The sequence below is a fragment of the Oryza brachyantha genome, chromosome 11 (genome assembly GCF_000231095.2).
Source record: "Oryza brachyantha chromosome 11, ObraRS2, whole genome shotgun sequence".
In the NCBI taxonomy this organism is placed as follows: domain Eukaryota; kingdom Viridiplantae; phylum Streptophyta; class Magnoliopsida; order Poales; family Poaceae; genus Oryza; species Oryza brachyantha.
Window position 1 is genome coordinate 11,422,260 of NC_023173.2, and position 71,285 is coordinate 11,493,544.

At 38.9% G+C, this 71,285-nt stretch overlaps 6 protein-coding genes across 8 annotated transcripts; 4 read left to right on the forward strand and 2 right to left on the reverse strand.

Moving 5' to 3' along the window:
- Window positions 1-11,049: 11,049 nt before the first annotated feature.
- On the forward strand, window positions 11,050-17,665 carry LOC102714504. The gene is made up of 6 exons (XM_006662875.2): window positions 11,050-11,260; window positions 11,401-11,446; window positions 12,377-12,518; window positions 14,411-14,490; window positions 15,002-15,105; window positions 16,636-17,665. The coding sequence occupies exons 1-6, from the start codon at window positions 11,111-11,113 to the stop codon at window positions 16,672-16,674; spliced, it is 561 nt and encodes a 186-aa protein (XP_006662938.1). The 5' UTR covers window positions 11,050-11,110; the 3' UTR covers window positions 16,675-17,665.
- An 18,332-nt stretch (window positions 17,666-35,997) lies between these two features.
- On the forward strand, window positions 35,998-40,553 carry LOC102714779 (ELMO domain-containing protein A). Of its 3 annotated transcripts, none has more exons than XM_040528878.1 (9): window positions 35,998-36,364; window positions 38,365-38,474; window positions 38,822-38,890; window positions 39,248-39,363; window positions 39,459-39,513; window positions 39,608-39,728; window positions 39,809-39,856; window positions 39,951-40,045; window positions 40,137-40,261. In XM_040528878.1, exons 1-9 carry the CDS (start codon window positions 36,223-36,225, stop codon window positions 40,233-40,235), a joined length of 855 nt encoding a protein of 284 aa, XP_040384812.1. In that variant the 5' UTR covers window positions 35,998-36,222; the 3' UTR covers window positions 40,236-40,261. The 3 variants fall into 3 exon arrangements, with proteins under 3 accessions (XP_040384812.1, XP_015697761.1, XP_006662939.1); XM_015842275.2 differs by lacking the exon at window positions 35,998-36,364 and adding an exon at window positions 37,714-37,827; XM_006662876.3 differs by lacking the exon at window positions 35,998-36,364 and adding an exon at window positions 37,985-38,110 and having other exon boundaries at window positions 40,137-40,553.
- A 112-nt stretch (window positions 40,554-40,665) lies between these two features.
- On the reverse strand, window positions 40,666-42,781 carry LOC121055673 (pentatricopeptide repeat-containing protein At4g21065-like). Its single transcript, XM_040528538.1, has 2 exons — window positions 42,770-42,781; window positions 40,666-42,140 (listed from the first exon to the last, which is right to left on the reverse strand). Exons 1-2 carry the CDS (start codon window positions 42,779-42,781, stop codon window positions 40,680-40,682), a joined length of 1,473 nt encoding a protein of 490 aa, XP_040384472.1. The 3' UTR covers window positions 40,666-40,679.
- LOC102715061 (probable bifunctional methylthioribulose-1-phosphate dehydratase/enolase-phosphatase E1) lies at window positions 42,550-48,435 on the reverse strand. Its single transcript, XM_006662877.3, has 12 exons — window positions 48,180-48,435; window positions 46,661-46,797; window positions 46,482-46,577; window positions 45,767-45,886; window positions 45,166-45,255; window positions 44,720-44,881; window positions 44,363-44,518; window positions 43,816-43,965; window positions 43,630-43,731; window positions 43,290-43,399; window positions 43,095-43,213; window positions 42,550-42,913 (listed from the first exon to the last, which is right to left on the reverse strand). The coding sequence occupies exons 1-12, from the start codon at window positions 48,364-48,366 to the stop codon at window positions 42,822-42,824; spliced, it is 1,521 nt and encodes a 506-aa protein (XP_006662940.2). The 5' UTR covers window positions 48,367-48,435; the 3' UTR covers window positions 42,550-42,821.
- A 4,346-nt stretch (window positions 48,436-52,781) lies between these two features.
- LOC102714416 (DNA replication licensing factor MCM2) lies at window positions 52,782-58,960 on the forward strand. The gene is made up of 18 exons (XM_040529116.1): window positions 52,782-52,827; window positions 52,930-53,189; window positions 53,879-54,066; window positions 54,503-54,699; window positions 54,843-55,032; window positions 55,136-55,355; window positions 55,440-55,647; window positions 55,766-55,900; window positions 55,983-56,174; window positions 56,258-56,430; window positions 56,497-56,685; window positions 56,768-56,884; window positions 56,967-57,051; window positions 57,138-57,290; window positions 57,370-57,495; window positions 57,616-57,798; window positions 58,181-58,342; window positions 58,462-58,960. The coding sequence occupies exons 1-18, from the start codon at window positions 52,825-52,827 to the stop codon at window positions 58,576-58,578; spliced, it is 2,898 nt and encodes a 965-aa protein (XP_040385050.1). The 5' UTR covers window positions 52,782-52,824; the 3' UTR covers window positions 58,579-58,960.
- A 2,552-nt stretch (window positions 58,961-61,512) lies between these two features.
- Window positions 61,513-63,088, forward strand: LOC121055759 (flavonol sulfotransferase-like). Its single transcript, XM_040528857.1, has one exon. It carries the CDS (start codon window positions 61,521-61,523, stop codon window positions 62,580-62,582), a length of 1,062 nt encoding a protein of 353 aa, XP_040384791.1. The 5' UTR covers window positions 61,513-61,520; the 3' UTR covers window positions 62,583-63,088.
- Window positions 63,089-71,285: the final 8,197 nt, after the last annotated feature.

Genomic DNA, 71,285 nt, shown 5'->3' on the forward strand with positions numbered 1-71,285 from the left:
ATTGACTATAAGATTGGTTATAATTTTTATCTCTTATCTCTTTCTCTTATCTTTGCATTTAATGTATTTTTTTGGAGTTAGTCTATAGCTGGCTCTTGCATGAGAGCCAACTCTACTTCTTTTTTATCACATCTTTCCTCCACATCAGCTTATAGCCAACTTATAGTCTACTATTATACTTGCTCTAAGAGCAAGTTTAATAGTAAAGCCAACTTACTAGCTATAAATTTATATTATAGTTAACACATATAATAGATCGGGTATAAGGTTGGCTATAATTTTTATCTTTTATCTCTTTATCTTACCTTTGCATTTAATGCATTTTTTTAAGTTGGTGTATAGCTAGCTCTTGTATGAGAGACAACCGCACTTCTTTTTCATTACCTCTTTTCTCCACATCATCTTATAGTCAACTTATAGTCTACTATTATACTTCTCTAATGTGGCATAGTGCAATAGGTGACACATTAATTATCAATCTCTTAGTGTAAACATTAATTATTAGAAGTAATAAAAAGAAGTAAAGTGGTTGCTCTCAGATTATACAGGTAATATTGGGAAAAAAATACCAAACTTAATCAAATAAATGTAGATGAAAATACAATGCAAGAAAAAAAATCACATTGCAGTTTGTGTATTTTAGCACATGGAGGATTGCTTAATTTATCCCAAGATACATACATGTATGGTCAGGATCACTGTTTGGTTGTTGGAAGTTTCCCCCTGATGTGCATGGCTTGTCTGCTCGCTTTTCTTATGCAAATCCAAATCTTTTTTTTTTGAACTTAGGCTTAATAAATAACGATAATGAAGTCAACTTCTGTAGTTTAGGGAATGGATGTACTTTAGAGCAATAAAGAACAAAACATGTTTAAGAAAGAAGTCGTGTTGTCCTGATCAAGCCGCTTATATATATTATATTAATGTTCCGTAAGTTTTTTTTTCTTATTCCGGGCTAATTGATGTCATTAATTCGATTTTTTGGTTATGGGCATATAAACTCATTTTTCGAAACGACATAATAATGTGAGGAGTGTAATTAAAGGCCCAAAATAATTTATGATAGCAATTCAATAATAGAAAATTAATAAATTAACTATTATAAAGTTACTAATAGAACTAACTTTTTTAAAAATTAATATATCAAATGTTTTTATAAAATTTATATTGTTAAATACTCCTTCCATGTTTTTTACATGACGACGTTGACTTTTATGTTTCTGTTTGATCATTTATCTTATTCAAAAATTTTACCCAAATATGCAAAATTGTAAGTAATATTCAAAGTTCCCATAATAATAAAATAATTATAAAAAATAATGGATAATTATATATTTAAAAATAAAACAAATGATCAAACATAAATATAAAAGTCAATAGCATCATATTTAAAAAACATGGAGGGAATAGCTCGGCAAGTGTTCCATTGAATAGAGTGGACCGATAAGTCCACACACCCCTCGGTAGGAGGCTATGGGTATATAAGAGTAAATTATAAACTAGCTAAATGTTGATGTGGAGGAGAGAATGGAAGAGAGAGAGGAGTGTTAGTTTCTGTTGGACTCTGTGTATGTATCCATATCTCTAACATTCCTCCTAAGTCGTAACAAGAGCAAAACAAACGATTGTGACTAGATTTGAAATCATGTGTTTCACCATCTTTTCTTTTTTGTTTCTCAATTATCAATTTTATCTCTGATGGATAATCCTCTACATCGGTGACTGCGTCCTCTTCTGTATCGTCTCGGTCCTCCACCTTGGTGACTGCGTCTCCTTCTGTGTTATCCCTTGTCTCTCTCCTTTATTAGGAGAAGCACGCTATAGTCAGTTTGGTCACAAGAATCAAGGTACTATATTAATGATATAAGATAGGCAAAAAAAGACTATAAAGAGTGTTATAACCAGCTTGTTGGCTATATTATTAGCCTTGCTCTAAGTATGGTCCACGTGGGAGCTGAGCTAATGGTATTTCGTCGGCAGATTATCATAATCAGATCTTTAAAATAGTGTCAATAGATGTCGTCAATTTGACTTAGCTATTGTGGATATGTTACTGTGAGTCAGTGACTCGACAAGAGAATTTTAGCTTCTACAAAAATCTTAAAGCGGTTATATAGTCAAAAATTATGTAAAAAAAGTCATAGTTTTTTCTACCCACTTCGTTGCAAAATATAGCTACTTAATTCTAGTCATGCATCGAGACGTAAACTTATCTAGATGCTTGAGCTTTGACCTTTTGTAATTGTAACTTTTGTTTTCTATTTATAAATAAAGATTAAACTGCGGGGGCCTCCCCGTTATGATTCCATAAGACAAACATAGATAAAGGGGTCATGTTTTGGCTTTTTCGAGAAAAAAACAAGTTACATATTTGCAAACAAAAAATAATTTATAAATAGAACTTTTTATAGCGATCTAAAAGACAAGATGTCAAAAAAATTTATGAAAAAGACATAAAATAAACTTTAAATTTAAAGTTAAAATTTTAAAATTTTGGCTATAAGCAATTAAGCATAAGAAAAAAACCAAAAGATGGGATGATAGATAGCTATATATAAACATAGCAATAGATAGCTATATTTTAAAAGCGGAAATAATAATAGCTGAACTTTATAATTTATCTATTTTTTATTGCCCTATTGTCCATTTATTCGATTTTTTTTCTCATCGTACAAAACAGAGTTTTTGTCGTCCTGGCCTCTTTCCTTTTGTACGAAAGAAACATGCCGTTTTTTTTGCTTAGGTGAGACGGCACTAATCATCACACAAGTTCCAAAATTCTAATTCATGTGATCGCACTAAAGTGACATTTTGCTCTTAATTTCTTTCTAGAAAGAAAGTTTATTTATGACTTGCCAGCAAAGAAACAAAAAGAGATTAAGGAATCGCACGTTGTCTAAACTCTAAATAGTGAGGATATAAATAATCGCAGCAAAAGCTGGTCAAAATCTAAACCACATGGCTGTACCTTGTGTGTGGAATAACAAATTTGTATCTTGGAAAGTGTCTGTTTACTTTATTGTAAACTGCTATGTCCACCGAGCAACAAACAAAACGGTGCTTAATTCGGGGTACATCATGGCTCAAATTGTGTTTTGTTTTGCTTGATTTTATTCATTTAAAAAGATTCACAACAAGTTCAGAGCACTTTGTTTGAAAGAGGATTCATGATCTATAGAAGTTGAGCGCAAAGCCTTCTTTACATAGATTTTGTTTGAGTTGTTTTTTTTTGTTAGATTAAGCTTGTTTATGGAGAGCTATTGGAAAACCAATACATATGTTGCGTGTCATATATGTATGGTCATACCCACTTAGATTCAAGGATTCAAATTATACGAATAGAGATTTGACTATAGTATTTGGAAATATAGGACTTAGCCAAGGTATACATGAGAACATAGTAATAAAAAAGACATAAGGATGATGATGGGTAATAGTCTTACTCATGTTAATCAAAGTTGGTATTACCTTTATATGTATTCAGCGAGTCATAACAAATACTATCTCCGTTTTATATTGTAAGACTTTCTAGCATTGTCAAAATTCATCAAGTGATGAATGTATATAATTTATATATATATCTATATTCATTAGCATTCATATAAATCTAAATCTAGACAAGACTAAAAAATCTTACATTGTGCAACAAAGAGAATACATGATAGGAAAAAGTGCTCTTCTAGTCTATCCAACTACAAGGCAACACCGAAGTCGATGAGATTGAAGTCGGCGGTTAGGGGTGAGATAACTCCTTTGATTTTGATTTAGCGTGGGTTATGGTTGTCTTGTCAATTTGCTTTCTTCTAGAAGACATTTGTATTTATACCAAGAGGTACCCCTTCTTCAAATAAGAGTCGGAGAAAACTTTTAAGTAATACGATTGAGTAGGTTGAGTCCTGCTCGGGACGTATTAGACGTCTTCCCTTATGGAAACACGATTGACTTCCTATCGTATGTTTTTCCGAAATGTTAAGACATCTATCAATATTTAATAGGTTATGCAGTCTCTCTGAAGACACGTTACCATGAGAGTATTAAGTATGCTATATCAGTATGCAGTGCCATAAATCCTAGTGCCCAGTAAATATAGCCATCGAAATAAACTTTTAGTTACTACTTTAAAATACTTTTACAAATTTATTATCCAACGCCGATCTCTTAAGTACGTGCCAAAGGGGACGCATTCTTGGATGTCTGCGTGTGCGTCTTTCGTGTAATCGAAAACACGAACACATTAACAACATGTTTGGCCTCTCTTAGTGCGCTGCTCCATTGACCATTATCCATGTTGAACATATGCTATGATGGTTTATATATATTACTCCCTTGCCAAAGAAGACCTTGACTAGGGAGCTAAGGCCTGACTGGTTAAAGAGAGGGAAGACACAGAACCGGCCTTAGCTTTTTTTTTTTTTTAAGTGCAGATGAAGTTGGTGGCTGTGTGTGGCAGGTTTGATGAACCCACGTTTCCACGTGTTTCTCCCAATTTTCTGAACGGAGCACTCGCTCGCGTGTTGCAGTGGACCATCTCAGGAAACGCGTTGGAAAGTACTTTCTTTTATAAGCACATCACGCCCTCACTTTCTTCGTGTTAAAAAAAGTTTATTTTTACGCATTGTGAACTAATTAAGGGTCTATTTGGATTCAAGGACATTTAGTAGTCCCTGGACTTTTTTCTAATAGTCTATAGGAATTTTTTGTAGTCCCTCCTGTTTGGGAAGAGGGACTAAAAGTTTCTTACTATATAGTACAAACAACTATAGTATCCCTGAGAAGAGTGGAGAGAAGAGGGGAGAGAAGAGGAGGCAGGCAGGCGGGGGCGACACCGGCCGACGAGCGGGCGGGGGTAGGGGCAGTGTCGGCAGGTGAGCGGGCGGGGGCAGGGGCGGTGCTGTCGGGCGGGCGTACGGGCAGGCAGCAGAGGGGAGAAGAGGGACAGAAGAGGGGCGGGGCGGCGCCGGCCGGCGAGCGGGCGAGGGCAGGGGCAGCGTCGGCTAGCAAGCAGGCTAGCGCGGAGGCGGCGCCGGCCAGCGAGCGGGGCGAGGGCGACACCGTCGGGCGAGCAGGCGGCGGCAGAGAGGAGAAGAGGGGAGAGAAGAGGGGGTGGGGGCGGCGTCGGCCGGCGAGCGGGGACGGCTCCGACCGGCGAGCAGGCGGGGGCGGCGCCGTCGGGCGGTTGGGAGGGCATGCGGCAGAGGGGTGAAGAGGGGCAACGTGTGGAAAGAGTGAGAAAAAGTCCCTCTTAAGGGAGTACTGATTTTTGAGGGATTATTAGGAAAAAGTCCCTAAAAAAGTCCCTCCTGTTTGGAAGAAGAGAGACTTTTTCCTAATAGTCTCAGGACTTTTTTTTATCCAAACAGCGTCTAATATGGAGACGAAGGTAGTGATAGTGCTAATGCTCAATTTCATCTCGGTAGTAGTAATATTATTTTGTATTAAGTGTGTTTCATTCTAAATAAAAATACTCGGATTTATCTAGCTTTATGCTTTTTATGTGGACTAGATTACAATTACCCTCATTTTTCCAGCGAGGGTGAGTTCCGTAGAGATGGTTGGACAGAATATAGTGAACTGCTTATAAATAAATCAAGTGATTTATTGATTGGCTGAAATTAGGATAAGCAAACATAGTTCATTAACAGATAATACATAATTTGCGGGTAAAAAAATTATATGCGTGGCTTTAGTGATTAACAAAGATTGAAAAATAAACTATAATGAAAAATCCTAAAATTAGCTCCAAATTTATACTTGAAAATTAAAATTTTGGTATGCATAAATATCAAGTGGAAGATTTCCTATATTTTTCCTATGATGTAACCAAATACAACTTTTTTGACAATTCCTATAGGATTGGGGTAGATGGCTATTCCCAATCCTCCACTTTTCCTATTCCTATATATGAAAATTTCTTTGAAACGAATAAGCCCTAAAAGTCACTTATAACACGTTCGGTAAGAAATATTGGTAAATAATATTTTTGGTAATCTATAAGTCGATAAGATATGCTGAAGAGAACGTACCTCGCACCTTCGCGCTCATTTGTGTGTCTCCATCTTTTCGCTTATGCTTATGCTTATAAACAAAAAAATTGAATTTTCAACCTTAAATTTAAAGTTTATTTTGAGGTTTTTTATTGAAGTTTATTTTTCAGCATTGACTTTTAGATCATTAAAAATATTAGATATATAAGTTTTATTTACAAATTATTTTTCATTTTTGATTTTTTTCATAAAAAAACAATCACCCCAATAACCTTGTCTGTTTCTCCATTTTTCTTGTCCGCTTCCAAAACCACAGCCAAAACGATGATAGAAAAAGAAAACCACATCCAAAATCATTAGTAGTAAGGTTTATTCTGATGGTTTCAAATAGTTTAAGACGTTTTTTTACAGTTTTATCGTCCGTGAGTTAAGTGATTGACTCTACGAAGACATATTGATCTTTCTGATGCAAATGGTTGCTGTTTTTGTCCCTATCTAAGTGCATAACATGTGTCATACTAAAATCGAAACAGATAGTCACAAAATATACTCTCGTATTTTCGCTTATGCTTATATGATAAAATTTAAATTTTCGGCCTTAAATTTTAAGTTTATGTTAGATTTTTTCTCATTATTGTTTATTTTTCAGCATTGACCTTTAGATCATCAAGAACACATATGCAAAAGTTTTATTACAAATTATTTTTCATTTACAAATATAATGTTTCGCTTGTTCCTGAAATAAGCCAAAAAAAATGGGCACCTTAATGTTTTAATGCCTATTCTTATTTTTGGAACTGTTCTAATGCGTACAACCTTCGTCACAAAATAAACGAATTTCTAAGTTTTTGGATAGAATTTTTGACACTTCGTCTTATTTGAATTTTTTTATGATTAATATTTTTATTGTTATTATATGATAAAACATAAATAGTACTTTATGTCTGACTAATTTTTTTTTCAATTTTTGGTCAAATGCTCAACCTAGGAAACTCGGAAATCTTTTTTTTTGTGGATGGAGTAGAATTGTTTTTTGGTGAACTTTTTAATGCCAATTCTGTGAGGCCCAAACTCATGGCCCATCTCATGAATGGACATGTCTCTGAAACGAAGCCCAGGTGTATTTCACAGCTTAGCATTCTATCCAAACTTAGCATTTTCCCTCCAAATCAACGTTAGCCTCAAACCACGATTTATATAAGAAAACGTTGGCCTCAAACCATGTGTGGTCATGGGGACCTTCTATTTTGCCACTTCAAGTCATGGGCTCCTATGCAACCCTTCTACTCATAAAAAATGTTAACTTAAAATGATTGCTAATAATGTAAGTCAACACATGCCAATATGGCTCTAGCATGCCAACCTCTTTTTTTCCATAAATACCAGTAACACCACTTTACCACATATATGTCAACTTTACATAGTATCCATATGTAAAATTAGGGTCGATTCTGGTTGGGAATGCCAACGGGTCTGGTTTGGTACGGGCAGAGCAATTACTGCCCACCAACTTAAAGGCTGCGGGTAGAATTCTCTGTCTGTACCTGTACCAACAGGTAAAATATGATATCCGTACCCATCGAGTCTACCATTTCATACGTCAAAAGCATATCAAAAAATCATTCTAACATATACAACAAACTAAATATACTGCTCATAATACAATATTGAATCACACATAAAAAGTTTAACAAATACTCCTTCCGTTTCATAATGTAAGATGTTTGACTTTTTTACTTGTAATATTTGATCATTTCTCTTATTCAAAAAAATTATGGAAATATCATTTATTTTGCTTGTGACTTACTTTATTATCGTAAGAAAGACTTGTCGTTTTTTATATTTGTATTAAATTTTTGAATAAGATGAATGATCAAACGTTGTCATCAAAAGAGTCAAACATCTTATATTATGAAACGGAAGTAGGACTGCTCATAATAAAATATCTTACGAATGTTACAAACTAATCAGAGCGATAATAACAGCACATAGCACATCATCTGATGTTCAGATTCAACCATTCAATATTGCATCACACATTAAAATTTCAAGACAAAGGTCATATCAAAATTTTTAGCTAAAAGAGAGTACATCCCAAATATTATTACATGAATAACATAATAAGTTTTTAGACAAAATTCAATATGTGGGCTACGTTCGGGTACTCGACGGGTTACCCGCGGGTAGGGAAAATACCTGTACCCATACCCACGTCGATTCAGGTCGGGTACGTGTACTAGCCGTGGATAAAAAATCATACCTGTACCCATCCCTGTCTGGTCGGGTACCCAGCGGGTACCCATACCCGAATTGCCATCCCTAGACTCTGGTTGAACTAAATAAACTAAATTTTATTTTATGGCAAAACTTAGTTTAACTAGAGCTTACCTTAAACTATCCACAGGTTGACCCACGCCCATCGTTATGTAAAATAGATGAAAAACTTTTTCATTATTCATAAAATGTCATATAATATGTTAGTTCAGCATTTTCTTCCCCAATGCTCCCACGAAAACCTTAATAGTAAAATGCCCACTAATCTTGTCAGTATCATTATAGCTCATACCGTCAAATGATTACCAGTAATCTCAGTCAATATAAGGGCTTGTTTGGATCGGTGCCATTTTGAATCTTACCAATTTTTTGGTAAGCCAAAATTATGCCAAAATTTCACGATTCTTCTAGTAAAATGCGGGTGTTTGGTTTGCAACCAAAATCTTGGCAATTGTTACTTGTGGTCTATCGCTCCCTCTTGCCAAAATACTGCCAACACCAAAAATTTGGTAACAAACTAAATGCATACTCATCGTATTTTTTGATCAAAACGTACTCTTCGTATTGCCACTACCATCGTCTGCTATAAAATTAAAATTAAAGTTGATTTTCGCTTTCACTTATGCTTATAAGCTAAAATTTAAATTTAAACCTTAAATTTAGAGTTGATTTCATGGTTTTTCACTGAAGTTTATCTTTTAGTCTTAGCTTTTAGATTGCTGAAAATACATATATAAATTATTATAAATTATTTTTCGTTTATAAATATGTCGTTTGACTTTTTTCTTAAAAAACCCAAATAATCACGACGTAGCTCAGCCACCTCTCTAAACAAGGCCTATATCTTTTATCCCGTACCATAGAATAAACATTTCAAATATTCCCTATCTTTTATCCCGTACTATAGAATAAACATTTCAAATATTCCCAGAAACTTAGTATACGCATACTTAAAGGTGACAATTGTTATATCTGCCTCATACTTACCTCTACGAATCAAAATCCACTCACTGAAGTATCCATTTATATCGATAGGTATATTTTTTTCTAATATCCATACCTACGCGGGAAAAAATTATCCACGGCAACGCATACCCAATTATTACCCACAGATATAATAAAAATAACCGTACATGATTAGTATCAATATGACTTATAAATTTAACAGTAAAACATAAGCATAAGTAGAAATTTTACCACATAACCAAATAACCAAATAGTAAATAAACCAGCTGCGTATCAATACATGATTGTAGCATTACATATAACAGTTGTAGTCTTGTATTCTATGGTAGCAATAACCAACGAGTACAACAAAAGTAAGTGATCAATAGTTTCAAACATAATCAGAGATTAATAAAGTTGCCTAGGCGCCTGGCGGCGGTGGTGGCGGGCTCATGTGGTGGAGTGGCCGAGTAGTATGATTTTTCTGGTAGGGAGAGATTGAGAAACCAACCAGCTAGGATTTTTTTTTTTGGTACGAGCAATTGAGCTTGTTTTTAGATGGACTTTTTTTGTTGTTGGGTCTAGTTTTGATGGATAAGGCTAGAATTTATATTTATTTGAGTATAAACGCTGTATACTCATACCCATACCCAATAACCCATCAAGTAAAAGAATTCTTATTAATGTATCTATTAATACAAAACTTAACCCATTCATCTTATTCTAATGAGATAAATACTCGTGGGGTTTCGGACGGCATACCCATATTTTCGACTCAATATGAATCATTGAATCCTTCCACCAATTTAGGTGGTGTTTAGATGACAAAAATTTTTGGTAGCAATGTCACATCGGACGTTTGACCGGATACTGCAAGGGGTTTTCGGACACGAATGAGAAAACGAATTTCACAGCTCGTCTGGAAGACGAATCTTTTGAGTCTAATTAAACAGTCATTAGCACATTTTGGTTACTGTAGCACTTATGGCTAATCATGAACTAATTAGTCTAAAAAATTCGTCTCACGATTTCTCGCATAACTGTGCAATTAGTTTTTTTGGTTCATCTATGTTTAGGTGGTGTTTAGTTTGTAAAAAAATTTTACAAAAACATCACATCAAGTTTTTGAATACATATTTAAAGTATTAAACGTAGTCTAATTATAAAACAAATTTCAGATTCTGGCTAGACACCGCGAGACGAATTTTTTGAGCCTAATTAATCCGTCATTAGCACATGTTGGTTACTGTAGCACTTATGGCTAATCACTTTCTAATTAGGCTCAAAAGATTCGTCTCAAGATTTCTTTCGTAACTGTGCAATTATTTTTTGTTTATCTATGTTTAATGCTTTATTTAGATGTCCAAAGATTTGATTTGATGTTTTTGGAAAAAAAATTTTGGAAACTAAACAAGGCCTTAATGCTTCATTTAGATGTTCAAAGATTCGATGTGATGTTTTTGGGAAAATTTTTTGAAAAGTAAGGGGTTGTTTAGATGGGGCTAAACCCATGTCACATCGGATGTTTAGATATTAATTTGAAGTATTAAACATAGACTAATAAAAAACTAATTTCATAATGAGTGGTAATCCACGAGACGAATTTTTTAAGCCTAATTAATCCATAATTAGAACATGTTTACTATAGCATCGCATTGACTAATCATGGATTAGTTACGCTCAATAGATTCGTCTCGCGAATTAGTCCAATATTATGGATGAGTTTTATTAATAGTCTATGTTTACTATTTATAATAAGTGTCTCAACATTCGATCCGAAAGGGACTAAGAATAAGTCCTCAACACCACCTAAACAAGGCCTTAAACTCTAAAACTAAAAGAGCTTCTTAGGAACGAGACAAACAGAAAAAAGAAGCGGGGAGGGAAAAAAAAGGCGGAAACTTTCCATGGCGGCCGAGGGTTCCAGCCGGGGCGGCGGCGGCGGCCGGAGAACCTCCTCTCCGGCGACGTCAGGAGATGGGGGCGCGGCTAAGTTCCTCTCCGGCTTGCCGTCGCGCGGCAATTTCATCTCGACCTCCGTCTCTTCCTCCAGTCTGGTACGGACGCCCAATCCCTGACTAGAGCTCCCCGCAAAATGATATCTTCTTTTTATTATTATTCTTTGGCGTTAAGAGTGTTCTCGATTCTCATGGCGGGCGAGGATCCTGACGCGATTTCTGGGATTTGATCTGCGCAGGGACGGCTCAGGGTGTACGTCTGCGAGCATGACACGGATCCTCCAGGTCAATGGGATTTTGACTCCTCAAGAAACTTTGCGTGCTGATACCTCAGAGCTCTCATTTCCGCTACCCTCTTAGGTTAAATCCTAGTTTGTAAAGGTAGCGGTAGCGTTGCTTTGTATGTGTTTTTAGGGTTTCATGTTTCCACTAGTATCTGTGAAACTAGAAGTGTTTTTTTTCTTCTTCTAGGGGTTATGTCTCTTCCCTTTAAATTAAGACCGGAGTAGATTTTAGTGTGCTAAAAGGCATGTATAAGTCTTGTTCTTACTGTTTAGGATTAGCTGTGAAATTTTGTGAAAGTGCTGTTTATTTAAAATGTCTGCAATAAGAATCTGTGTCAAGTTGCTCTTAGATTCTGTGCGTGCCTTGTGCAATTTGTTTTTTTGTTTTTCATCACTTCTGCAGACAAGGCAGTCTTAATGTCCGTTTAATCTTTTTCCACCTTCTGTTCTAGTTCTGTTGCATTGTGGTTCTTTGCATTCGATGTGTTCTGATGTATAATGAAACTCTGGTTCTTTGAGTTTATGCAGCGTCTACCTCTACCTTTCAATTTTCATTAATTCTTTTAGATTAAGTTTTGGTAGTTTAGTTGTAAATTTGTGATGGTTCTAGGATGAAACTACAGTAGATATATTACTGCAGAAATTTCTTCCATAGAAAAGGTTCTACACTTCTACCCAAGGGACTGCTGTTTCTGTTATATGTTGTATTATGCACAATTTAGGCTTAATGTAAGAAATCATGGATTTCCAGCAGTTTTACGGTGTTCTAGTTAAACAAATAAAAATGGAGCTTTGCCTTGGCAGTAGGTCTTGGCGATAGAGTTGGTCCAGAATATCACCTTGATGGATTGTTCACCTGTTTCAAATGTTTTGAGGTTATAATTTGCTGGATTAGTTATAATTTTAACTGTTTAATCTCTTTTCTGTTTAGAGGGACAAGTTATAAAGACAGATTCAAGAAATATTTTGATCAGACATCTCCAGCTAAAGAAAAAGGAGATGGATGCCAAAGAAGCCAAAGACACCAAAGATGCAGGTTCTAAGACTCAAGGGGATACCGTCAAATGGAAAAGGTAAACCTGCCAAATTGATAGTATTCGTTTTATAATGCCTTATTGGAGCATCTGTTCGTTATTAATTACCATGCCATTCCATTCATTTATATGCTACCACTGTTACATATGAGAAGGCGCATCTCTTGTGGCACTTTCTATTTCATTTAGTTCTGCTCTTGGTCTCTCACCCTTATCTTTTTATTTCTGCTTATCCTTATAAGCCAAAATTTGCATTTTCAACCTTAAATTTGGAGTTGATTTTGAGTTTTTTTTTCATCGTAGTTTATTTTGCAGCCTTTACTTTTAGATCACTAAGAGCCGAAGAACACGTATATAAAAGGTTTATTCACAAATTATTTTTTGTTTCCAAATATGCTATTTAGATTTTTCCCTGGAAAAGCCAAACAATGACCCCCTATATGGATATTATGTGATGCATTAATTTTTAGGGGTAAACCTATTGGAATCCATGATTTCAAATTTTCCCTGTGCTCATATTTATTATCCTCACTTCAAAGCCTTTCTCTTCCATGATTGATGTTTTCTAGGCATTTTCCTTTTCCTTTTTATTATTTGGTTTGATCGTATAATTGATTAATTGTGTATTCAAAGGAATTGCAAAATTTGCAAAACATTCAAGTATTGAGCTCAGAGTTTCTCCTTTGCTTTCTAGGTAAAAATCCTTATTTAGACAGGTAATACTTACTTAGGTGTCTTACAACACTCACTTCATCTTGAAGCATAGTGCAATGATGCTTATCCCTAATTCTTGAGTGAGTCCTATGGAGTTTGGAATCTGCTGTGTCAACCTTGTGGATTACTTTACTACAAATAAAGGAAGAATTAAACCAGATGAGCTGTTGCTATTCACAAACAAGTTATATTTTCCAAGACTTAGGCTGCGTTCAGTGGTGGGTTAGATATCCAGCGCGGAAAACATAGTAATATATTAGTACATGATTAATTAATTATTAGTTATAAAAAAATTGAAACATAGATTAATATGGTTTTTTAAAGCAACTTTCCTATAGAAAATTTTCTCAAAAAACATTCCTATAGAAAATTTTCTCAAAAAACACACCGTTTAGCAGTTCGGGATATGTGCGCGCGAAAAAGAGGGAATCTGGGTTAGTAGGGGGGGAACGAATGGGGCCTTAGAAAGCTAGTTCAGTTGGATTCTAACATTCTTTTCCGTAACATCTTGATTTATCCTAAAAGATGGGCGTGTAGCGCAGTGGTAGAGCATCCAGAAGAGAGGATGCCGACCCAGGCAAATCCAGGTTTTGCACCATATGAGGCTGAGCATGACCGTTCACACGCCACGTCCGGGAGGATTTTTCTGAACTTAGTTGAATGCCACGGTCCATCTAAATCTGCTGGTCAACTATATTTTATTTATCCTAAAAGACCAAGCTGGAGGAAATTATCCAGACACTTCTAGTATTTCTATTGGTCACTTTAAATACATTAGTATCTTGTACCTTTGTGTGAAGAACAGCATATGGTTTTTAGCTCTTTGAATCCTTTTTAGATCAAATATTTTAGTACGTACCCAATCCTAACCAGAGACGTAATATCCAATTTTGCAGCATTAAATTTGTTGAAACCTAGAAAAACATTTGATTTTTCCATTTATCGATTACAAATCATATGATATATTTGTAGTTCATCATGCTATAAATCCACACGTGCTTCAGCCATTTATTGAAGGAGTGATTTCTTTAATACTAATTATATGCTGATGCTGTGAATAACTTGTCCATTCAGTGATCTAGGATCCATACCAGCAATTTGAGTCATGCCTGCTTGTCTTGATGGAACTGTTTATTCTTCATGGTTGCTAATTAGTGGGATGATATGACCATACAAATTAGCTCTGGAAGTAATTTATTTCCTTTTTATTTGGCCAGAGTTGCTCCCAGCAGTTTGGATGGCCAAAGTTCATCTAAAAGGCCCAACTTGGGTGACTCCTCTGGGCTGTCTGCTGCTGGTAAGTGATATCATCTCAGTCTTTCAGTTTGGGCACTTGCAGAAATGTGTGATTTTTAACAATGCTAAGATATGAATCTAGGAATAATGTTTTATTTATTATTCCATTCTATATTATAAGATTTTTTGGTCCTACCTTAGATTCATCCATGGATCAAAGTATATGTTTTATAAGTCTAGATTTGTTAGTATTCATATGAATCTAGGAAAGACCATGACATCTTATAATATGAAACGAAGTTAATAGCATTTTGTTAAGGAAAAAGAGCGTGAAGGATATCAACTGTCCAGTTTTGCCAGAAGCCAACCCTTTCCGAACATCTACAAAAAAAAAATGGCCATAGTTGCCACCTTGCATGAGCTTCTTGCCATGATTTTACACTTGAAATTCATGAAGTGCCCAGTCAGGAGGAATTTTGCACATGCTTTAGCATTTTAAGAAAAGACAATAACACACCATGTACACGGTCACAATTCCATCCTAATAATTGTGATGAGCTTTAATATTGCAGAGGAAGCGACATCTGGATTTTCAAGGCAAATACTACAGTCCTTCACAGTTGAGAGGCTGCGTGGGCTTCTGAGACAGAGGGGCCTCATGACCAAAGGGAAAAAGGCATGCAAAAAATAATATTCTCATGTTCTCTTCTCGTTCTAAATTTAAGAAGCTTCACGCTTTTAATTCTGTGGCTAGTTATGCATTTGAATTTCTGCTTGTAAATTTTTTTAGGCAAAATTGGTTGTGTAGCATTGAAAGTTCACGATTTTATATTTATAGCACCAACAGTTAGGTTTGCTTTAATAGCACTGAAAGTTGTCCCTGTTATTAGCATTTCCATCACTTAACTGACCTTTTCTGCCATGGACTGATCCATTAGATGAAATGCCAAATCTACCCACCTTAACTGCTTCTTTGCCAGTAGCCTCTGCTGGCTTCTCTGTCTGGACACCAATGAGAGCACTTCGATGGCAAAGTAGCTCAGCTCTTGTCCAAGGGCACAGAAGAGGATAGAAAGGGAAGTACACAGCGATGAGCAGTTCCTGGGCAAGTTCAATTCAGTGGCAGCTTAACTGGGAGAAGAATGGATGGGGCTGATTCAGGGAGTCGCACCTGGGAAAACAGGATCGTTGCAAGCGTTCTTGATTCCTTGGAGCTTAAATGTCATCACACCTTCAATCTCGGTTGTGGCTGGCACGTTCTCAAGCTTGACATGCTTGTCCTCTCCGAGATTGCGAGAAGAAGATGGAGGCCTTGCTGAAGGTGTTGTACAGGATCTCCTACAAGATAGAGCAGGCTGTGGCGCTTGTGAAGGCTGGAGTTAGCAAGGGTGGCAGCGTCATAGATGGCTGGGATATTGAATGTGTGGTGAGGTTTGGCAAGCAGAGAAGGTGTGCAATCATTGTGGGAGAATGGGGTGGCCGGATGGGTCTATGGGGGTCAATTTAATCAACTGTTTGAGTTGAATAAGGGCAGTCTGATCAGAGTTAACAGAAACACGGATTTGGGTGACGGAATGCTAAAATCAGTAACTGAGGCAACTTCCGACTCTGTTAAAGTGAACCAGTAACTTTTGGCGCTATATATCTAAAATTCTTGACTTTCAGTGCTACAAAACCGATTTTGCCATTTCTTAAAACATCAGCTAAGATAATATGATACCCACCATGTTCTAAGTTTGGATTATTCTGAATATGTTTTGGAAACCTGATATTTTCCTACAAAGCTTCTAATTAATTAAAGAATTGGCCAATTACTACTATACATATTCCCACGATACTTATTTGTTGCATGGCATGCTCGGATTTTGTTTATGTCAAAGCTTCATATAATCTTTATCATTTAACTGCAGTACTGTGTCTAGTAAAGTATTTTGAGAACAGAACATAGAAGTTCCCAAAACAAACTTCTACTAAAGGTACTTGTGTTGCCAGTAGGTTGCTGCTTTTACTCTCAGTGGCAGCACATTGTGGTTTTTGCACTGTATTTGATGCCACATCTGTTGTTCATTCTTATGCATCACAAAAAAAAACATGTCCCCAAAGAATTATTTTCACAAAATTGATTATGCCTACACTGCTCTATCTAGGCTATATAATCTTTTCTGCAAGTGTACTAAATTTATGATATCTTTACTTCCTACTGCAGGATGAACTCATTGCTCGCTTAAGAGAGTCACAGGATTGATATATTAATAAGAGAAGCTTGTGTCCCGCTGTTTCTAGGTTGCTGGATTTCCTGGTCGCAATGTCAAAGCTTTGCTGGAGCAGAATGAGCATCAGCCTTAACCTGTTGGATAGATGCCAAGGCTCAAGGAGATGCAGTCACTTTGGTTGAACCTTGAGGACTTGTGTCTAACCAGAATTTGATTTCTTGGTACAAAGTTCCCAATTCATTAGTTTGCCAAAATTTTTTGTCTCGAGTTCCCTATTTGTTGTTAGGGCTTATCCGGTGCTTCAGTTGGTAGTGTAACTGGTAGCAAAGTTCCTGACTTCACAATAGTGCCATGTGTGACCAGAGCTAAGGAAAGAAATTTGAAGGTGAGCCCCAACTCAAAAGTGAATGGCACTATGGATCTGTTTGGGGGAGCTTCTCCCAGCTACAGCTTTTCCCAAAAGCCGCTTCTGCCAAAGCTGCCCCAAACGGTTCACACCTTCTGAGAATCTGTAGTTACAGATTTTGGAAAATGAACTAAAAATCTAGAAGCTGGGTTTAGGAGCTTTTCGATATTCTCAAAATCTGCCTACCAACCAGTTGCTTCTTAGAATCTAAAGCTTCTCAAACAGACCCATAGGAACACAGGAACAAGATTAAACTTGGCATATTATAATTTGGAAAACCAGAAGGGAATGTTTTCAATATCCATGATGCTGGAGATATTATTGTGTTGAGAAGATATGTGCTACTTTTGTATGGCTGGACTGAAATGGGCGATGGAAGTGAAATGTGAAGTCAAATTAGACCTGGTGTTACGTGCAAACATTTTTGAGCTATTCTAATTAGTGGTGCAACAATTACAATTTAGTCATGTTCCAATGGGCCATTTCGTTGAATGACCCTTTCTTTGTTCTATGCTTTGTCGTGTGATCAATGGAGATGGTCCAAAGTTAAATTAAGGTCATATGTCAAATTGTCGTTCTCCCTCCAATGTTTTGTTGATTTTAATTAATTCGTTTCTCTGTGCATAAACACATTTTTCTATAACTGATGGAAAAGTTTTACCTGAAACTAAGAAAAATAAAATTAGACGACAACAATGAATTCTGACTTAATTAATTATAAGCTGGCATGCATGCTATCAATAATGACAGTTTTTAGGGGGAAATAAAAGGTTCCCTTCTCCTTGGTAGTGTGTAGCTTTTGGCATTATCAACTGTTCAACCCCCTGTCAATCAAGTTTGTCACCTTTTTCTTTTGTATTGTGATTATTGATATTTTTCTATATGTCATGCATCTATGCAAACATTGGAGAGAGGACCATTGCCTTGATATTCTCATGTTGGCATATCAATCAGATTTGGCATTAAAACATAAAACTTTAGCTAAAACATAAAGCTGCCCCAGTTGGCATATCAATCAGAATTGTTTTGCTTCTGTGCTATTGAAAGCTTCAATGGATTGCCATCCCTGACTGCTGCATTCCAGCTATCTGCCCAATGGAAGTAAAATATGCTAGTGCATTTTTTTGCTTGATCTTGGAGGAAGGGTTACTTTAATGTTAGAAAGGAGTTTGACTAATGGTATTGCTTCACTTTAGGATGTGCTTAAAATATGTTGTCATGTTTTTAAAACTGTTATTGTCGGTGATTGACCGTGTAAACAGATAATCATTGTTGAAAGCAAACTAGGAGAGTGAAAATAAAAATGAGTGAATAATTCCTGTTTCCTCCAATAAGAATGGCTAAAATGATAGCATTTTGAACAAGGGCTGGGGTGGTTATTGACTGCTAATGACTGTTTTGTACACAACATGTACTGACTTGTACTTGTGTTTGTACTCTTTAACAGTCTTTAACTCTATTAAATGTGGGCAATCATGAAATGTTGGCCAGAGAACACAATCCAATAATCAAGGCCCGGGCTCATAGTTATTCCAAATAATGCATTTTGACAGAAAATTAACCTGAAAAATGAAATCTCTCTTGGACTTGTGTTGAGTTTGTGGTGTTGTGCCTCAGGCAGCTGGCGCCTGGCGCTGTTCTCTCCATGGAGTTTTTTTCCCCCTTTTTTAACCGTCTGCGTTACTCCTGCTCATTTGGAATATAATTGGCAGTTCTATTGTCGGTTTAGTTTCAGAAAAAAAAATGATTGGAATATCTCAATCTCAATTGTTAAGCAATGACAATTTTTCAACAAAGAAAAACATTTCAATCTGACTGTAAATTACTCTCCTGTACTTAGGCCGTGTTCGGGAGTGAGGAAAATGAGGTTAGTTATTCGGCATGAAAAATATAGCAATAGATTAGTACATGATTAATTAATTATTAATTATAAAAATATAAAATAAATTGATTTGATTTTTTAAAGCAACTTTTCTATAATCTTTTTTCTAAAAAATACATCATTTAGCAGTTCGGAAAACGTTCACATGAAAAACAAGGCAAACTACATAACTTATCTAGCTCAACTAACGGGGCCTTAAGACATTCTCAACCCATAACTATAAACTCTCCATCATCAAGAAACTAGTTATCTCATATGATAACTGTTATCTACACTACTCTTCGAATATAAACAACATTATTCCATACTTCAATTTAATGCTACTTATCTCATATGATATCTTGAATATTGTATAGAAATTATGTCTCATACAAGACATGGTTTCATTTCTTTTCCTTATTTATTCACTTGTCACATCATTTTTTATTCTAGATGATAACTTATTTAATGTTATGGACATCATCCTAGTCAGTGGGTTGGGAATGCCCTTAGTTCCCTTTTCATTCATTCCATTCCATGTTACTCTGTGAACATTCCTAATCACCCAGACTAAAACCACTCTTGTATTTTTGTATTTTCTCTAACCAATGAGATCACAACAAGCGCAGCCAAAAAACTGGCTACATCCACATACTGATCTCCCATGTGCGTTTTGCAGTTTTGACTGCATCCAACCAAACCATGCATCCAACACAAAACACTGTCTGTCTGCATCCTTTGCTGCTGCTGCTGCTGCTGCTGCCGTTTCAGGTTTTAAGAGTGGTCATCCTTGCTCAGACAAAATCGCCATGAACGGTCACTCACATGTAGGCATAGGACCGTACCGAACCCGACACCGATAGGATGGGGCTCCTCGTTCACGTAGCAACCTACTTACAATAAAACTAATAAGACTAAGAGCTTATATAACAATAGATGATCGGTTAGCTATTCACTCTTTAGTGTTTAAATACCAAATTCAGTGAAAGAATATAGTGATTGTAGTGATCTGATTAGCACCTAAGGTTTTGAGTTTAAATCTTCATACGAGCATGAATTCCAGGTTGGGTTATTTAAGGGGCTAGGTCTCCTACTTAGGCTAAGTTTTCTAATTAAAAAATAATAAAAAATGGATTATTTAAAAAAATAATAAAAATAGTTGCATATATCCAACCGGATATAGAGGCTGGTTAAAAATACCAAATTCGGTTGCTTTCGCTTTTCCAACGAATTTCAACTAAACCATTCGAAATGCAACCTAAGCAGGGTCACGTGTTTCAAGCCGGCTCGAGATGTTTGAAACTGATGAAATCCAAGCAGGGTCACGTGTTTCAAAAAATGGTTTTTTTACCATCCTCGAGAAGTATCTTGATATATCAGAAAATTTAGTATAAAATTCGGGTATCAGTATATTGTATATCACAATAGTAAAATTTTATATAAAAAATATGGTAGGTTAAGATATTTTTCAAGAATGATAAAAAAACTCTTCAAAAAAAATGTACATATGTGTACAGTTATTCTGTAGGTACCTATGTGCATCCAAATGCCCTTCCCAGCATAAATATAAATGATTATTTTAAATCGTTTATCAGAGTTTAAAGTTAACAAGAAAACTCTAATACCCTTACAACTTTAGTTGATTAGGGAAGATCACATATTTATATTTTTGGACAGAGAAAGTACTCTACCGATCTACTCTCTCTATAGAAAGCTCGAAATTATTATCGTCTGGCTTTTTTTATAAATAAAAAATAGTTTATGGATAAAACTTTTATATACGTGTTTTTACCGGTTTAAAACCAACTTAAAAAATAACTCCAATAAGAGAACTCTAAAATCTATTTTAAATTTAAGGATTAAAATTTAAATTTTGGTTTATAAGTATAATCAGAATCGAAAAGACGTTAACTGCTACAGATGAGCTAAAACAAAGGGTGGAGCCGGTGGGGCATCCTTGGGTTGGTTTTAGTGGGACAGTTCTTCCCTCTTGGGGTCAGGAATTCAGGGCCGTCGTCGCCTTTGGATCGTACGGGGCTACACCTGTACTGTGCTCACGCATGCCCCGGCATGGGAGGCCAGCAAGTGCATCTTCAGATTTTTCAGGTCCCCCCTTCTGCTCTCTTTGCTGTTGCTCTTGTTTTGTTTCATGATTAATGTTCACCGTACTGCTAGCTGAGCTGAGCACCCAGCAATGGAGCCAAGGGAATCTTTTGCTGGCCTGCTGTAGTGAGGACCCATGTGTTAGTGGGTGGAAGAGTCTTCCGTCCAAGATGGACTAGCGATGGTAATTTTATCCATAGGTTTGGGTATTTATAGGTACCTGATGGGTACGAGTATGGGAATAATTTTTTTTCTCTGGGTACACCTGCTCGTAACTCAAAAATCTAATGGATAGTAGCTGAATTTTTATATTTTACCTGTAGGTAACCTATACACGATCTCAAATACCTATTTTAGTCTATCTCTCATACCTATTTTCTATTGATCTATTAAAATCTTAAACTTTGATAAAATTATGCTAACTTGTTTATAATTTGCATTACTCTTTTAAACCATTGGTAATAATTTTATAATTTATTGGTTTTATTGCTCTTTATTTAATTACCTTTTTATTGATATATTAATCCTATTAAGCTCATTGGGTACCCACAGGGTATACCCGTGCCCGACAGACATGGGAATGGGTATGAATTTCTACTCGCAAATCCTATCAGGTATCAACCCAGCAGGCAAAAGTGGGTATCGGGTTGGACACGAACGTGCTCTACCTTTACCCGTACGCGACCAACTCATTGCCATACCTGGACTTGGTTTTTCTTACTGGCTAAATAACCCTGAGTTGCAACATGTTATTAAAAATATTAAAATTAAGTTCTATTAAAAAAAATTTAATTGGTGGAAACAAGATTGAATAGATTTATACCGTGTTTAAGAAGAACACAAAAAATCTTCTATCTTAAAAAATAGAAAGAAAAATAACATGCTTAATCAATTGAGGAGGTTTAAAGCTATACAAGTAGAAAGAGCATGTAGATAATTCACATATATATGTTGTACTGATTAATGGTCCACATGGCACACCACTACTATTGAAAGTTTTTAATGGTAGTATACATACTACCTTAATCTCAAAGAGGTTATTTTTATATTGATTTGTTTGTCTCATAAAGACTTTATTTTAAGCAATTATCACATTGGAGTTTAATAAATTAAGAACAAATACATTAAGATTTGAAAATGTACGTGATATTTGATAAAGTGAAGTGCATTGTAGTCTTTGTAGCTTCATATAGATATATGTGATATAGACAAAAATAAAGTTTTTTGGACGAAGGAAGTAGTAATTTTATTTTATTTTTTACGATTTAGGAAAAAAATCACAATCCAAAATGGCCGTGAGTTTGAAGACACTAGGAATATAAATATAAGCTTACTAACCAAGTGACGTATACATAGGATGGTATTACTTGTATTAATTCTTAACCACATACATGGCGCTATGCCACACCATGACCTGCTAGTATGAGACCTTTTTTTCCCTCTCGAACAAAGATTGCCACAGATTTTGTTCCGAATATTATCAGAAGATTCAAAACATCAAAAGGGAAATCAGGTACTTGCTATGCAGGTTATAGATATTACATACATGTACGGAGACACACATTGATATTTGATAGTACCATTTAACTAGAACGTTCAACAGACAAGTTGTACATGATTGGTTGTTTGTACCATGTATAATTAATATATCATCTTTTATGTTTGGTATCTATTGCATGCAATCAATGCATGAAGTTTTTCTTAAAAAAATGTTGCATGCAGCTTGGGAGTACGTGCCTAAGTAGTAGATGAACGGAGAGATGATGATTAAGTTTTTATTAATGATGGTTAATCTGACGTGTACGTATATAGACAACCATTGTCTCACCGTTGTACATGCCCCTATAGGTTCAAACGAGAGTTAACATAGTATAATGAATTGACTATAAGGTTGACTTTACTTTTTACCTCCTATCTCTTTCTCTCACGTATACGAGCCAACCCTTCTTCTTTTTTATTTTCTTACTCGTCCACATCATCTTATAGCTAGCTTAGTGCATGTTTAAAGGTAAAAACTATGATCGACTCTTCTCTTATCCACATATATAAAGTTAGAATTAGGGATGATTTCTTCAAATTAATACACCAGAATATTTTTTTATTATATTCCTTTTCTTTTTATTCACCTGATGCAAACAAATTTTCTTAAATAAATACTAAGAGTCAACGCTGAGCCGTTACCATCCAAACATCGACTTTTCTCCTTCCTCTCCCTCTTTTCTATATGGAAAGAGTCAGCTAATAACCGTGTTTGCAGTTGTCATAGCCTACTAGCTCTAACCTACCAAAAGTAAACTCCCAGCAGGTTGGGAGGATAGCTGCCCATACTCAACACCAATGAGTTTGTTGCAAAAAAAGATATGTCGACGCCTCGGTGGTCACCAGTGATCATGGGCAGTTAATTGGGTTCCTTCGAGATAATTTGTCATTTTTGATAGGTCCTAATTTTCACCCGTTAGAATATAACTGTAAAATTACATCCCAGTATAGATAATATTACACGTACGACGTGTTCTCTCACAACCTTACCTTAAACTGTTATTCCTTCGACTCGTAAAGGATAAAGTCATGTATGACACGACATGATGATCCATCATATATAGCCTGTGACCGAGGATTGGATTTGTAGTTGACAGAAAACCTATCTTTTTCAAGACTTATCCCTATCTAGCTAGTTGGCTACATGTTGATGTAAAATTCGCAATGTTGTTGTGTGAAAGTCATGCTAGCACACACAGAGACCTAGGAGATCTACTTAACTCAAGTGCAAGTCCTATCAATTTGGTTCAGGGCATACCAGTTAGTTTGATCCTGTAACTAATAAGATGAGAGCAATCAGACTGATCAGCTAAGAAGCCAATGATCGACAATATAATCGACTGATATTGATTGTATGTTGATAGGATGATAAAAGAAATTCATTGATGATAAACGATTTAAACAAATCCATATTATCATCGGTCATAATCCACTTAGACTTAATTATCCACAAACCACTCTTTATTAAAGATGTTCTTGATGGATTGGATCGAACCAAGACAATATAAGATTAAAACCTATAAAATTCAATCTATCAGACAGCTAAGCAACTTTACCGACTAGAAAAATAACATAACTAATCATACCAAATTACGAGAGATATTTTAAGAATAAAACTGTCTTGCCGCGGTTGCTACCATTCTTTTCTTATACTCAACATTTTCATATATCGATCGGCTTCTTGTCTTAACCGAATTCACTAAACAACCATACCAAATTTTGATGTTAACACTGCAATACATTCATCAGTTTTACTTGTGGAGATAAATGAGCAATGTCTCTCACGCCTGTGCTGCAAAAGATTGATAGGCCAAGAGAGTCAACACTAGAGAAGTCCAACAGCGGGCGACAATTAAGGTTGCTTCCACGCTATGAATAATGGTGTTGGCATTAGTTGCATGGCAAAATCATAGTACGTCCGTACGTGGGGCCAAGCCAATGTATAGGCACACAATGCAAAGCAATTAGGCAGCATAAATATGATTGCATGTTCCATGTTGCCTCCCATGCATGCAGGCGCAACAGAAGAAACCATCATATCGTCTTTCTTTGTGAATGTGGCCTGCCATTTTTTTTAATACACTACTTTATTTGGAGACCAAAAGGTTCAGAGAAATTCAGGAGGCAATTAACAAGTACTTGGTCAATCTCTGTTTGCGAGGCAGAGATCAGCTAGGGGTGATTGTTTGGGCGTTTTCTGAAAAAAAAACAAACAACATATTTACAAATAAAAAATAATTTGTAAAAAATAATTTTATATATGTATTCTTAGCTATCTAAAATCCAAGATTAAAAAATTAAACATCATGAAAAAACTCGAAAATTAACTTTAAATCTAAGGCTAATTTAGCTTATAAGCATAAACATAAGCGAAAAGATGGGATATGCGTTTAATCGGTAAGCAAGAGATCTGATTTTAGATATACTCTCTCCGGTTTGTTTATTTGATATCATTAACTTTTTAAGTTTGATTATTCATCTTATTCAAGAAATTTTGTTCAAATATGCAAAGTTATAAGCCATGCTTAAAATACCTATAACATTAAATCATATCATAACAAAATAATTGATAATTATTTACAATTTTTAAATAAAATAAATAGTCAAATATAATTGCGGGAGTACTCTATTAGACATACCTAAAACTAGAAACTCCGCGCATTGCAGCGGGAGATTCTAACTGACAATGGTATTGAACATGGTAATAAACCTGTGCTGAAATTAGAGATTTTAAGATTATATCGAGGAAGTAAATTACTATAACTAACACCCCATTGTTTGGCTTTTTCGTAAAAAAACCAAATAACATATCTGAAAAAATATGTATAAATACAAATTTTATATATGAATTCTTAGCAATCTAAAAGTAAGAGCTGGAAGATAAACTGTGATGAAAAACATCAAAATCAATTTAAAATTAAAAATTAATCTTATAATTATAAGAAAAAACAAAAAGATGGGGCTCCGAACAGATACGGGCAGTAGTGCAGTACGGATGTACTATTAGCCAATAGCCAGACTGTGCTTCACGAATTTTTTTAGAAATATTATCTTTTTAATGGAAATCACAAGATTAGAGACCACGTACCCAAAATCGTAAGAATAAGGGCCTGTCAACGGGGGACCTGTCGACACACCGCATATCGACAGGCCGCCTGTCAACATGCGGCATGTTAACAGGTGTCGACGGACCGCATGTTGACAGGCCCCATTTCCATGCCGCACCGATGCAATGTCGTACACTGGGACGTCGATAGGACCCTGTCGATCGTTGGAAAAAATAAACATAATGGAATAAAAATTATTAATTAATATGCAATTCCATTATGCTTATTTTTGCATCCGCTGAAACACTTCTGTGCGCAGCATGCACAACCTTTAATGAGATTATTATGTACAACAATGGTTGCTATGAACCATAACCACAAATCAAATTATTAAAATATTAGCTTAATTTAGTACTAAATTTAACACTAAATAATTTACGATACAACCAAACAGATCCCGTTCAAGTGATAAAACCATAATACAACTATATATTGATACAAGTTATGAATATCCTAATTATGTAGTTTTATATAGTGACATGTAAGGTTGCCAAAGTAAATAAGTACCATTAGTTCTCAATAGCTGTGAACTTAGCAAATATTACCGTTAAACCAAAATTATCAAACTGAATTTATAATATACTATAATTTTTACCTTGCTAGTAAGTTGTATGAACAGTCCGAATAACGATTTATCCCTACTCCTCCCTCTATAAGCATATTATGCTGAACAGGTTAATTATGATCACCAACAGCCTTTCCAGTATCTTCTAGTCTCTCTATAGGTAGACTACTAGAAAAAAACTGAAAAGACTTTTTGGTAATCCTAATTTACCTGTTAAACATACTCTGCTTGCTTGCTTCGAGGAGTGGAGCCTCTCCCATGGTACAGAAGGATTGAGGAGCGAAAGATTGTATGTTTCGCAGCGGTGTGAGCTCGTTGCTTTTATAGCGAGCGGCGCCGACAGTTTTTTATTTAATATAAAATTTTCAGTCATGTATCGTATTGCTGCTAGACGATAGGAGGGGTCCTGTCGACATGCCAACGATTGACAGGGTCCTGTCGACGTCCCAGAGTCCGACATGGCGTCGGTGCGGCGTGGAAATGGGGCATGTCAACATGTGGTCCGTCGACAGGCGTCGGTGCGCCGGGGACATGGGGCCTATCGACATGCGGTGTGTCGACAGATCCCTAGTCGACCTGCCCAACGTCGATAGGCCCTTATCTTACGATTTTGGGTACATGGTCTTTAATCTTGCGATTTTTCATTAAAAAATAATATTTCTACAAAAAATTTGTGCTTCACTATCATACACGAAATTGATTTTCTTCTATTTGATGTTGAGACCGAAAGAACAAAACAAATTCATGCTTACTAAGGGATGGAAAAAAATCAAATATTCTATTTATCTTTGATACTTCCTGAGTCCAAATTACCATAATTGATTATGGTACTGCAGCTGCATATATATAGGATGCTTAAATAAATCAATGCTGGACTCTCGTGGAGAAAATTAAGCCAACAGTGTCGGGATGGCTGAGACTTTGTTGTATGGCTGGCTAATGGACAAATAGTGACAGTGATTAAGAGCGTCGTTTTAGTTGAGAATAGTGTAGCACTAAAACTATTAGAGATCTGATTCTAATTATTATTTATAATATATTTGGATTATATTACTAGTTTTCTATTAGGTTTTTTAGTAATGTGCTATTAGGAGCAAGAGTAGGATTAGTTTCCTAATAGGATTCTACGATCGTTTCACTATTAGGACTCTTTGATTTCTCCTTATATATATCTCCTCTAAGCTGTATGGTAAGGGTGCGACGGCTCGGTGTATTCCCCTGCATTGTAATCATCATCTCATAGTGGTTATTATCGGTTGGCGTACGTGGATTTTTTCACAAGGGTTTTCACGTTAAATCTTTGTCTCGGGTATTGATCAATTTTCCTACCAAAAACAATCTGAGCTGATGGATTCTATTTGGGGCAATCCGGGGTGCTAAACTTTAATCCGGCGGATGAAAAATTATTGTGGTTTGATGTGCGCAGAATGAGAGAAGAGTAAGAACATATTTAATTGCGGTTAGTGATGACAAAATTTATAGATATATAGGATTGAATAGGAAATTAACTAGTATGTATAATTGTAGGGTGTGTCTAACAGTAAACCGGCATAGTTATATTTTTTAAAAATCATTCAACTCCCATCTATTGTCTCACCTTTTTTTTCTCACTAATTAATTCTCATATATACCCGGAGCAAGAAATCATTTTCGCCTCTTGTGTCAATCTCTTGCTAAAATTGGTGCAAAGATACCCAAGCGGTCTTGCTTAGCTACAGTGTGATCATACTGAGGCCAATAAATATAGATCTATCAGTGGTAAAGTATATCTTTTTTGCGCCTTCATACCACTCCCATGGTCTATGTTGAATTGGCAACCAAGCAAAGAGTTTGCATTTTTTTACAATGCACATGCCTCCTATGCATGTCAAGGGTTTTATTAATAATTGTGTGATTTTGGCTAGTATGTATAGATCTAGCACTCCATTTGGTGGTTTCTACAACTCTCTGTGTAGATTTAAGATCAAGAGAAGATGCTGAATGACTCACATTGCATACATCCGTTGCATTATGTCATTATATCTTGTCTCACTTGAGCAGTGCAGCCATCATATTGTGTGTAGCTAGCAATAAGCTAGGATTAATTGAAGCCAGTAGTAACAGTCATGCTGCTGCTCACCTCCTGAAGGCGGCCTTGATTTCACACGGCGCTTAGGCTACGTTAGGAGGCAACATATCCGTGCGAAAAATATAATAACATATTAGTATATAATTAATTGTTAGTTATAATTAAAAAATTATAAAATAAATTAATATAATTTTGTAAAGCAACTTTTCTATAATTTTTTAAAAACACATCATTTAGTAGTGTGGAAAGCGTGCACACGAAAAACGAGAGAATCTGGATTGGATAAGGAGTGGGTGTTACCGAATACGGTCTTAGTAGCTTTGCATTTGTGTGCTATGTGTCAGGGTCGTGGTAATGAGCTAAGGTCCACTTTAGAAAAAATTAACTTAAAATCTATAAAACTTTAGTTCCACCTTATTTTGGAACCAACTCTTAACAAGAAAAAAAAGTTGGGCCTATTACTTTCCCTAGTTGTACACCCTAGTTGTGTACCGTGAACAAAACATTTTTCGTATGATTGACTATATTTTGTTTATCGTCTAGGATAGATATATTTGAGACCGAGAGTTTTGTGTATTGGATGGATGCATGCCTACAGCCACGTTCATTTATAAGGATTAGTAACCCAGACTTCTTCGTTTTTTACGTGCACACTTCTTTAACTGCTAAACGATACATTTTCCTAAAAAAAATATCTATAAGAAAGTTACTTAAAAAACAAATTGCCAATAATTTTTTAAAAAATATCAATCTATTTTTTAAAATTTTTATAGCCAATAATTTATTAATCATATTCTAATTCACTGCTAGATTTTCCATTCCGGTTCCTAACCCCAACTAAAAAACGCGGCCTACGTCTCCTTGATATCTCTGAATTTTGTAAACATTGTTGCATATAAAATCAAGTTGATCGACCCTAAAATCTAGTTCATTTTCTTTATTTTCTAAAAGGGTTAAGTCCGATTTACCACTATCAACAATAAATCTAGATATTTAATGTCCTTTAACTTTTTAAACGGACGAATTACCCCCTAATAACTAAAGGAAATATTAGTCCTAGTTATAGCTCACATGTGGTTGTTCTTGACAGATGTGAGTATTGCTGTCAATGTCAGCGCAACCACCGTCGAGGAACCAAGAAAATCCTCCATCTTATGGCGTCTCAAGCCGCTCCTTGGGAGAAACGTTGTTGTGTTGGTTAGCCTTCAGGGTGGAAAGATCATTTCCGATCCAATATATCTAATTAGGATAATTAATCAAGATATATGACTTTCACGTGTTTTTCTATCCTTGTTTGAATCAGTGCCTAGAGGTTTAGAAATACTTTCAAGAGAGGAGATCAAATATGGGTTATATTATGGCCGGATCCACAGCCAGCAACCCTAGGGATTGTATAGGCTCGTCAGTAGACGTGCAATAATTTGAAAGATTTTTAATTACGAGTAAAAAATAAAATTGTCACAACAATAAATTCTCGATATGATAATATTAGTTTAGCTCTAAAAAAATTTGCGTCCACCACTCACTATTCCTATTTTCCTCTCGAGCAGCTAGTGTCCAAATGGATACTATATTATTCAATCTGATCTCATCCTAATATGTCCGAATCGAGGATATGGTAAGGGTTTTGAAACATCGATGCAAATGTGAATAGCAGTATGTAGATTCTGAGATAGATGTGGTACGAAAAGTATCAGGTAGATACGGATTATCCAATATTTCATACAGATTAGCCGATAGTGATTTTTGCGGATAATCTGACTTCTAGCCCAGACCCATCTAACCATCTAGCCTAATAGGCCACTAGCCATCGAAGAGGTTAACCTAGAGATATCCTCTTTTTCTCTTAGTCTCACAGGTAGAATATTGTAATTGGACACAGCCATTGCGCGCAGCCGGTGACAGCTAGCGAAGGGATGCAACGCATCTGCTCTAAAGAATTAGAACAATCACGCAAATAATCAGGGAAAATAATAACCATCAGCATTTGATCGTGGTGGACTTCAGCTGATAGTGCACAAAACTCGGAAAAAGAATTTGCATATGTGAGCGTAATTTACACGCAAATTTGGATAGTTCAAATTAGATTATCAGGCATTAATTAATTCATACAGATATATACAGCAGTAGTTACTCCTGTCGTACTGGCAAAACATAAGGCAAAATCTAATTAATATTTTTCTATGTTCTCTAAAGCTAATTTCTAAGGGCACGTACAAAGGTGCCTATTAGCTAATTCTCTCAATCGCCACGTAAGTAAATTTGATGATGTGGAGGAAAGAGAGGGAAGAAGAGAGAAAAGTTGTTGCCATGCATGACAACGGCTTAGAGTCGACTCTTAATATTTATTAAAGGAAACTTTCTTGCATGAGAATGTATAAAAAAGAAACTAGCTTAATAAAAAATATTTTATTACGTTAATAAAAAAATCACAACATGACTCTATCTTTATACGTGTCATTATAAAATAAACTCTTATTGTTGACGTGCCTTGAGATAAAGCCCACGACAGGCTCTACCTTTGAACGTGTCCTAACATGTATAGAAGTTGTTATAACAAAGGTTTAAAACATCCAACTATCCGAGAGCAGTTAATAATGAGATAGCTACAGCACTTGAATTATACGTACTATAAAGTTGTTTAAATTTCTGACGGCAGGCTATATATATGCATGCACGATCAAATTGAAATTAATTAATGGGGAGTCCATGTCTCATTAACATAATAACATATATGCATGCATGGAAGATATATAGTTTCTTACACTAATACATTGCCTCTATATACAACAAGTGGACATATAGTCAACTTTGCCATTTCACCATTATTTATATGGAAAATTTTACAGTGCTCCAAATTATTTCAGTCCGTCCAATGCAATTCAATCCAATGGACCACATCCATCTTACCTCCTTGGAGGTAATATATCAGAAAATGGAAGGAAACAAATTCTTGGATCTACCATGCAAAACGTTATTGCCTATAAACAAAGTAATTAACGTGGTAATATCCCTTGCCAAATTTCGTAATTGATTTTAAACCATGAACCTGCCTCATGCAAAACTAACTTTAAATCTTTAACATGTCGAATGAGAACTTCATATTTAATCTATAAATAATATCACAAGAATTGAATATATATATATATAATGTAAATACAAAAAAATAAGATAAGAAAATATTTAATTATATTTTTCATATTAGGAATTCTATAATTAAATCAAACTTTTGTTTAGCATATGATATTTCATGAATCGGTAGAGTTAAAATAAACAAACATTTTTTTCATTGACCTATGGCCTGCAGGTCCATTCTAATATGATGGAATTAGTTGTTTTGTTCACCTCTAATTTATTGCATGCGTAATTAAAATTGGAGAGCATAATCTATGGTATCAACCATTAATGTTGACCCCTGCAATCATTACTCACACATGAGAAATACATTTTAATTTTAAGTCACATAATTCAAATAAACATTATCAATGGTCGGGATTTATTGTTAAGTCTTACTCCCCAGAGGTAAGGTAGAGCACCGTAAAACATCTCTATTTATATACACTGGCTATATATCCTTAACTTTTAGTGTGTGTATGATATGATGGGTTGGTGCAAAACCGGTACACTGTTGAGCTATGTTATGTAGCTGCTCGTAGGAGTGCCAACCGATCGAATTCAGACGGACAATGGTTATACCTGGTTCTAAATAGTTAATTGAATCCATGCCATTATAAATTTAATTGTTATGGAAAATACTATTATTATTAGACTAATTATAAGGATGTCATTACTATTTCGCCACTATTTAAGATATGCCACTGCGTACCTGGTCAATGCATTGAGAATATTTTTTAGACCAAATTGCTCAATATGTTAATTAAGGTGGTTCACCACTCTATCCCAAGCTATAGCTCCTCCCTCACAGTGTGGTGGCCCTAGATTTGGATCTAGGAGGCTTGTGATACAGTGGATGAGGAGAATGATGGTGTCATGGTGGTGGATGGGGAAGAGGCCAGCATCATTGTGGTGGAAGCTAAGGATTGAGTGCGAGATGGCAGATCTAGCGATGATGAGACGGAGCAACGGATCTAGGCCCCATTCGGCAGGTAAGATAAGTTGTCCTTATCTCCCTCGTTTTCCGCGCGCACGTTTTCTAAACTGCTAAACGGTATATTTTTTGCAAAAATTTCCTATAGGAAAGTTGTTTTAAATCATATTAGTCTATTTCATATTTTTTTAATAATTAATAATTAATTAATCATTTATTAATCTATTACTATATTTTTCGCACCGGATAAATTACCTTATCCACCTTTATAACGAACGCAGCCCCCTACCTAAGGCACCACCCTCCCTCTTTCCTCCTCACTGGTCTATCCAGCAGCGAAAGAGGCAAATCCGATGGCAGTGGTGCTTGGGAGCGTCGGATCTAGTCTCCTCCATGACCGATCGGAGCTCACAGTTAGGAGAAGAGTGAGAGGTGTGGTGGATGCTGCTCGCAATAGTTTAATGACTGTTTTTTTGCACTGGGAATGCATAGCAAAAGATGGACGTTAACATAATAATGGAATGGAAAATATGTAATGAACACTACAACGTTAGTACAAAACCCAGAAATTACTTCATAACTTTTCTCCATTGAAGCTACACGTACGTGTTTTATTCATTTTCTTGTTACACCTTCAGATATAGAGACGGGGAGTTATCATACGTTATCTCGAAAAATGGGGTCTGTGTATCCTCGGAGCATGATATAATGGTGTAGAGGAAACTAAATTGACACAAGGATTAACTGAATGTCTTGTAAACTGAATTTGATTTGTGCACATTAATTAATAGACTGGCTATATGATCTCGTATGATTTTATTGGTTGTGGTTGTATTTTTTCCTCATAATTATCATATAACTTTGCACCTACATCTAGACAAGCAAGCATGCCCAATGCCCAAAAAACAAATTGCACTCCTGTTCGTGAATGTAAGATTCTGATTGAAATTAATCATCTCACTGCAAATTTTTTTAATGCAAACCTTTGTATGCCAAAAAATTATATATGAAATTTTGTATATAGAAACTTTCGTACCCGAACCAGCTACGTAAATGTCTTTGATTTCGATTTAGACCATGTTTGTTTCTGTCTGACTTTTTTTAATCACTGTCATATTAAATGTTTGGACACTAACTATTAATAAAACTCACCTCCTACTCTGGTCTCTGGACTATTTCGCGAGACGAATCTATTGAGCCTAATTAGTCTATAATTAGAAAATATGATGCTACAGTAAACATTTACTAATCATGAATTAATTAGGCTTAAAAATTTGTCTAATAAAATAGCTTTTATTTATGCAATTAGTTTTGTTATCAATCTATATTTAATAATCCTAAGTAACGTTCAAACATCCGATGTGACAAGAAAAAAAAGTTCCGATCCAAACATCCACTTGGCTCCAACATTCAGCGTCAAAATTTTATAAATAGAATCGTCCTACATTTAGACTTTGTACAGAGAAAGTGTGTATATATAGAAACATGGGTTTGGACACGTACCTTTCAACCTTTAAACTTTTGTACAGAGGAAGTTTGTATCTATAGAAACGTGGGTTGGACTCGTACGTCAGTCGCACGAAATATGTTCACACACATGCATGTCCCCTATCTTTTTACTTATGATTATGTTTATAAGTCAAAAATAAATTTTAAAGCCTAAATTTGAAGTTAATTTTAAGGTTTTTTATCCTAATTTATTTGTCAATTTTTACTTTTAAACTACATATATAATTTTTTTTATCCAAAAAATATTTTAATTGTTAACAAGTTATTCCGCTTACACTTAATTTCAGCGGAACAATCTAACATTCACGAGTTAGACATGTCCACGGTCTCGTAGCACAGGTCATTCTCCTTCCTCCTAAATTAATAGAGCTCCTAGCCCTATGGGTAGTGATGAAAACAGGACAGGTTGGGTTGGAACAGCCCTGGCCCTAAGTAGAGATGGGAGGCCAAATCACGACCTGTCCCCGACCCTTTCGAAATATAAAAGTACAAATAAATAAAACAACACAAAAATAGATCGAGGAACACTGATATACCTCCCAGTACTATGCTTGCACGCCGCTCCCCTCACCATGCTTGTGCGCCACTCCCCTCGACATGTTAGTGCGCCGCCTCGTGCGTGCGAAAGGGGGAGGGGTGGAGAGAGGCAACTAACAAAGTGGCAAAAATGCGAGATCCGAAGTAAGAGAATGCGTTGCCTATGTGTGGATAAGTAAGAGCATCTTCAAGTGTCCCCAATATTTGCCCCCAAAACGTACTTTTGTAAAATTAGTCTAAAAATCAATCTCCAACAGTGCCCAATAACTACTCCTAATTTTACCTTGCTCCTAATATTGACCTAAAAATATGTTAGATCTGAAGTTCGTTTTGGCATTCCCAATTATTGGCATCACGCATTTTTTCCGTCTCTACGCGCGCACTTATTTCATCTTGCCTGCACGTTATTTCTTTCTTTGCCTCTGCCCACGCACGTCCTTCGTCGCCTCCATCGATGGCCACCTCCGCCCGCGAGTTCCTTCGTCCCTCCATCCAGGCATCGCCTCAACCGAGGCGTCGCCTCCGTATAGGCTACCAGATTCGTCCAAGACATCGTTCACATCAAGAAAAAGAAGATGGGCGGGCCAAGACGCCACCGTGGCCAATTCTGTTCACCAAAGAAAAGACATCGTGGCCGATCTTGTCTCGTCCTGGCTGATCTCACACGTGCACGGAACAGATAAAAACTTATAACCAACTACTAGCCCCACCTCTAGATAAACTAACTAATTTTAGGAATTCAAATATAGGAATACTCTTGGACTTGAAAGAGATTTAGGGAGAAAATTTTTATAGAATAACTCCCAATACATTAATTTTAGAAACCAGATTTTGGTAATCTTTGGAGATGCTCTAAGGGTTTTTTTTCGCTTATACATCCCAGTATATGGCTTTTTTTTTATCTCTCATGGGTATATTCCCCTCAGGACCACCGGTGGAATGCCTTCCCGTTCAAATACAGGGCCCTAACCCCGACTTCTGCTGGACAGAATTGTCACACACCCCGCTCCAGCTCCAGTAGAGGCAGGTCTCCGGAAGGGACCCGATCCCACATGAGTAATTGCCATCCCTATCATGGGCCTAGCCTGTCAGCATTAAAATAAAATAAACAAAAATAGCCATGCCCCAGCTATCATCATTAAAAAGAAATAAATGGAGTACTAAGCATTTAGCCACAAATATAAAGTTTGCCAGAGATAAGCAAGCAAGCAGCTAAACTATACAACGTACTAGTTAGTTATTAGAGCAAGTATAATAATAGACTATAAGTTGACTATAAGCCGATAGAAAGGAAATAGGTAATGAAAAAAAAGTGAGATTGACTATCATGCAAGAGTTAACTATACACCAACTCTAAAAAAAATACATTAAATGCAAAGGTAAGAGAAAGAGATAGAAGATAAGAATTATAGCCAATCTATTATATGTGTTGACTATAATATAAATTTATAGCTAGTAGATCGTAAAAAACTCAAAACATTAGTAGTAAAAGGAAAGAGAAGCCGTGTCGCGTAAGTATTTAAATCGGAAAGGCCGTCCAGCGCTCGCCTTAGGTGGCGACAAGCCGCAACCCGACGGCGCCCTCCTCCTCCTCCTCCCCGGAGCGGCGCCGCCGCTACACGACGGCCGCCTCCCACTCCGCCTCCGCCTCCTCCGCGCCCCCCTCATCTTCTTCTTCTTCTTCTCCTCCTCCTCCTCCTCCAATACGGTGTACTGCTTCTCCGCCTTCCTCGGTTGGTATAGCTGCTGCGGTGTTGCTGCCGCGAGATCAAAGGAACGTTTGCCGCTGCTGTTGCGTGGTGTGTGAAGGGCTGGCGAGAGGAGGGGGGAGAGGAGAATGGAGGCGGCGGCGGCGGCGGCTTCGGCGGCGGAGGCGCACCACCAGCACCACCACCTCCACGGCTGCCTCGCCGTCAGGGCGCCCGTGCCGCGGTGCTCGCATGGCGGCGGCGCGGGCACGCTGGGCGGTGGATCTTCTGGTGAGGCTCTCCATTCGATCTCATTCCCTTTTTGTTTCTTCGGTTTCGGGCTTCTTCTGCATCGCAACTGCAATGTGTGGGAAGGTTTTCGGTACACCTCTCGCCTGCTTGTTTCCATTTTTTTTCTTCCTCAAAAAAAAAATCTCTCTGTATTTTTAGGAATTTTCACGGGTTTATTGGTGTGCTAGAATCAGGTGACATTTTAAAACTGTTCCATACATTATGCTGTTCTTGCTGGAGATTTATTTATTTTTTTCATTCATTAATACTGCTGTTCTTCTATCTGCTCTGCTATTGGACATAATTATTATTATTATTATTCATTTCCATTGATGCTGTTTTGCTCTTCTCCTGCTGTTCTAATCTGTGCGTCCAATCACGCTCCGGTATCTTTGGCAATGTGTTTTGATGAACTTTTCTGATACTATACTGGTGGTCAATCAGTATGGGGCCTCGAATTTTATTTTGGTTTTTGTCATTCACAAAGAAGTCAGAATTAGAGGGCCTAGAGAGAGGAATCTTGCAGAAAATGCTCTTGGTATTGTCAATTCTGTACTTGCTGCCGCTTTTGGCCACATACTTGTAGTGTTGGCTCAGACCTCAGAGTTGTGGCATGTGGAAAAAAGCGAAACGATGTATTTGTAAACGAAAAATAATTTATAAATATTTTTTTCTATACGTATTGGCAGTGATCTAAATTCCAATGCTGAAAAATAAAAATCTGATGCTGAAAAATAAACTTCGGTAAAAAAACAACTAAACTAGTTTCAATTTTAAGGTTGAAAATTTAAATTTTGGTTTATACACATGAGAGAAGGGAAAAGACAGAGGTGAAGGAAACTAATCATTGATCCTGTCCTTTTTATCTTTCTTGGTGCCACACTCCTAACTTCTTTGCAATCACTCTTCTTCCCTGTAAACTTTTTTCCCTTTTTTTTTTACTTTTGCTGTTCAAGATTTCAGAAAATTTGTAATAAAGTTTAATTAAAAAATCTGCCAATGTTGCGTGTTGATTGGTAATAGTACGGCAAGTGACTAACTATCTGCTTCAGTGACAATCAGTACTTGGATTAGTAGTTAGCAGATTCGCTTGCTGTGTCCTTCACCGCCTTTTTGGTGATAATTTCAGTACTGAATGATGGCACCCTTCACTCTGTTCTTCCTTGGCTCCAAAAGATTGACATGTGTATAATATATATGGCTGGAGTACATCATCAACCGATCTTGATTGTACAGTTACAACTACAAAAATGCTGGACCATTAGCTCATTGATGGTGGCAACCCAACAGCTGCTTTTGCTTGTGGGTTGCGTCTTGGTTGGGTTCATGCGCCTAATCTTATCGGTTGGAGGCAGCCTAGCTGCTCTAATTTGGTGAGAAATCTTGGCAGCAATGGCACCCCCCATTTGGCAGATTTGTTGGGCAACTGGAGTGACCGGTGAGAAACTGCAGAGATAGGGCATGTAAGTATGATAATGATATCTCTGGGTTAAGAACGTTGTCGTCTAACATCATGTGGGGGTATCAGTTTGGTCGGCTACAAAAATACTTTGCCATGGCTGTCTTATCCTCTCATGATAGATCCACTGGCTTATAAATATATAATAAGCATTGAAACTTGTATTTGAGATGGCATAGCATTAAGCAAAACTTTGTGTGTCAGTGTCACTAGACCTTAGCTTAGCTCCATCAGTTTTGGTTCTGGGGTGATGCTGGGGCAGCTTGCACTGTGGTCCAAGATTGCCAGTTCAGTAACTCTTCCTCTTCTTTTTTTTAAAAAAAAATAGCTAATCTCACCTTGCTTTTTCAGTTTTGGATGCATTTGGTAATTCTATTTTTCTAGTGTACATTATATTGGTGGTTTTGCCTTCATAAATAATAATTATGAAAAGTGTGTCATTCTCTTATTTCAACTGGTGACTGCGGTTTTATCTGAATCAGGTCATGTGGGTTTTTTTTTCTCTGAATCTTATGAGGGAATGTATTCTGTTCTTGTGTAGATGAGGCATCCTGTGGGTCACCAAGATGGATAGGGAAGAGCCTCTCTTGCGTATGCATCAAGCGAAAAGGAGCATATGAGAGAATATGCATGAATCTTACACCAGTGCAGGTAATGGCCTGCCAGATTTCTTTACTGTTCAAGGATTTTGCAATGGTTTGTGTCAATGTATCTACAGATAAAGTCAATCAATAGATAGGTGGGCCTGCTTTTTCGCTAAAGAAGCATTATCTAAGTGACCACTCAGAAAGGGATTAATTAAGATTTGGCTTTTTGTTATTATATTTTCTTTCTGTTCACGGAAACTAGTTTTTTAAAAAAAGAAAATGTCAGTCTGATCTGAATACACTGTCAGAAATTTTACAATTTGGAATTTCCTTTGAAAAATTCTCTTCATATGTATAGACTAATACAGAATGTCAAACCAATCATCCTTCCAATCGGCTCATCATTTACAGGAAGAGAGGCTTCAGAGGCTGAGGCATCGTATGAAGGTTTATTTTGATCCTTCCAGACGAGATCATCAGGTAAAATTTGCAGTAGAAATAAAGAATCCTTGCAATGGGTTAGCTCTGCATTACTCTTTTTGTCTAATGCAGCGTGCACACATACTGAATTTCATAGGTTTTCCTCTTTTTTCCCCTCTCGAGTCTTCTCACACACTATCCAATGCTGTAGATGCAAATAACTTACTATGACAATGAACATGCTCAGCAGATAATATCATGCATAACAATTATTAAGTTTCATTCACTTGTGGTTTTGATGAGATTGATTTGACTACAGGGTACCAGACTTCTATAGTACTAGCATGTATACTTGGTGTTAATTTCTTTATATTCTATATCACTTGAGTCCTGCTAAATAGCAAGTCGTGATGACAGGAAGCTTTGAAAGCTCTTTGGCATGCAACATATCCGGATCAAGAACTTCAAGGTTTGATTTCTGAGCAGTGGAAAGACATGGGATGGCAAGGAAGAGACCCATCAACTGACTTCAGGTAGTCCAAGCTAAAGCCTGCCACCTGATAGATAAACTCCAAATTTGTATTCAGCTTTAGTATCAAGTTAAGCAGAATTGCTGTACATGGCGCAGGGGTGCAGGATTCATCTCTCTGGAGAATCTTCTGTTCTTTGCGAAGACATTCTCTGTAAGCACATTGTCATTGTTGCTTTCATTATCTGAAAGACTGAAAATCACCCTATTGATTAATACTGATCGTCTTTGGTGGGTTATTCCTGCAGGCCTCATTTCAGAGGCTGCTAAAGAAACAATGTGGCAATCGGGCCACTTGGGAGTACCCATTTGCAGTTGCTGGTGTAAATATCACATTCATGATCATGCAGATGCTGGATCTCCAATCTAGTAAGCACTGACCCAAAGTTGCCAGTAAATATAGCTTGTGCACTGTAACTATACTGATTAGAAAGTAATATTGTATGCAGCTAAGCCAAGAACGTTTGTTCGAGCTGTTTTTATCCAAATGCTCTCAGGTAGGATCAATGAAGTAAATACCTTTCCTGGATCGGATCATGTACCAACTAACCAACAGTTTGAATCAAATTTGTCCTTGTTTTGTTCTCCCAGAGGATGAGTGGGCATTTGATCTCCTCTACTGTGTTGCATTCGTTGTTATGGACAAGCAGTGGCTCGATAAGAACGCCTCTTACATGGATTTCAATGTAATTTCCTGTCAATGTACACACCATCCTTTGTCTGTAAATCATCAGACCTCATCATTTTGACTGATCTTGCGATTCTGATGTGATTCAGGAGATACTGAAGTCAACACGAGCCCAGCTGGAGAGGGAGCTTCTGCTGGACGATGTGATGCGGATCGAAGACATGCCGTCATACAGCCTGCTTTGCTAGTGGCCATATTGGTTGGATACCATGATTGAGTCCATGGTTCTAACCCCTGAGTGACTTGAGTGTATAGCTCCCTCCCTTCCTTTGATTTCTTCAGGGAGGCAATTTTTGATGGCATGTAGGGCAATGACCTGTTGTCATGTTGAATTTGGCCCTCTGTGAAACAACTCACCCTGGTTGGCACCACAATGAATTACTAGCATTTTAGCATCCATTGTCAAAGCTGATGTTATGCTGTCATATTTTACCCCCATGGATCCATCAACAGAATCAACTATTGGTAACCCAGTTTGCAACCTCTGGTGGAAGGTGTGCAGTGAATCTAAATTCCTCACAAGCTTATCAACAGCAATCCTCTGTCCATGAACAGAAAAGTCAGCTACCAAATGCTGATCAGTTCTGGCATGCTATGAAACCGTTGTGTATTCTTTCCAATGGCGCCGGCGGTCAGCCGTCGCCGACCACCTCGCTGGAGCCGGGGATCTTGGACAGCCGTGCCCGCTTCATCACCTTCCTCAGCCTGTCCACGTCCTGCCACCTCCCGGCCTCCGCGTACATGTTGGACAGCACGACGTAGACGCCGTGGTTGGTCGGGTCCAGCTCCAGCATCTCCTGCACCGCCCGCTCGGCGACGTCGATGTCGCCGTGGTTCTTGCAGGCGGTCAGCAGTGCTCCCCATATCACCGTGTCGGCGTCGCACGTCGTCATGCCCCGGATCATCTCCTCGGCCTCCGCGAGGAGGCCGCTCCGGCCGAGGAGGTCGACCATGCAGCCGTAGTGCTGGATGGTCGGCGCCACCGAGAAGTCCTTGTCCATGGACGCGAACACGCGGCGGGCCTCGTCGAGGCGCGCCGCGCCGCTGCCGGTGCGGCCGTAGGCCGAGAGGACGCCGACGAGCGTGGCCGCGTTCGGCGGCACGCCCTCCCGGCGCATCCGATGGAACGTCGCGAGCGCGCGCTCGCCGTGGCCGTGGTGCGCCAGCCCGGTGATCAGGGCGTTCCACGTCGCCGTGTGCCGCTCCGGCATCCCGTCGAACACCGCCCTCGCCTCCTCCATGGCCCCGGTCTTGGCGTACATGTCGACCAGCGCCGTGCCGAGGATCACGCCCACCGGCGCCGTCATCCCCCTCGCCTCCATCAGCTCGTGCACGCGCCTCCCCATCTCGAGCCCGCGCGACCCCGACCGCGCGCACGCCGACAGCACGGACGCCAGCGCGGCGCCGCGGGGCTCGAACCCGTCGGAGACCATCTCCTCGAACGCCCACATGGCGTCCTCGTGCATCCCGTTCTGCGCGTACCCGGAGACCAAGGTGGTGCACACCACCGCGCTCCGCTCGGGCAATCCGTCGAACACCCTGCGCGCGGCGGGGACGAGGCCCGCGAGCGAGTAGGCCCGGACGAGGCCGTTGGCGACGTAGGCGTCGTGGTCGAGCCCGTGCCCGACGGCGAGCGCGTGGAGCTGCTCGGAGGCGCGGAGCGGGAGGCGGGCGGAGGCCTTGAGGAGGAAAGGGAAGGTGTGCCTGCCGGGAGAGAAGGAGCCGTCGCGGCGGAGGAGGGAGAAGAAGCCGAGGGCGGAGGCCGGGTCGGGGGAGGAGGCGAGCGCGCGGAGGGTGGTGTTGACCATGAAGGAGTTGGGGGCGCAGGGGAGGGAGGCGAGGAGGCGGAGCACGCCGCCGGGAGGGGAGAGCGCCGCGTAGGCGGCGAGGAGGCGGGACGCCGCGAAGGCGTCGTCGGCGAGGCGGCCGGAGACGAGCATGGCGGCGTGGACGGCGGCAAGCGCGCGCGGGGTGGCGCAGCGGTCCGCCAGGAGGGACAGGTTCGGCCGGCGCCGGACGCCGCCGCGGGCGCCCACGGCGGCGGCCATTGACGTCGCCACCGTGCCCTCTGCTCCCTCACTGCTGGCTGCTGCCTACGCGATTGCGTGTTTGCAGTTGGCACCCACTTGAAGTCTTAAACGCTTGAATTGAGTCTCGTTGTAATTTTTAAAATTTTTGTATCCAAAAGTTTCAATTTGAATTTCATAGGAGTTTTATAGAAATTGAATTTGTTGTTATGAAAAATCCTATGAATTTCTGCATTCTGAAGGAGCCATGAGCATGCAGAAGGCAGCATTTGCTGGATAGTGTTCTGATCAAAATTTCAGCTAGAAAATGACCTCTCTCGTATGGAATGAGATCCTCTGAGCAAAAGTGACGTGAATTTGGTATATCTCATGACCGTTGGATCGAAACGGGTGGACGAGATTTAGCGCTATAGTAACGAACATTGTTTCAAATCACTGTTGCTCTAGTAGACAGCAAACAAACAAGACAACAACCTTCACGACAAGATCATGGCGATTTTATTCTTGCTCTAGTTTGCAGATGAGCTACAAGGGCGCAGCAATATGCAAGCATCTACAAATTTATTTGTTCTGCCATTCAGGATTTTGTTTTACATTTATTATTTGCATCGTTCTTACATGCTAATAGTAGATGATGCCATACTCTCCTCTCCTGTAAATAATCGATCCAGGGCGGTAGCTCGTCAACAAAGCACACACTCCGGCATTACGCATCCTTGTCTTGCATTGTATGCTTTCTTCTGTTCTTCAGATCTCACTAAACGACTTGATCGTCCGGAATCCATGGTTCTCAGGGAGCGGTGCATTTCCCGGGCGAATGGAGATTATTACCTCGAAACCTGAAAGAGAAAATGTTGGAACAAACGTTATACGAGATAGAGTATTTGACACAAGGAAATGAATGATAACTTGAAAGGAATAGATCCTACAGGAGTCGATTGGTTAAAGTTATTACGCACCAAGTAAAACTGTAAAACCATGAATACTCTCCCAATATTATTGAGCAGAGCTCGTCATTACCTGCACTTTTTGCAGCCACTGCTTCTTGAAACACATCAGTGATGAATAAGATTTGAGCAGGACTGTCCACCCCAAGTGATTGTGAAATCTCAAAGTAACTCCTTGTTTCTCTTTTGTTACTGCGGTTATGAGAGATGGGAATCATAATTCTGCAGTCATTTTTCAGTAGCAATACAAATGGAACAAGAAACTTACCCAGTTGTGGTGTCGAAGAACCCACACAGGTACTGTCGCAGATCACCATAGGTCGTATTGCCAAATAATAGCCTTTGCGCCTCTCGGCTGCCACTTGAGTATATGTAGACCTATTGGCAAGTACATCAATTGTATCAAAGTCATCAAGTGCACTTTTTTTTTTGCAGTTGATGTTACACAATTTTAAAACTGGTATTGTTTGACACTCTCTAGGGTCAACTTTCTTGGCCCAAGTTGCTCGGCTAATAATTATAAATAATAAAACCATATTAGGATTTAGGAGCACTGAAAAAGTTTAAAGTATCACACTTCCACAGGAATTTGACAAAAGAGATAGTACCTTCATGCCACTAGCGTGCCAATGCTTTAGTGCCTCAGGAACATCCTCAAAGACAACTCCTTGCATTTCTTTACTTTCAAAACCAGTCCTCCATATGTGACCCTGGAAGTGGCATTAAAACCATGAACTCCATCAGAGAAACAGGAATGTGATTGCAGCACCAAAAAAGGATGTGAACTAAGCTACCTGGAGTTGTTTCAATGATGTAATCTTCCTGTCTGCTTTAATCATTGATTCAACGTTAGCAACCAATGCATTGATAACCTCTTCTTTGCCCGCATCATCAGGTGGAATTGGAACAGACCCAGCAATTCCATTTTTCAAGTCTTCTTCAACCTGGATAATTGATGCTAACCTGTTATATCTTAAATAAATTAGAAATGATCACATACATGTTGCATATGGTTTTTTCCTTCTTTTTTCCTTTTTTTTTTTTGCGATTAGAAGCTTATGGCTCTGGTGGTGAGGACTCCAGCCACTTTCCACCATGGTGGTAATACAGCTAAAGATCTCCACAAAAATAGGGAGTTGGGGAATCAAAATTTGAATAGTAACTTCGATCAAATCTAACAATTCTATTTTCTTAAAGAAAAGGAAAACAAAATAATTTCAGCACAGCTAATCATATATCCTGACTTTAACTACCATGAACAAATTCATAGATGCAATGCAACAAGCCTACAAGATCAACAACTTGACAGGATATGCAAAATTCCTTTTATCGTTAACTTACTTGGGCACGCAATAGGTTAATGTCTTCTTTGGTTTCATCAGAACCATATGTAGAAGTCAAATGCTTTCGCACATTATCACGGGCATAGGGAAACATAACATCAGTCACAAATGATATTGGAGTAGTTGTTCCCTCAATGTCAAGAACAACACAATGCTGCAAGAGAACAAAAGGTTAAGTAATTTTATTCAGGAAATATATTGTACTGACAGTGACCATATATAGCAGTCACAAAGAAGTCAAGAAAATACACAAAGAATAACACTCAGTACTCACAGATGCAAACCAGTACATTATAAGATCTAAAAATAACATTTTGAAGGTTGAATTCACAAATACTTAGAACAAATAATAGACCTTTGATGATTTGGCATCAGAACATCCATTTGGAACGCCAGAGCTCAGAACACTGCGTGGTCTTTTGGCACTATTTATTGGACCATGCTCAGGAGTTGTCCAATCAATTCCCAATTGATAAAGCTTGATGGCAGCATCAAAAAGATAATGATAGCATTCAGCCTGAAAAGCACGGGTAAAACAATTTAGTAAATGTATGTGATAGCATAAAGTCAAGGAGCATGACCACAGTATTCTGTTAATCACAAAAATCTCATCATATAGCAGCTTGCTATGAATATTATAGGTGCCTTTAAAATATATGTTCTCGTATAATTAGCGTATATGGCCACAACCTAGATAAAACAGGGGCATAGTGTAGGGAGATCAATATTGATTATTGAAAGAGCTGGCAAATTAAAATGAAGAAACAAACAAAGCTAAAATAAGAGGTCACAAAAACAAACCTGAGTCTTGGCATTGATCCAGGAATCACCCCACACATAAATTCCATGGTTCCGTACAAGGACTGCAGTTGCCTTAGGGTATGCTGCGATCTGTTATACAACTTCGCATCAGTTCCCTACATTGATAAAAAAATATTCCATTTGTTCTTGTTTATTTGTTGATTTGGTCACTCACATGGTCTCCAATAACAGTTTTGACCACTACCTTTTAATTGTATATAAAAATTATATTCCATTAATATCATTCCTATATGACAAACTTAAATGATTTTGTGGATATTAGTAAGCATAACTTTAAAGGTTTGACTGCAGTACTGTACACATTTTTAAAATAACGTATTGAGAATGGAGACAATATCACAGATAACATCTTATAATCATCAAATTAATAAACTTAGTTTTAAGTTCAAGCCTAAAATGGTTGGATGAGTGAGGTAGTGCTAGTTTTTGCTGCATTGCCTACAAGTTTCTTAACCCTTTTGTTAGAGCCATACCTATAATACCCAAATAAATTTATGAGAACAGCAGGCTACAAAATGACATAATATTGTTCTTTGTGAGGATTGAGAAACTGAAACTCAAAAGGACATTAGTAGCATACCGCCTCAGCCAGTGAGTCGGTGAGCTCATACTCATAAGGGGTGTTCTCAATTATAGGAATCACCAATTCATCATGGTAGCCATGGCCTTTAATTCCTTTAATCATTTCCATATGTGTTATCTGCAGTAAGATGGAAACGCAGTATATGGTCAAACAAAGATTTACATATTGCAGTCACTTTAGCGAAATCAAGCAAACAAGAAAATAATATCATAAGGTATACTGATGCTAAAAACTCTAGTCATATAAAAAAGAAAATATGAATGACGATCCATTTTTATTTCACACATTAGATCAGTCAGAAAAATGTACACAATGTGGTACACTACATGAGAAATGGTATGTCAACTTATTACTCCCTCCATTGGAAAATATAAGGTGCGTATGTATTTGGAAAAGTCAATATTTGTATTTTTTTACTAACAACTAAGCTAACATAAATATGTTTAGTGTCGTACAGGTGATACCATTGGATTAGTATTTGAAAATATTTTCACATGAAGTTCTTTTTGTAGCTGTTGATAGTATATTAAAAATAAATTGATGGTCAAATTCAGCATTGGATACCATGCCAAACTAATACGTGTTATATTTCTCGGCGGAGGGAGTATTACCACATGTTTGATAAATATTACGGCCAAATTTCATGGAAAATGTAAAGCACGTATTGGAGCTTTAGCTAAGTGTCATGGGTAAAAATAGACAAGAGGCTCACCCTAAACTCTTTTGCACCAGGATCAAGCATGGTTGCGATGCAAGTCTCCATCCCATGGCTATGAATGACAGCCCCAGCCCCTCTCATCAGATAAGCCTGCAGAACACCAAAGAAAATTAGACAGCTTAGATTAAAACAATTTGAAGAAGCCAAACTAGGCAAAGGATAGCACTGGTAACCTTCATAAACAGAGGAGCACAGTCAGTACATTTTGGAGGCTTGTGCGGCCATGGCTTTGATACTGGTGACGAGAGCACCTTCCCATCAGCCGACATAACATACATATCCTCTGCCACCATTCTCTCTTTCTGCACACCTGAGAAAAAGCCAAAAAGGTAAGAAGATGAAATTGTGATTAAAATTTATTAATACACCATGTTCTTTTTCCGAATCACAACCATGGTGAGTTAGGGTTGGAGTTGGACGAATGTATTGTACATTGATACAACATCATGTTCTGTGTAATAATTCAAGTTTTCAGCACTGTTTCATCCCTATGGTTGGCTTGTGGTACTAGACAACACTGCTTTTCACAACAATAAAAAAAGGTCAAAAATCATGTTTTTGTTAAAAAGAACACTTTACAGATGGCCTAGAGCATGGAATGCTTAAAGGCAGTGCAATACTGGACATTCCAACTCCGAACAGATTTACATAAGTATTTGAAAGTAAAACTGTATGCATCATACTCAACGGCATTGACACATAGTCAATAAGCATAATAATAAAAACTAGAATAATTTAAAGTTATTCGTTTCTGAATAAAACTGATGTTGGCTCAATAGCAACTTATCATTTTCATAGGAATTATCAACACAATGGGATTTTTTTCCCTTAAGTAGTATATGATTTTTTTTTACATGTTCCGTTCGACCCTCTGACTTGTACTGAAATCAGTTGGTTGTCCAGCCTCTGTAATTGGAATAATCCATTTCTCTTGACAAGCTTCCTGACTTACAGTGAAATATGCACTTAGATAAATAAAGCTGACCACTGACCAAAACTTTTAACCCCTATGGCAATGTTTGCTGGGCCATTTCACAAAAAGGGCAAGCCTTCAAGCATATGAGGGCAATATGAAATAAGCTCCTAGCCTCGTAAATGCTTAAGTACATTCCAACTGACCGGACAAGCAGCCTCCACAAGAACAATAAAGCAACCGTAGGTGTAGCTCAAGCCACGCCAACTAAGCTAATTTGATACTAGTACTTCTCAACCTTCGAACTTGCATTGAACCGTGCATGGCAACGAGCAATCTCGTATGCAAAATCACATATGTCAGTTCGTCCAATAGGAGAAGTGCAAGGTAAATGAGAGGCAGCCATGCCCCCTGTTGGTCCTGCACTCCTGCCGTCCTGGCATGCCCACGGAGCAACGCAGGAGTAACTAAATTAAACAATCCAAGCCTAGTAGGCAAGTCAAATGCCATCAAAATCAACAGAAGCCCATTTCGCTGTGCCGTCTACAGCTAGAGCGCGACGGCGAAGTCGGCAACGACAGACACCCCCGGAGTTCATCCCGGCGGCAGCACCCCCACCCAGACCCAGGCACCCGCCCTCGTCCATCCCGGTTCCCAGCATCGCCCCCGCGCGCCGTGGCAATCCGTCGAACAGGTGGGAGGAGGCAGAAGAAGGGGAGGGGGAGGTGGGGGCGCGATAGAAGAAGAAGGCGAGCCCGCTGCGGTGCGGTGCTGTTTACCGGAGGGGGACATGACGATGAGCTGCTGCGCGAGGGGGAGCGCCGGGTCGTTGGCCTTGACGGTGATGCTGCCCCCCGTGCCGGTGACCCACCCCTGCGCGTAGAAGTGGCGGCACAGCTCCGCCACCAGCTCCCGCGCCTCCCTCACCGCCTCTCCCTCCAGGTACGACTCCGACGCCGTCGCCATGGCTCCTCCTCCTCCTCCGCCGCCGCCGCCGCCCTCGGGATTCGAGCACGCCGGCTGCTTTTATGTAGTAGGAGGAGTGGAGCGGGGCGGGGCGGCTCGATTTGTGCCTTCCTAATTAATCGCACGATTAAGTTAGTTAATTTAATTAATCCGGAAGTGGGGCCCACATGTCTGTGGCGTATTAGCAGGGAATCGCGGGGGAGAAGGGAATAACTGCTGGTGCCTTTTCTTTTCTCACGCGAGCGCGCGCGCGCTCGCTTGCATGTGGTGGGGCCAGAGGGCTGCGCCGGGCCCGCACGTCAGTGGGCGAAAGTGGGAGGGTAGAGCGCTCCTGGCGGAGCTGCGATGAGAGGAGGGTCGCGTTCACGGGGTGGAGGGAGGGATGAGGATTTATATTTGTTTTTGTTTTTGTTTTTTAATTTTTTGCTTTGGAGCTGCGCTGAGGACAAGAATCTGATGAATTTTTTTAGGGAATTGCTACACAACAGCAGGCTGAAATTTTCTATTTTATCAGCCGAATTCTTGGCCATCAGATCAGCTCTAAGATGTGTGCTAATCTTATTGGGCCCATGGTTAGATTTGGGTTTGGACCTGTTCTGTTCGGGGAGAGGTGACTACGGCAGCTTCCGCGGCCGTGACCCGTGATGCGATGAGGTTACGGTGGTTTCTGCAACGGTAGTCCATGAAACAGTTTGGTTACTGTGAACAACAATGACGCCGGTACTGGATATAATGGCGCTGGTGTGGCTCCTTTGGACCAGATGTAATTTTAAGTTTTTGTGCACTTGAAATTCACTTCGATCCGGCCATTGTTCTTGGACAGTAGGCTTTGTTCAGCTACTAACATTTCTAACAAACGTTTCCTAGTCTGTTTGCTTTACTTGCTAGTAAGACCATGCATATTTTAGTTTTGCTAGCCCTAGCATTACCTATCTTTGTTGTTTTGTGATATTTACTAATGGTACCTGGTTTTGTTTGTTGTTTTTGTTTGGAATTTTTGTCATCAAATTTCTGGTAATAGGTATTCATTTTGTTCATTTTTTAGCACCGTATCAGTCATTTGTTTGCAAATTTCTTGCACTAGGTATTAGTTTTGTTAGTTTAGTTTTGTCAGAAAACTTCAAAGACAACCGTCGGTTGTGTTGAGGAGTTGTCTAGGTCATTGATCCGGTGACGATGAACTTGCTACCGGAGCACCAGAAGGGGAGTCGATGAGGTGGAGAGGAACAGGCAGACCATAGAGATAGAGAGATATTCCTGTAGAGTGTCGGCTTCAGCTAGCAGGATGTAATATAATGTAGAGATTTATTTTGTTTAATTTTTATTGTATAGAGATTAGTTTTGTCTTAAACTTATATTAACTTTCGGTTGTTTAGAAATTAATTTAGTTTGAACTGACACTGAATTTTGTTAACGATACCTACATGTATACTTCTATCAGGTGTTAATGTAGTGCTATGAACCACTCCTAGAGTCAAAGATGAAATGAGAGAATTTTTTTACTCCCACTGACGATAGCTGTTAGCATAGAAATACAGAAGTCATAGTCAAATCTATTCATAAATGCACCAAGGAAATAAGGTTTTTTTCTTAATAAATGTAAGTTGTTGATTGCTTCATTGATACTCCCTCTGTCCCAATATAGCACCCATAATAGCTAAAGGGTACTCAAATGCATATAAGTTATAACCCTGCACCCAAAACAAAACAAAATAAAAATAAAATAGCTGGTTATGCCACCGTCTATCATTTAGTGTTCCACTTTAACCTGTGAATTATATATAGACCTAATAACTTATTAATTCTGACAAATTGCATTCATGTATGGCTAGTAGAATACAAAACTGATTTATATGATTTTATTTTGTTCTTACAGCAGAATTGTTTTGTACTCACTCTAAAAAAACTTGTTTGTGGTCTGCGGATTGTTGGATCATGCGTTTGAGGCATGTTTGTCTATTGGGCTTTTTCAACAAACAAAACATGGATGTGTTTGAAGCCCAAATCTGATCTAGCGACCGGGGCGGAGAAGAGCACAAGAGGTTCGGCCGCAACTCATGCAAACTAGGTGTGGAGCGCAATGTGCGACATGATGATAACATGTGTTCTATCCAACGGCTACAAATTCAGCTGAAACTACAGAAAATCTCAGCCGGCTATGTCCTAGATAGTCCCATTTTTTTAATGTTTTTTCTTACTTCCGTCGCATTCAGGGATAAGTTTTGTTGTAGTTGGTATGCGATAGCAATTCAGACTATAAGACCATGTACGGATGAATACTAATATTTTACTCTCTAAAATCTTGTATTTGGTCTATCTAAAAAATATTGGACACGACTATTATATTCTTCTTCAAAGAAGCCTAAATCTGAATAACGTATATTAAGAATGCATATATCTACCCCAGATCTAGGATACGAGAGCGTTCATTTTAGACCATTCTACAGTTACTCTATATTTTATGTACTACTAAAATATCATGTGATAATTGAAAAAATTGTTGAGGTGGGTCAAAGGGTCGAGAGATAGTTGGCATGGTTTATCTTCTTTCTCAACCTAAATATGACAAATAAGTAGAGCAGGGTGGTGCACAAGATGTAGTTTCAAAATGGCTTCAACTACACATCTCACCTCACGGGTGTTGATCGATGGTCAGCATGGAAGACAACAGAGAAACTAGGAACAAAAAGAACAAGGCTTAGGTCTAGAAGGGAGAGAGATGGCAAGGGTGGCGTCCACTGAGTCTTGACTGCCTCACAATGGCACCATGTGTTCTTGGATATACGGAACTCATTTTCGACGGAGGACTATGGAGAGAACATATTTTTAGGATTTTTCTTGTATCATCTATAGGTAGGAGGGGATTGTATTTATCTTTTAGTTTGGAATTCCATCTAAACAAAAGAACTCGGGCAAGAGTATATGATCATTACTCTAATAAGGAAGGAGGATTTTTAATGTGTCGGTATAAACATCTTTGTGTAGCACTCATGCTAATACTCTATGGTTTGGGACTTTAGCAGGTTTAGGATTCTGGCGATAGCATATTTGATGTTTATGATTATTAGTCAGAATTTGAATTGTAAAACTTAAATTTTGAGTTGACTTTATGGTTTTTTCATCGTAGTTATTTTCTAGTATTTGCTTTTGTACCGCTAAAAACACGTCTATGGAAATTTTACCCATAAATTATTGTTTAGTTCTTAATATGTCATTTTGTTTATGCCCCGTAAATTATTGTTTAGTTCTTAATATGTCATTTTGTTTATGCTTAATTTCAGAAAAAATGTGGCTGATATATCATGCCTATCTTATACATCTATTAATCAAAGGATCAATTTTTATATGTAACATTTACTTATTATATGTTTGGGCAAATGATGCTTACACCGTGAGTTTATTCTATCCATTGCTACATAAGCAAATGTAATGACACGAAGGAAAATGATGGGAGGAAAGAGAACAATCATTATTACGCATGACAGTGGCTTAAAATCAACTATTGATATTTATTGAACGAAAATTTCGAAAATTTGTTGTATATGAGTGGATAAAAATGAAAGTGAACAAATATTTGCTAGGTCTGAATTAGATTTACATCCTTCAACCACAAAACCTTATACAGTGCATCCCTCATCTTCTAAATACAATGCAAATCGAGTTCCTTGACAATATTGAAGACGGTTTTTGATGACATGACATCTCAGTCAATAAAAATAAAATAAAAAAAATGTATTGGGGTCCACATCTAAGCGGACCCCTTCTTTCTCCATCTTCTTCTGTCTCTCCACCTCCTCTCAGAGCTAGGGCGGTCGTCGTGCGCATGTGCTGGCAATAGTGGTTGTCGCCTAACGAGGTGGTGGCGAGGCGCCAGTGGCTGGAGATTGAGATAGGGGGAGGTAAGAGAGTTGTTTTTAAATTTTTTAATAAATAATTTTATTACTAAATATTAAGGAAAATATTTTCACCATGGCGTGGCCAAAAGGTTCATATGATAAAAATAATTTTCTCCAATGTTTACTAATAAAATTATTTATTAAAAAGTTTAAAAAAATGAAAAAAATTCAGGGTAGGATGAGAGAAAGGAGGTGTACTAGACCTAGCCCAGACCACCTCCGGCTTCGCGGATGAAAATGAAACTTGATCAGCAAGGGAAAAAAGCCCAAACAGCCACCACCCCACGACAGCGTAAGGCCGTTAAAGTTCAATGAGCTGGGCCATACGGCCCACCAATATTCCAAGTGGATCTGGGCCTGTTTGCGCTCGTCGCCACATCGGGGTCCACCTTGACCCGCCCGCGCGGGAACCCGCTGGTCGTTGGCGCCAACTTTTCCCGCCATTCCGCGCCCCCGCGCCGCCTCCCTCTTAACCCCAACCCACCTCACCCACCCAACCCTAGCCAGTCGCCACTTCCCTCCACCTCACGAACCCTCTCGCTCCCCCCACCCGCCCGCGGAGATGGTAAGCCCTCCCACCATTTCGCCCCCCCTCATCGGAGCGCGTTGCCGGGCCGGATCTGACGCCTCGTTGTGCTGTTGTTTTTTTTTTCTTTTGTGGGGGTAGGATGATTCGGAGAACAACGCGCCGTCGACGCCCGGGTCGCCGGGGTTCAGCACCGACAGGCTGCCGCCCAACACCACCACCAGCCGCGGCGCCACCGACCCGTCCTCCTACTCGGACGACGACGGCGACGACGACGTCGCCGGCGCCGAGGAGGCCGAGGTCGACCCCAACGTGCTCCCCGAGGACGACGGCCTCGCCGACGCCGTCGCTGCCGAGGAGGAGGAGGACGGCGAGGACCTCTTCAACGACAACTACCTCGAGTAAGCGAGATTTCCCGGATCTGATGACTGAAGTGAAGTTGGTTGACATGTTGAGATCTGGTAAAATTTGGTGTTTTTTTGGTGGTCCAGCCCGAAAAATTAGGCATTTTTGGTGTTTACGGTAAATATTGACATCAGGGAGAGGCAAATTGTGGCACACAGTGGCTCACATAAGTGGAATTGGCTAATTACTTGACTGAGTTTTGTACTTTTTGGTCAAAGAATGATCTGTGCTATTTTTACTGTAGTGATGCCAGTAATGCTCTGGTACTGGTAGACTGGAAGCAAACACTCTTAACCTACTTTCATTTTGATTAGGTAGAATTACCCCAAATTTTGTTGATTTTGGCCACGTGTGTAAGTTAGTTGCTACTTAAATGTTTCATGAGATACCACTTGGTCTGTTGCCTCGCTGCTTATTCATGTTAAGTTGTATAGTTGGCACAATAAATTCATACAGTACATTTGGCTGTTAAGTTGCCTAATTTATATTGTGTGGATTAACAGTCATGCTTGCAACAAAGTTTTTTTTTCAGCAGTTTAGTCTGATAGGACTATGTATCTGTCTTTATAAATCCATGAAACAGTATAAAACTCTGGTGCCAATGTAAATTCAACAGGTGCTGCAAGTTATTGTTAATTCCACAAGTTTTGATTAAACTATTGCATCTTTCCCCCTCCTTTTGTAGTGATTACCGGAGGATGGATGAGCAGGACCAGTATGAATCAGTTGGGTTAGATGACTCCATAGAGGATGAAAGGAACCTGGATGAGATCATGGCAGATAGAAGGGCTGCTGAAGCAGAACTTGATGCAAGGGATGTGAGGACTGGTGCGACTGCTGATAGAAAATTGCCACGGATGCTACATGATCAAGGTAATAGCACTGTGGAAAATTACATTTCCGTAAGACATTAGAACAAGGCCACACCTTTCCACTATTGTACATTTGTACTTTACATTCTTGTTAATTGAGAATTTGAGATATATTTTGATATGTTTAGCTTTGGTGAAATGTTTATGCTTTAATGCTTCTTGGGTCAACTGTCAACTATTGTAACTGAAGTTTTATCCTCTTTTCGCATTTGCTTTTATATCTGAGTTCCTTGTAACATGGGATACTGTATTACTGTGGTATGGTTGTGAACTTTGAAGCAGTAGTAATCGTTTCTATAAGTAGTAAAATTAGTGTGCCTGAAAATGTCTTGGTTATTCTTTTTTGAGATATTGTTAGTTTTTTTTGTGCTTGCATACCCTTGGTCAGTTTGCCATGGTGATTGTAAGTTGAAGATAGTGTTTCTTTCATGGTGCAGACACAGATGAGGATATGAGCTTCAGGCGTCCTAAAAGGCACAGAGCTAACTTTAGACCACCAAGGGAACCAAGAACACCAAGAAGTGATGATGATGGTGATGGTGCCACACCTAGTTCACCTGGAAGATCTCAACGTGGAATGTATTCTGGAGGGGATGTACCTATGACTGACCAGACAGATGATGATCCATATGAGGTATTGACATTTGAACTAAAATTACCATACATTGTTGCTTTATATTTTCCAATTGGTTGCCCTCCTATTCACTAAACATGTATTTAATAAAAAAAACATGTTTTAAATGGTTATCCATGTTCCAATTCATCTTTTATATACAGGATGAGTTTGATGAAGAAGATGAGATGAACATGTACCGTGTACAAGGAACTCTTAGAGAGTGGGTCACAAGAGATGAAGTCCGACGCTTCATCGCAAAGAAGTTTAAAGAGTTCCTTCTAACATATGTAAACCCTAAGAATGAACAAGGAGAGTTTGAGTATGTTCGACTAATAAATGAGATGGTTTTAGGTATGATTCTCTGTTCCTTTTCCAGTTTACATGAAAAAAAGGCCAAGTTTCTTGGCATTGTAAGAAATGCTTGCTTATCTAACCTTTCCTCACCTCTTTGCAGCTAACAAATGCAGTTTAGAGATAGACTACAAGCAATTTATTTATATACATCCAAACATTGCTATCTGGTTGGCTGATGCACCCCAATCGGTGCTAGAAGTCATGGAGGAAGTTGCCAAAAACGTTGTTTTTGATCTCCATAAGAACTATAGGAACATCCATCAAAAAATATATGTCCGAATAACCAATCTTCCTGTCTACGATCAAATACGCAATATCAGGTCAGTACATGCTTTCTTTTGCATGGTATTTAGTAGTGAAATTGATTGATGGTCTGTGCTTATATGCTACTTGCTACATTTCAGGCAAATCCATCTCAACACAATGGTTCGAATTGGTGGTGTTGTTACTCGGAGATCAGGTGTTTTTCCTCAGCTGCAACAGGTCAAGTATGACTGCAGCAAATGCGGGACCGTTCTGGGGCCCTTCTTCCAGAACTCCTACACCGAAGTCAAGGTTGGATCCTGCCCTGAGTGCCAGTCCAAAGGGCCATTCACCATCAATGTTGAGCAAGTAAGTTGCCTGGGATGATACATTTGGGCTTTCTTGTTTGTCTTAATGCTTGGACATGCTTTTGGTCCTTCTAATGGTCAGACTGTTCGTAATAACAATTGGGTTATCTGTCTCACAGACCATATATAGGAACTACCAGAAACTCACTCTTCAGGAAAGTCCAGGAATTGTTCCTGCTGGCAGGCTTCCCAGATACAAGGAAGTGATACTTCTGAATGATTTGATTGACTGCGCTCGGCCAGGAGAGGAAATTGTAATTCTTCTGCATCTACCCTTTGTGTTTCTATGTCTTACTGTATAAATCACATTCTAATTCACTATCTGCCAATGTTCAGGAGGTCACTGGGATATACACCAACAATTTTGACTTGTCTCTGAATACAAAGAATGGTTTCCCAGTATTTGCTACAGTGGTGGAGGCAAACTATGTGGCTAAAAAACAGGATCTGTTCTCTGCGTACAAGTTAACTGATGAGGACAAAGCAGAGATCGAGAAGTTGGCAAAAGATCCGAGGATCGGTGAAAGGGTTTGTCACTTAATCCTTAAATTCCTTGCTGCAATTATAATGAGTTTATCAGCATTGTCTGACAAAGAACTTTTGATTTGCAGATTGTCAAATCAATTGCACCATCCATTTATGGTCATGAAGATATCAAGACTGCCATTGCACTAGCTATGTTTGGGGGACAAGAGAAGAATGTCAAGGGAAAGCATCGGTTAAGAGGAGATATCAATGTGCTCCTTTTAGGTGATCCAGGCACTGCGAAATCCCAATTTCTCAAGTAAGGATTAGGCAATCAGTTTGGTCAGTTCTCTTTATATTGCTCCATTAACTCACCATTTTGTAGGTATGTTGAGAAAACGGGACACAGAGCGGTATACACAACTGGCAAAGGAGCTTCTGCTGTTGGACTTACCGCAGCAGTTCACAAGGATCCAGTAACACGTGAATGGACGCTTGAGGGAGGTGCACTAGTTCTTGCTGATAGAGGCATATGCCTTATTGATGAATTCGATAAGATGAACGATCAAGATAGGTATGTAATACCATTTGGATATTTTGTGCTATTAAGCATTGATGTCCTATTGCCCTAAAATATTTCTCTTCTGATTGTTCAGGGTGAGTATTCATGAGGCCATGGAGCAACAAAGTATCAGTATATCAAAGGCAGGAATTGTCACATCTCTTCAAGCTCGGTGTAGTGTTATTGCTGCAGCAAACCCAATAGGAGGAAGGTAATGTTAACTACTTGCAGGGGATGTTACAATAACTCTCCTTTAAGCAATGCACCTAATTTTATCATGTTCTATATTCCAGATATGATTCATCAAAGACATTCACTCAGAATGTTGAGCTGACGGATCCAATTATTTCACGTTTTGATGTCCTTTGTGTTGTGAAGGTTTGGAGCTGACCTTGATGTGTAATATATTTGTGCAGTCCTGGTAGTCTACCCATACTGATTTTTTTTGTGGGGTACAAATGCAGGATATTGTTGACCCATTTACAGATGAAATGCTTGCAAGGTTTGTTGTAGACAGTCATGCAAGATCTCAACCCAAGGGTGCTAACCTTGAAGATAGGGTTGCAACTGATGTTGAGGATGATCCATTGGCTGCTGCCAGACAAGCTGATCCAGATGTATGTACCCTTTGTACTAAACTCAAAAGAAAAGCTTTTTACGAAACTTCATTGTTTCTAACAAAACCTATATTCTTAGATCCTTTCTCAAGACATGCTGAAGAAGTACATAACTTATGCCAAGTTGAACGTGTTTCCCAAAATTCATGATGCTGACCTGGACAAGATTAGCCATGTTTACGCTGAGCTTCGACGCGAGTCATCTGTAAGATATCCTTGTTTCTTGTCCATATTGATTTCATCTTACTGGTAAATATTGGATAGTTGATACCTTTGAAAACCAGAAATCAATGTATTATTCAATCTTTTGTTTCCATATTTGCAGCATGGTCAAGGAGTCCCTATTGCTGTAAGGCATATTGAGTCTATTATTAGGATGTCAGAGGCGCATGCAAGGATGCATTTGAGGAGCTACGTTTCCCAGGAAGATGTTGACATGGCTATCCGTGTCTTGCTTGACTCCTTTATCTCAACCCAGAAGTTTGGTGTCCAAAAGGCACTTCAAAAGGTAAATTTTAAATGTGTGCTATATTGCTATTGTATCTTCTTTCAACTGATGTCTATATAGTACTCTTTCCGTTTTATATTTTTATATTATAAGACTTTTTGGGTTTGTCTAGATTCATTCATGTTTTGTATAAATGTCTATATTCATTAGCGCACACATGAATCTAGGCAGAGCCAGAAAATCTTATAATGTAGAATGGAGGGAATATGAGTTTGAATTGTTGTAAACTACCTTATTTAGCTCATTAGCAATATGATATACACCTGTGTGGATCTGAACTTATTGCGAACTCAAACTTGTGCCCCTTTCCTGTTTTCACCATCATTTGGATAACCAGTTTTGCAAACTCTAATCTAATACAATATTTCTGCTGTCTGTACAGAACTTCAGGAAATACATGACGTACAAGAAGGATTACAACGAGTTGCTCCTGCTTCTTCTGCGCACGCTGGTGAAGGATGTGCTGCATTTCGAAGAAATCGTGTCGGGGCCAACGTCGCGCCTGACTCACATCGAGGTTAAGGTGGATGACCTGAAGAACAAGGTATGAGCCGCGCTTATCTCTGCCTAACCTCCAATCCTTTCTAACCGAGCTTATTGTGTGTTGATCCTTCAACATCCAAATGTCACTCAATTCTGGTACATTGTCTCTCTCTGATGCAGGCCCAGGAGTATGAAATCTATGACCTGAGGCCGTTCTTCTCCAGCGCCCACTTCAGGGACAACAACTTCGTCCTGGACGAAGGGCGTGGGATCATCAGGCACCCGCTTGCAGCCTAACCACAGATCACCACCACCATCATCATCATGTATGACCTTCTGACGATGAACAGTTTGAGCTACCTCCTTGGATGAAAAAGTGAAGGATTTAACAGGCATAGTGTAATCCACAAAAATTGCTGCCTCTGTGTGCATTTTACAGACTGGTTCATGCTGTTCAGCAGCATCTAGGTGCAGTGCTGTGCACCATGTGTACTTTCTTAGCATCCTAATTCTGCAAAGTATTCTGGAGTGATGGGAGTGTGTTTATGAATATAAAGATCATTTGCCCTTTTTGTTTCTTCTCTGATGAAGCTATCTATGCTTTTCTCATGGTGGACAGCTTCAGTAAAACGAATCCCTTGATTAATATGCTATTAAAATCCACAATTCCCACATGAGATTTCGGAGAAAAATCGACATTGCTTTCAAATTTCTCGTTCTTTTATCCTGGCCTTTGGTGATGTTTAATGAATAATTTGGAAAAAGTTAGCGGCCCGAATTTTGGAAACTAGCTCATTTTCTGAAATCTGAATTCTACAGCTACCTAATATTAGAATCTGATGTCAAAAATTCTGGACTATTTAGCAAGCTAGATATTATGCTAGAAGCTCTCCAAATAGCACCATTTATCTGAGATGAAATGTTATGCTATTTGAACATCTTTCATACAGATTATCCATTAACACATTTCAATAATTGCATAATGACCAGCCACCAAAGGTCTTAATGTCTGCGTGGTTAGAGCTAACAGTGCATCAGAGAGTGACTCTATTGTCATTATTGCCCATGCGTTTCACGGATTGCAAATATAAAAAAAAATATTATTCTATCTCTAGAATAATTGGTTGTTGCACATTGTTAAAAATTATAAGTAAGCTTTATTTAAAGTTACGTGTAATAAAAACTTTGCTTTACAGATCTGAAGTCGGAAATTTTATTCTGGCCCGACTTACACACTCTTTTCTTCTAAAAGGCAAAATTTCGATTTGAGCAAAAATAGTTAGGAATAGAAAGTAGAAACTGAAATTCATTAAATGAAACAGTGCCAGCATTTCTTCTCCTCCCTGCTTATGTCCAAGAAACAACCGAACTCCATAAGGCTCAGGGTCAAATAATCTCAAATGTTGGTGTCTATCTCCCAGAACCAGTGTTCTCACATGAACAGTTTTATGTTACGCTTTCTTGGGCTACTTCAAGGAGGAATTTTAAAGTACTTGCTGCACCAGAAAATAACAAAGCTATGAGTACCGTTGGTACATGTACCAAAAATATTGTCTACAAAAGATATGCTAACTTCTTAGACCTCCTACAAAATTCTATTATAGTATTAAATGATATATATTTATGTCTTAACTTATTGTAAGAAGTGTTTTATATGTTATTATTCTTTGTTACATGTTTTGCTTATTGTTTATAAAGCATTACAAAGCTTATGTATTGTTGGTATATTAAAAATAAAATTTTTCTTTTAGCTAACTATTTCCCGTCCTACCATAATTTGAGGTATTAAAATTTTTGGAGGGTAGCAAACCAAATTTGGCGTCCTTTTCTTTTAGAACTACTTGTCGTCACTTGTTAGCTGAAATTGGCACTAAACAAGATTTTACTGTTGAACTTAGAGCTTAGGTTTCAGGACAAATAGATTAATTCATGACTTGTTTATTGGCTTTATAGTTTTTTCTTCTTCGTTTGAACTAATATTTTTTTACCTGGATTAAGAACGATAGGGTTAGGTTAGGGACGATTGGTATTTATGCATACATGATTAAACAAACCAAAGAGATAACGAAGTTCATTGCTCCCAACTTCCATCTATGAAAGTTCCAAACTTATTAGGCGGCGTTTGGCCAGGGGTATTAAGTCTTAGTCCCCTCATTTTCCGCGTGCACGTTTTTTAAACTGCTGTACATTTTTTTCAAAATATTTTTATAGGAAAGTTGTTTTAAAAACCATATTAATCTATTTTATATATTTTTAATAATTAATAACTAATTAATCATGTACTTAGTTGCATTAGCTCTATAGCTTAGAAAGGAAGTAATAGCCCAATTATTAGCACGAAAAAGTGGGAACCAGCAATAATACAAGCAATTAAACCAATTAAGAATTTTGTGACAAACAAGGTAATATTTCACCAATGCTAAGCTTATTATTAAATAGTCTATATGAATGTGAAATATTTTATATGTTTCTTTTTTTACATGTTTAACTTATTATTTATAAAGCTTATTTACTGTTGGCATACTGCAAATAAAATCCATGCTTTGGACAAATTATTTTCTTATCAAATATAAGTCATTTTTATTATTGATGAAACGTTTAATTTTTTTTCTTCTATCAAACACGCGCCTAATGCATAGGGCTTGGGGAAGGGGGTGTGTATGAGATTTTTGACTTATGTGCATGTCTTCAGATGGTAGTGACCGGATTTGATCGATGAAATTAAAATTTTCAAACGTTTGATTAGTAGGCAGACCCAATATAGTTTCGTTTGGAAGCACGAACATATAACTAGTCTAGTTAATCTCGGAGTTCTGGTAAAACATCCGTGGATAGATCAAATCGTGGCCACAGAGACCAGAGTAGCAGCATACCAGGAAACAGTTTTTACCACACGGGTGGACATCCATCCGTGTGCTTGCATGTTATATAAATAGTTATAAAAAATATAAAAAAATTTGATAAGATAGATAAATATGAGTTATATCACTGTACAAACATGCAAGTTTAAATTCAACTTATACAAGTTATAACATTTTTATTATTTTTATTACAACTTATAGAAGTTGAATTTAATCTTGCATGCTTGTGGAGTGATATAACTCATATTTATCTATCTTGTTAAATTTTTTATATTTTTATGACTAGTTGGATGACATACAAATAACAGGTAAACATCCACCCGTGTGCTAAAAAACTACTTCCCAAGCATACCGCGTTACCACTATAACATGGACACCATGCCAGCAGCACGCACGCCACGCACGCACAAGATGGCCACGTCCGACGCCGCCGCTGACGAGGTCTGCGGCGACGACGCCCTCGACGTGCTCGCCGCCTCGCTGCCGCGGGAGACGCGGCACACGCCGTTCCCGCTGCGGCAGTACCGCGGCTTCTGGCTGCCGGAGCAAGCCCTCCACGGCGTGGCGGCCGCGCACGCGCGGTTCGAGCCGAGGCCGTCCGACGTCTTCCTCGCCAGCGTCCCCAAGTCCGGCACCACCTGGCTCAAGGCGCTGGCCTTCGCCACGGCAGGCCGCGCCGAGCACCCTCCCTCCGGCGACTCCCACCCGCTCCGCCGCCGCGGCCCGCACGACTGCGTCCGGTTCCTCGAGTTCACCCTCGCGCAGCCGGACGGCGAGGGCAAGCTCGCGGCGCTCCCTTCGCCGCGGCTGCTCTCCACCCACCTGCCCTACTCCCTCCTGCCGCAGCGCGTCAGGGCGGACGGCGACGGCGGCGGCGGCTCCGGCTGCCGGATCGTGTACATCTGCCGTGACCCCAAGGACGTGCTCGTCTCGTGGTGGCTGTTCATCAAGAAGGGCATGGCCGCGACATGCACGGCCGAGGAGGTCCTCGAGCAGTTCCTCGGCGGCCGGTGCATCGGCGGCCCGCCGTGGCGCCACGCCCTCGAGTACTGGGAGGAGAGCCGGAGGCGGCCGGAGAAGGTGCTCTTCCTCCGCTACGAGGACATGCTGCGCGCGCCGGCGCGCCACGTGAGGAGGCTGGCCGAGTTCATGGGGTGCCCGTTCTCCGGCGAGGAGGAGGCGGCTGGGGTGGCGGACGACGTCGTCGAGCTGTGCAGCTTCGGCCACCTCGCGAGCCAGGAGGTGAACAAGGCCGGCAGCATGGGCTTGACCTACCGTTCCATCACCATCAGCAACGACTTCTTCTTCCGCAAGGGCGTGGCCGGCGACTGGAGCAACCACCTGTCGCCGGAGATGGCCGCGCGGCTCGACGCGGTCGTCGAGGACGCGCTGCGAGGAACCGGGTTTACCTTTGCCGCCGGCGGTGACTCCTCCACGTGAGGAGCTGCACCGGCGGTGCTCCGGGCATCCCATGCCTTGGTGTTACTGGTGACCATGGCCGGCCGGGAAGCATTTCAACCCACGTCGTACTCCGAATCACACGATGAATAAAGAGTTTCGTACAAATAAATGTGTCTGAGAAATATTATCATTGTTATGGTTCAGTCCATTTCTATGATTAAATACAGTGTGTACTAATAACAATAATCATATACATATATATATATATATATATAATTTGTGAAATTAAGGTGGGTTAAGCTTTAAAATAATACATATACAACTTGTGAAATTAAGGAACAAAACAAAAACCAACGGATCTAAAGAAAAACCATCCCTAGCTTTGAAATTAAGGATAGACGGGTGCTAGTGGATAAGATCGTATCGGTTGAGAAAAACAAATGTCTGAGACGGGTGAAATATATCTATTTTTTTCACTTATCATAACTCAGGACAGATGTCCCCATCTGTCTAGTCATGCGAGTGGATTGAAGTCCACCCCCATCCACTCTGAACCAAAGCATCTCTATAATACGAAATCGGGGCAGATTGATTGGCCACGGGTGTGCCACGTGGCACAGCCCGTCACCCAGATAATGGAGACGGCTAGCCCTCTGCCATGTCGTGCCATATATGTGAGTGTACAGCTAGCCCCTTTGCTGTAGACCTACCACTCCATGCACACCACCGCTCTGGCCGGTGGCCGGTGGCTGCCTGTCGCCGCCAGGCGGGCCCCCACCTGCCACGCAACTCTGCCCTGCTATACGTACGTAACTACGCACTTGAGTATACAGATAGTTCGTACAAAAACTGCGCACCTCGTCTGCCGATGAAAAAAAGGAAAATTGCATAGATGTCATTATAATTTTGTGAAATAGTAGATATGCTATCCTGCTTCATGTGTCATTCACTCATGTGGGTCTTACGTGTCATTGAGATACCAGTGATATTACGATAATACTTTTTGAGAAGAATCTATGTAATTTGTCTTATATTTAAATTAAGCATTTAAGAAATGATCGATGGTGAAATTTTAGAAATTTAATCAAATCTTGTACTAAATGACAAATATGTTGACCGAAGGGAGTATATTTATATGTTTAGAAATTTCAACTGTTTTCTACAGCCCAAACACTTTTTGTAGTATTTGCATATCTTAAGTGGTATTCCCCCGTTTGATAATACCGGTCGTTTTGCACAACGGTATGATCTCCAAAATTAGTCGTTGATTACGATTTTGTACTATAATATATAATAAATAAATACAATTTTACTTTTATGAAAGCGTTTCTTAAAAGCTTATCTATACATGTTGTTTTAGTGTCATTAAAGTAAATATTTCCAAAGTTTTTAATAATTAAAGTTTTAAAAGTTTGACCCCTTATCAAAATGATAAGAATTATTAAACTGGATGGAGTAACTAAATTGTCAAATAATGATGAAACATATATTTGCATTTTTTGAAAATTTAAAGTCTTCTAGATTTTAGTTTTGCGAGGAGATATAATTTGTCCTTGTTTTGAATAATTATTATTTGTATATTTTTAATAGCCTAAGCACTTTCTCTTCATCCTAGTGTGGAAAAATCTAGATTTTTTGTATTATTTTTTTTCCAAAAGGGCATATTTTAAAAAAATTAACAGAAATTTTGAAGGATAACGGTAGCTTGAGAGGTTTTTTTCCTTTAATTTTTACCGGTAGACGAAGAGATGGTCGTTCACAATCGGCACGGATACGTGCATGTGGTTTAATTGGTAGTATTTTGGGAACATCTGGGTTTTTTTTGTCAGGAAATTTGTAACCATGCCATTATAATTTTGCAAAGTTAAAAATATATCACTGGTATCTCAATGACACGTAGGATCCACATGAGTCAATGACACGTGAGGCATGATAGCATATCTACTATTTCACAAAATTATAATGGCATCTATGCAATTTTCCTTTTTTTTTCTCAGCAGACGAGGTACGTAATTTTTGTACGAACTATCTGTATACTCAAGTGCGTAGTTAAGTACGTATAGCAGGGCAGAGTTGCGTGGCAGGTGGGGGCCCGCGTGGCGACGACAGGCAGCCACCGGTAGGTCTGCAGCAAAGGGGCTAGCTGTACACTCACATATATGCCACGACATGGCAGAGGGCTAGCCGTCTCCATTATGTGGGTTACGAGCTGTGCCACGTGGTACACCTGTGGCTAATCAATCTGTCCAGACTTAGACTTCGTATTATAGAGATGTATCTGAGATGGTCAACGTTGGCACTATAGATATATATTACGTATGCCTAGGTTAGTTTTCCTTAATAAAAAAATTATTTTGCAGATAATTAATATTATCAAAATCCGGACAAAAGGATGATTAGAGTACTGAGATAGTGTACAAAAAGAGAGTAATTAGAGTGTGCATCCAAGGTATTTTGCTGCCATGCATATATATATATGTTGGAGTGTCTTTTCCTTTGGGTGTTGTTGGTGTTTGTATTTCTCTCATATTCCCATAAGAAATAAATGAATAGTTTCTTGTCAAATGCCGGTGCCATCCGTTTAAAAACAAGAAATTAGTTATCGTATACATTAGGTTGCCAGAAAAATAAAATCAAGCTAGTGTGTTCAAGGTTCTATATCTCAGAGATCAGAATTATTTTAGGGTATCAGTAGAAGCAAAATTCAATAAATCGAGGAAATTTCAGACCCAAAAAAGTTAAATTTGAGAAAAAATTTACTTAAGTTTCAATATATTTTATTAATTATTTTTTCCTTTTAAAAATCCATCCTATTGGCCAGTCGCAAATTAAAATTACAATCTTTTGAAATTTCAGGAATTTCACCCGTAATTTGATCCCTGTGTATTACATACGGAATGCTTGGAATGTAGTTCTTACTTATAAATCGAAATTGAAAGCATGTAACTAATAAAACTTTACATAAAATTTTGTATTTATATTTCTGTTCAAATTAAAAACAAAAGACAAATTACAAGAAAATGTAGATTATATTCTATAAATTTTAAGTTTTAAAATTCAAAATAGCTTAGCCACAAACCAGATGAAAACCACATGAATGGAATGTGGTCGTGCTGTGCACAGTGCTTTGGGGTTTCTAAATACATGAACACTAGAGTTGGTTTCTTTGGATGATTCACATGAAATAATTGCAGGAATTTTGAAGAGAGTTGTTTGTTTTAGAGAGAAACTATATAGAGAAAAAAGAAGTGTATTGGAAAAATCTTTAGAAATTTGGTCCCTTCTTTTGAAGATTGGTGGTCTTCGTTTAGATTAGATATTCTTCTACATATACGTGGAATAATTGAGTTTCTCAAGCTTTCTGTTTTTGATTGGTTACAAACTCTGTACTTTTTCGTGGGGGTTTTAGCCTCTTGTACTTTACGTTCTGTTTAATTTATAAAATCAACTGTTGGGCCCACAGCCCGGTAGTCTCTCACTCAAAAAAAAAAGAAGTGTATTGGAAAGGAAATAAACTATAGTTATTTTCGTATGAAATAGAGGTATATGAAGCAAGTCCATAGGAATTTGAACACATCTCATTGCTTTGATCCAAAGGACATCACATGAAGATTTTCCTAAGGATTTCAATCTCTTTGAAATTCTTTTAGTCCTAAGAAGCACTTAAACTTCCGCCGGCCATTAAGGATGGGCATGGGTCGATTCACGGGTAATTTAGGGTCAGCTCTAGTTCAATAAAATGAACTAAGTTTCACCCCAAAATGAAATTTAGTTCATTTAGTTAAACTAGAGACGACTCTAAAATATCCACGGGTCGACCCATGGACATCCCTACCTGCCATCTATCTAGATTCTAGAGTTGTCAGTACAGTAGTTAGCAAAGAAAAATAAAACAAGATATATAAGCTTATCTCAAAATTTCTATGGAATGGGGATATTGGAAAGCAATCCTTAGATGCGGATACAACTATAGTCCTCCATTCCATTGAGTGTCATAATAATTTCTTTTACTAAAATCATATTTCGTCGAAATGCCATGAATTTCCACTTCACATTTTCATATTGTTGGTGCGTTGGTGCTTGTACTTACCTGTTTCACATATAAATGGATAAAATAAAGATGAAATTATTGTATGCTATTAGTTAAAATAAAATGTGCAAGCTGGTGTATTTAGATCGATATGGGTTAGAGTGTAGTTCTTGGGTTAATGGCTTATACACAACTACAAGTCGAGAGTGACGGTATATATATATATATATATATATATATATGACCAAATGGACCAACGTAATTAAGTAGGATTGCCCGATCGAGCATGTCATGGCCCAGTTGTCTATGCCGTGCTTTGGCCAACACCTAGTTCCAGCGTGCACGGCCGGCACAGCCCCATATATACATATAGATGGCTGACATGGCATTCTTGCTAGGGCTGGCACAACCCCAAATACCCAATTAGCAGTCATACCCTAGCTTTGACAAGAACCTTGGTGGTTGCGGGAGCTTGAACATCAGTTGACACCTAGGGCGCCTAGTCCTGACTTTCTAGGGTTCTGGTGCAAAACTGAACATAAAGATATTGTATATATATGAATTATTGTTGTAAACATTCAAATTGTATGCATAAATAATATTTATATAAAAATATTGTATATGTTAACCTAAAAAATTTAGGGGTGGGGTCCCTACAATTTGGAGGCCCGGAGTAACCACACCGCTTGCCCTATCTAGGGCCAGCCCTGTTGACACTTAGTGGTCGCTAGAATGAGAAGGGCAGTACATGCAAATATGCTAGAGGGGGTGACTCCACTCTAGTAGTTATCATTGCCACCGTGGTAGAGACTAGAGAAGGCGGCGGTGGTAGCAAGGGCGCAAGATCGACGTGGTGAGAAGTTAAGTGAAAGGCTAGGTGACAGTGCACCTGATAGTGACGTCGGGCGGTTAAAAACTCTAGCAACTCGAGCTAGAGGTAAAAGGAACACATATAAAGCAACGAAGCTTAGTGGTTTGTGAATAACTATACGTAACCTGACACTTAGTGCTCGACTCAGTGGATAGCCATAGCTCCATCAACGCGATATATGTCAATAACACGTTGATGGACCTCTCATCATTGCCCAATGTATTATTCGAGACCATGCTTACATGCATCACCCGCTATGAGTGTCATACCTTATCGGGCAACATAGCTAGTCTCGGGCCAGCCCGCATTTAGAAATGCGCATAGGAAAGATTAATAAGATAATCCTAAAGTAAAACTTTTACACTATATTATTAACAGTGAAAAAGTTAACATGGGTGACTGTACTCAACTCCTAAATCAAATTATAAATTAAATCTTGAAACTTAAGTTTTAAAATCTAAAAACATCGAGTCTTCTATTTTTTAACTATTTAATAAATAGTTTTAGTAATCTAAACCTTTTAGGTTACGTCACCCCTTTTTACGTGACATAAAGGACTTGCTGATGTGGCAGGAGAGCGCTACTATGACAATTACTCATGTCTTAACTTACCCATTCAGTGACAAAAAGATTCCGACGGTGAAAATGTTTATCTAAAAGATTTAACAATAAAAATCATTATGTTAAAAATGTTTTAAAAAAAATCCTAGCTGAGCCGCCGGCCGCAGATCAGACCTAGGAGCTCGGTCGTAGTTACTGCAGCCAGCTGATGATGCCAAGATCCATCCACCGCGCGAGCTCTCTGTGGGCGGCCATGGTGTCGGCCGGCCGGTGTCATCATCGTGTGACAGTGCATCATAGTCATGGAAGCTAGGCATCTTCTGACTGGAGACAGGAAATCGCAAAATTACTCGTTCTCACAATAGAATTAGCCATGATTTAGCAAATTTTGCTAGAACTCAAGATAGTTCTATATTTTAGAGAGATAACTCTTGTAACCTCATATCACTTTTAGATGGAGAAAGTTAGAACTGTTTAATATATTCCTGTTTTCCCGAAAAAAAATCTCTCACCTCAGCTCGTCCTTCCTTCTTCTGTACTCGCTCTGAACAAAAATAACAACCCTTTTATTATCGTATCTAGCGTTTAACCATCTATTTTATTAAACTTTTAAAAAAATCTAAAAATATTAGTCACGTGCAAAACGTTATTTACGTTTTATAACTAAAAATATCAATTATAATTATTTTAAATAAGAACTAAAAATATCAATTATAAAACGAGTGATCAAATGTTATAAATAGTAAGTCAAAATCATATATAATATGGGACGGACAATGTAGCCATATGTCGTCCTTGGTCCTAAAGCATCGGGGAATTGAAGTGGCAACTTAATTACATCCTGGTTTGCATCTAGATCCATGCATCTATCGATCCATGCATGTGTGTGTGGGGTATATAGCTGAAAGAGATAGATGCAATCTTAATCTGTTCGTTTCGATCTGGCTTGAGAGCATAATATAATACAACTTGATGACACCGTGTGCTGCGTTACGAAATATTTGAACGAATTTATGTTAAATCTTCTAGAAATGACAGATGCATATGTTTTAAAATAGTGTGAGAATGGCGAGAACGATTATTTGACATGTTTATAGGGTAATTAAGCTCGAGAGTATAGTCAACTTTAGATAGTGCAACATATTTGTATAAGCTCTAGAATGTAATAAAACATGGGTAATGAAGTGTCGTATTTGCATTTGCATATTGAGACTTAGTAGGTCCTAATTGCTACGAGGGGATGATGTGAGAGTATTTACATTTTAAAGTTTAGGAGATGCAAATTATCTGTTAGTGGGTTTTAACTGTATAGAATACTAGCACATTGTAAGACAATTATTATTAATATGTTATTTCTATGTATATCATCTCTTAATTATTGTTTATATTTGTTGCTGACTCGTGTACTAATTGGTCCCATAAAATAGGGAATTAATGTGGGTAGACCCATAGTTTTCTTTTTGTTTTGAAAAATTAATAGTTGTTGGTGAGGTAGCAACCACCGAAGGGGACTGCAAGGAAAGAAGTTAGTAGGGAAATCGGCTGAGTGCGGTCGTAGGAGTGTGACGTGAAGCAATTACCTGATGGAGTGGAAAGAGGTAGGAAATCACCTGCTGCCGGATCTCGGTGTCCGAGACTTCTTCGGCAGTAGCGTCGTGGCGGCATCCAACTCAGCCGATGATGCAGAAATCGGCAAAGCTACTGGCATCGTCTTGGCCTTCTTTTTCTTCGGAGCCAAAGTGACCTTCTTACTCCTAAGAGGCCTTTTGGCCGGACTGGATGACCCCGAGAACTTCTTGATATACTCGCTTGGGGGAGGTGCACCCTGCCCCAAGGAGGGGAGAACCGATGAGGAGTATTCGATCGGTTTGCCTCTTCTGCTAATAGCAGGGATCGCGAGAGTAGGCTGCAAGATGAAAGGTTAGTAGTCACAAAGAAGGCGTATCACAAGTAAAGGAATGAGCTCTGCATGAGAGGTGCCTCAGTGTCGGAGTATTCATAGTCGGAGTCCATCCAATTACAGAAGTAACCGACTGCTGTCGAAAAGAGATGCTGGTGTAACTCTTCCCACCAGCCGATGTATAGGTCTAGCACCGTGTTTTCAAAGGAGAAGGAGTTTATCGATCCAAAAGGGATCACTTCGGCTATCTTACTAATTCTGTCGAATTCTAAAGCCGAAGTCACGTGGCCCCTCATCTCGATCTTGCCAAGGAGGAAGAGATCGGCTGGTAGCTGGCCACATCCAAGCTAGCGCGCTACAAGAGCTAGATGGTAGAATTCATACGAAGGTCGGGCTGATCGTCCAACGTGGAAACTGACTGGTATCAGACAAGGGGTGAGGGCAAAAGCAAGGTTTTCTGAACAACACTTATCGGTTGATACTTCTTCCAATCTGAACGTGCTAGGGACTTCGTAGTCTTTGGAGTCCGGATATGCGAACCACGCGCGAGCGTTGGGTTCTGGTCCAAGATAGCACAGCTTGAAAATGTGGGCCAACCGAACTGCGGACATGCGGTGGCTAGGGAAGGAGGAGACCACTTTGCCATATGACATGCATCTTTGGGTCTCCATCGGCTCTGATTCCAAGTAGGATAAGGAAGGAACGCTGCGTTGGTTGAATGCTGATAGTTCTAGAACCCTGGAGAAGTACAGTCGAAGCCACAGTTGAAGGAACCACCAAGGCCCAGCAATATGGCCAACTGGCTGGCCGATGGATAATTTGCTAGATACTTGGTGTAGTAGATGATAGACTGCCCAAGGAGGTATTGACCAAGGGGTATGGCCTTTCCATCGGCCAGGCATTCAGCTAAGTTTTCCATATTGGTGGTCTGGCCTAAGGTTTGCCCACAGACACAAATCGCTCTAGCTAGAGATTAAGGAAGGCACTGTGCTATCTGTGATCGGCTGTTCCAGAATTTTTGCGATGGGCCTCGATATACTTTGACCAGCCTCCGATGTTCTTGGTTTGTAGCCGATGTTGGAAGTTCCCTCCCAGATTCAAAGGGTTGATAGGAGCCATGATATTCAGGCCAATTAGCATTAATACATCCATAAGGTTGGGGGTAAGTACCCCATGGCCGAATATGAAGGCATTCAAAGCATCGGACTAGAAATATGAGGCTGCTGCAAGGAGAGGTTCATCCTTTTCCATCTTGGATAGGCTGAGTCCTATGCAATGGTCAATATCTAATTCTTCCCACTGAGTACCATGACTCTTGTACATCCGGTTGTACCAGTCTCTCCAGCCGGTCAAGGGGGTGGGGAAGGATCTAAAAGATTG

Excerpts from the sequence above, each read along its gene's own strand:
- LOC102714504 (XM_006662875.2), top strand. The coding sequence starts at position 11,111 with ATGGCGGCCGAGGGTTCCAGCCGGGGCGGCGGCGGCGGCCGGAGAACC. Across the intron at positions 11,447-12,376 it reads GCATGACACGGATCCTCCAG|AGGGACAAGTTATAAAGACA; the intron begins GTCAATGGGATT and ends TTTTCTGTTTAG. Across the intron at positions 12,519-14,410 it reads GATACCGTCAAATGGAAAAG|AGTTGCTCCCAGCAGTTTGG; the intron begins GTAAACCTGCCA and ends TTATTTGGCCAG.
- LOC102714779 (XM_040528878.1), top strand. The coding sequence starts at position 36,223 with ATGGAGGCGGCGGCGGCGGCGGCTTCGGCGGCGGAGGCGCACCACCAG. Across the intron at positions 39,364-39,458 it reads GACCCATCAACTGACTTCAG|GGGTGCAGGATTCATCTCTC; the intron begins GTAGTCCAAGCT and ends TACATGGCGCAG. Across the intron at positions 39,514-39,607 it reads TCTTTGCGAAGACATTCTCT|GCCTCATTTCAGAGGCTGCT; the intron begins GTAAGCACATTG and ends TTATTCCTGCAG.
- LOC102715061 (XM_006662877.3), bottom strand. The coding sequence starts at position 48,366 with ATGGCGACGGCGTCGGAGTCGTACCTGGAGGGAGAGGCGGTGAGGGAG. Across the intron at positions 45,256-45,766 it reads CCGACTCACTGGCTGAGGCG|ATCGCAGCATACCCTAAGGC; the intron begins GTATGCTACTAA and ends GTTGTATAACAG. Across the intron at positions 43,214-43,289 it reads TTCTTCGACACCACAACTGG|TAACAAAAGAGAAACAAGGA; the intron begins GTAAGTTTCTTG and ends TCATAACCGCAG.
- LOC102714416 (XM_040529116.1), top strand. Across the intron at positions 55,901-55,982 it reads CTCGGCCAGGAGAGGAAATT|GAGGTCACTGGGATATACAC; the intron begins GTAATTCTTCTG and ends GCCAATGTTCAG. Across the intron at positions 56,431-56,496 it reads GCGAAATCCCAATTTCTCAA|GTATGTTGAGAAAACGGGAC; the intron begins GTAAGGATTAGG and ends ACCATTTTGTAG.
- LOC121055759 (XM_040528857.1), top strand. The coding sequence starts at position 61,521 with ATGCCAGCAGCACGCACGCCACGCACGCACAAGATGGCCACGTCCGAC.